We start from the raw sequence: 51202 nt of genomic DNA on the forward strand, positions 1-51202 counted from the left end.
GTATTCAATCGTCCAACGTGATGACCTCTACGTGTTTCGGTGCAATTTTTTTGGTGCAACTCTTCAGTGGATATAGCATTTCTGTAGATAGATAGCATGAGTTTAAAGTCAAGACTGACAATAAACAAAAGACTCAACATAAAAATCTGTCACGAAAGTAGATTTTTTATTATATTTTTTCGGTTTGAAATTTTTCAAACGCCGTAAACAGCTGCATTTCGGTTTCATATATGATTACAATGCAATTTCACAATTTTCTCTTATCACTTTAACGTAACAACATAGTTAGTATTATTATATCAATTGATAAGTTTGACTAAATACGAACAATCGTTCTTTAAAGGCGAATGAATGTTTCTTATAGATAAATTATCGTTGATTTATAAAAAATGGTTGTTCATTTATGAGGAACAATCATTCCATTAATAAAGAATGATTGTTCTTTTATAAGGAACAATAATTCCTTAAGAAAGAACGGTTGTTCGTCCCTAAGAAACGACAGTTCATGTTTAATCAAAGTCATTTAATGTCTTGGGTATGGTGAGAGTTAATGTGATAATTGTCAACTCAATTGCCATGTTGGGGTTATAAGTAGAGATGGGCGCAAGGCGGGTTGGGGCCGAGGAATGGATCCCTCGTACCTAACCCTTGGGGAAAAACTTATACCTAAGTTGGAGGGTGTCGGAGAATCCCCATCCCCTACTCGTCTATGTTCAGGTGATACTACCTGCGAGAGGATTAATCCCCGCTGGTCATTTTCTATATAAATTTCATAAGCTTAATGCCTTAAACATCTTAAAAAAAAAAAGATATATTGTAGTAGTTAAAAAAAAAATATGACCAATCATAATTCATAAGATATATTGTCATTTTTATGAGTTAGAGACACCATTTATTCAAATAAAAATATTTGATCACATATTAAAGGTAATATGAATAGTGATTTTAATAGGCGCATTTGTATGTCTGTATATAATCTATTTCAATAAAGTAAATATACAATCAAGCACTTTAACTATTAAAAAAAATTAGACCATTTGATTACATTAACCAAATTAATCAATACCTATAGACTATAGTTCATTTACAATAATATTTTAAAGATAGAATACTATTACTATAAATTATAGGCTCCGCTTAAATGAAAACTAATTATGTATAAAAAACATGTCAATTTGAGAGATTAATTGTTTAATTGTAACAAACCAATTATATATATATATTAGATTATTTAATTGTTTAATTGTTTTCTTTAACCTCGTTTTTTATTAATATTTTCTTTTAATCAATTTAGAGGGTTACCAATTATATAATATTTTCAATTAATTATAAATATGTTTAATATTAATCAATCTCTTCAAAAAAAAAAAAAAAAACAAATAAATAAATAATTTAATAAATTTTGACAATGGACAATTTGGAGTTTTGGACTTGTAATTTTATACATTTAACATTAAGAGTTCCAATTCCTAATAGATTATATTAATATGTTAATAGTTTATATTTAATTTATAAATTATTAAATTAAAATGTACAGTGACATAATATATTTTATTTATGTTTGAGAATAAATTAATATTATTCATTATAGGTTGTAATTCATTAATTAATTACAGTAATAATAATAAAAATAATAAAACTTCGCATAATGGAAATATTATTCCATTATTGAAGATTTCAATAGTGATTAGTTTTATAATATTCAATAAATATATGAAAAATTAATAATTTAATGATTTTTTTAATTGCATAATTATGATGATTATATTTGACAATGGGCAATAAAACATAATTACTTAATCTGTTAATTAGAGAGAGAGACCTCAATTTTGACTATTCATGGAAAACCCTAGAGATTTAGACGACAATCGACGAACGATTGGTAACTAGGATGTTGGGGCTTTTGAAGAGGAAGGGTCGGTAAGTCGAAAGGTGGCAACGAAGATGATTTATGGCAAGTGAAACAATCGAAAATCGCAAAAATTTATTCCCAGAAACAGTAGGCTGTTGTCGGTGATTGGTGAAGTGAACGAGGGTAGGGTGAGATGGGTTTTGGTCTGGAGGCTAAGGGAAGGGTTTTCATGGTGATGGGATGTGTTGTCAATATCAGTAACATGTCCTATTAGGCCTAGGTTGTCGACGCCAACACTGAAATTTGAGGTGTTTTTATAGAATTTCAAACACACGGGGATTTATGTGTAATTTTCAAGGGTGTTTTTGCTAGATTCAAACCTCTTTACATGGTGACGTCATCAATTTGACTCGCAAGTTAAACCAATTCAACTGTTCAACTCCAGGACCCAACCATTTTGTCGAGTTTCACCCTGGGTTGGATTTTAAAACACTGTTAATTAACACAAACGAAGATAGGGAGATGACTACAAAAGATTCATGTATGGATTAACAAAAATGTGTAAATTATGTATTTATGTCCGCTCTAAGTACAAAACCTTTAAGGTATGCTTGGTTGAGGATAATCTTCCAGTACTAAGGTAATATCATCTTATATTATTTGATTATCAAATAATATAAGATTTCGATAATCTTCCAAAATCAATAGTAATTATTGTTAGTTATATAAAAGGTAATCTAATGACCTCAATTTTCTTAGATATTTTAAGATTATTTGGTAATCTTATTTTTGTTACAATTTTATATTTTATTAATAAAATTTTAGGACAATAATAGCCTTGTTATCTAAACAATTTACAACATTTGATTACCACATTTGATTGTCAAATAATATAAGATTTCGATAATCTTCTAAAACCAATAATAATTACTGTTGGTTATATAGAAGGTAATCTGATTACCTCAAATTTCTTAGGTAATCTTATTTTTGCTATAATTTTATCTTTTATTAATAAAATTTTAGGACAATAATACCCTTATTATCTAAACAATTAACAATAATTTATGAACAATTTTAACCAACTCAAGATTTTTAAGACAAAATTAGCCTTATACTTCAACCAAATTACCCAAGACCCCAGCCACTACAACCACCCAAGATGACTACCGACCACGACCACTGGCCGTCACCGGCAATCACTAGAATGACGCACGGTCGACCGGATCTAGCCAATAAGGTCATTTCCAACCAGATTTGGTTGTGAAACGGTCGCCTTTTCATGGCTAGATCTATGGCCGTGAAAAGGCCAGATCTTACTATTTCCAACCATGGACCACATATCCATGGCTCGAAACATCCTTATTGGCGCACAACCAACCAAATACGATCGATTGTGCGCCGTTCAAGTGACTGCTGACCAGGAAGGTGGCTAGGGTGTTTTTGTAAAGTTTTAAAGTTTTTGGGTTGTTGGAGTATTTTGGCTAAATATGAAATGTAGGGGGTAAAAAAAATAATTCAAAAAATAACATTATATTAATATTTAAAAAGAATGACAATTTAGTAATTTATATAACATACCCACAAATTTATTCCTCCTACCCAAACATATTAATATAATAAAAACCTATCAATCAAACACATTTTCTTAAACATTCCCAGTAATCTTCAAGGTAATTTATATTTTCATTACTATAACATTCCTAATAATACAAGATTCCTGAACCGAACGCACCCTTACAACATTCCTGCAACCCCTCCAAGTCCAAGCCACTTTGACCCCGCAAAATAAAGAAAATCCTATATTCTAGGGGCAGAAGAAAACAAAATTTGAAAGAAAAATGTAATATTACAACAAACCCGGTGACAATCGTCTCGCAAGGTAGAAAAACTTTACACTAGCTCGCTAAAACATCCTCAAATCTCATGTTATTAGTGTCACATTGATGATCCCTACGCGTGACTTGGGCTGATAGTGTTCATCTGTGTCCACCTCTTCAATTTCCTGAATAGTACATTGTGATTGTTGGCAAACGCTCCATGTTAGCTTTAATCTAGTCAAGTGAAATATCAATCAAAATTACTCGTCAAACATAAAATTATATTTATTACCTGCACCACATCCTCACCCTTAATGACTCTTCCGAACACAATAAGCTTATCATTTAAATCTGGTATTGGTGCAGTAGTAATATATAGCTCAAATTCTTTACTATCTTTAGTTTTTGAAGTTCCAATCATAAATGCCTCATGCTTTGGACTGTTTTTCAGAAGAATCAATTCATCAGTTAATGAAAAACCGAGTACTAATAAATACTATGGAAAAATGATTAGAATGAAAACCTTGTAGCAAGTTGACCACGAAGCTTCCCTCTTGAAGTCCAATCCTCAGCCGCTGCAAGCTGTTGGGAATGCCCAGCTTGAATCACATAGTTTTTTATCACATGATGAAAAGGCATCCCTTTGAAGTGCTCCTTTTGACTGGAAAACCAATAATTTTTAGGTACAGTGGTACACAGAGTATAACAGAACATGTAGCATGCACTAGGCACATAGTTTCTGCCACATTAGTATTTAGAAAATACAGAAAATGCCCTTTATTGGCATGTCGATCAGGGTGGAATAAATCTCATAGTTTAGAAGGGGTCACCAGCAACAGCCATAAAGAGAAGGCAATATTTAGCTAAAGACAACGACACTGCTACATTTATGAATCATTTGGACCCAAATGAAGAACAAGCAAATACAAGAAGAAAACCCCATTTATTACCAGTTCCCAGCACAAAGAAAAAGACAAATCTTTTCTAACTTTCCATATGGAGAAAAAGAACACTAACAAAACTACAAAAGAGATGCACTCCAATTCATGGTTAGAATATACTAATTCTTACAACTTTCAAACATTCATTTAAGTTCAAACAAAATCCACAGAAAGTATGCACCATACACAGAATTTTTTCATCATCCAGCAACCTAATAATGTTCTGGCTTATTTAATAACAATAGATGGATGAATTATGTTATATCCAGTTAATTTCAATGGACATAGCTGGCCAATAACAAAAATGTTTGGATGCTTACCAGAAGTCAATAAATTTATCCACAATTTCTGGCGAACCTTCTTTGAAAAGCTCCACAATTATATGACCTTTAGATGTATTTAGAATCTACAAGGGAAAAAGTTCAGAATTAAGGGCAAAAGATAACAAAGTCAATAGGCAAAAGGCAATGAGGAGAGCATGTGAAATAGTGTGTGAATGCATAACATCTAACAGTAAACATGGCAGTCAATGGCATGTAAGAATAAATAAGAAGCCTAGTATATCTTCAAGAGAAATTATTAGATTAATCACATCATAAACTTTTTGCATTACTGCAAAAATTATTATCCAAATCGCAAAAGGTCAATGATCAACATGCCATTGTCAAAAGTGAAGTTAACTTCAAAATAAGAAACTGTTCCATAACAAAGTTAGGCATTTAAAAAGTTGTTATGTACAAAATGAAGTGATTCATGATATAACAAGACTATTCATGCAAAAAGTAACCAAATCCACAACAAATATTCCACTTATCAGCATCTTCACTCCTAATAGTGAACTAGATAACCGAATTTTCTGGTCAAAAAACTCAATTGCAACCAACTTCGCTAAATAAAATTTGATTTAACAGAACTTACAGCATGGCCAGGAAGATCAAACTTCTTTGAAACCGCAGCGGCATCAGTGTCCTACACCACAGAAATGAAAATAAGTTTAGCGAATTACACAGTCGCTTATAATTAATACTAAATACAGAAACAATTGATTCATAGATGCACACATCTTATCTGAACTCCAATTACTTAAGTACCTCAAAATTCGAAGATCCAGTCCCCTTCAGTTGGTCTGGCCTACAAGAAAATTCACGGGATCTTATATTCTAGCAAACAAAATCGTCTTCAATAAGATCTTTATATTGTCAAAACAAACCTGTGTGACCAATGTCTATATGCGCCAACAAAGCACAACACAACTAACACCACAGTCAAGTTGCAGAAGACAATCGTAGTGATGCTGATTCGAGTCGGCCCCTTCTTCCTCTTACTTTGAACTAGTAAAGCCTGAGGTTTTATCCTCGCCATTTTGCTTCATTTCAACCGCTAAATTTACCCCTTTTATATCAGCAAAACTGCAAAAATCAGACCAAAACCTATTAACAAAAGGATATATAAAATCTACCAAATTGGAGCTTAACTGACCCCGATCCTCAGATCATCACCTGCTCTGTTAATTTCAATTTACTACTTTAATCAGGTTTAATACAAAGTTTAAGTAACTAATCACTAAACCTAGTTGAAAGCAGCTTAATAAAAATAAAATAAAATAAAACCTTAATGGAACTTTGCGGCTTGATTACACCGTACGGGGAGCTGTAATTGATATTTGATCGCGTCTAATTCAAACGAGAAGAAGAAGACGACGAGGGAACTAAGATTTGTTGTGTTGTTTTAATTATGGGTATTAGGTGATGTGATGTGATGATTGTTTATTCTTTACGCTGTCCGCGTTTGGTTTGCTTGGGCCCATCTTTTTCACGATGATGGGACCCATCAACGGACGAGAGGTTGCTTGACCGTTTAAATACATCCAACTGACGGTTGTGATCAAATCTGCGTGGTGATAACTGACAACCCCAGTCTTACTGTCCTCAAACCTGCCCTTTACTTTGATGAAGAAGAGCTGTGCCAGAATTTTGAGATACAATTAATCTCAATTGGACTACATAAATAATAATGAAAATATAGAAAAAACAAGTGCCAATATATATGGGCTATTTTCTAAGATCGACATTGAGTGTCCCAAAATTGATGGTCGTTGCAGAAGTGTATCCTGCAACTGTGATGGTGGCCACACAGCTTGAGGTAACATGATCCCCATTCATTGTAAAGTTGAAATTTCATGAGAATTTCTTGCTTTTTACTTGCAGTCCTCACACTCTGTAGGATAACCTTTCTAACCAAATATAAGAAGCTTCCACACTTATTAAATTAGTCGTCTCTCGGAACAATGATGAAATAATTTATCAAGATGAGTTAATAAATACAATAATGTTACGACACCGAGCTTGTACACCGAATTTTTATACTGAATTATGTGTCACGTGATTCAAACTAACCACGTGTGTCATTAACAAATATTTTACAAGTAAATGATCGTTCATTAATTATGGACAGTCATTCACCGTTATTGCACATGAGTCTATTATATGTGAACGCCCGTTCATGTGAAAGGAACGATAGACTCCCACGTCTATAATATATGCACAGGCGCCCATTTCGTTCAAACTTTAAATTTAAAAAAAAAAAAATGTCTAAACAAAAATAATGGACAGACCGTACAAAGCCATTGACGAGTACTCGAAGGTAAAGCTTTTGTACCGGAGCACTTATTTTGTGTATGTCAGTTGTTTTTGTTAAAACTCATACAGACGTGATTCTAAACAGAAGAGAATATATCTTTCTGTTAATTTCTTATGACCTTTTACTCTTGTGAACGAGAATGTAACAAACAAAGAACATTACTGATAATGAAGTACTGGTTTATTAATATATCATCAGGAGCACCCAGGCTTGACAAAGGCTGAAAGAAGGAAGATATGTGGGTTGATGGATGTCAGAAAACTGACAATAGATGCATCTATGCAAGCGGCGTTGAACGAACGACTGCCACTCCGAGTTGTGGTGCAAGTTCTCTTTTTTGAGCAGGTTAGAGTTGCTACAGGGGTTCATGCCCCTAACAACAATCCCTGTGATGCTTCACACTCCACAACAAACACAGATGAAGAGTGGGAGAAAGCAGCACAAATCCCTCAAGAAACAGATGAGTCGAATGAAGGTAAAAGACGAGGAATTCCAGAAGAATGGGAAATTAATTAAGAAGAACAGCAAAAATAGCAAAAGTGTCGTGCAGTTGTTACCATCACGGTCAAGGAGAATTAAATTAAAAGTTTGGACGGGCGTCCACTTAAGGTAGACTCCCGTCCATTATTAAGGGACACCGGTTCAAAAATTTTGAATAGACGTCCATTAAGTTAAGCATAATTTTAATGGGCGTCCAATAATAGTGGACGCCCATCCATTATTAAGGGATACCCCTCCATAAAATTTAAATGGGCGTCTATTAATTTTGTTTTTAATTTATAGTTTTGATGGGCGTCCATTAAAGGTGTTTGCCCGTCCACTGAATATGGATGGGAGTCTATATGATTTTTGTTTTCAATTTTTTTAAATTTAAACTATGGATGGACATCCATTATAGGTGGACACTCGTCGATAGTAAATGGACTCCCGTCCATATAATATGGACGGGAGTCCATCGTTCATTTCACATGGACGGGCGTCCACCTTTGATGGACGTCCATCCAATAACAATGAACGGTCGTACATAGTTAATGAACAGCTGTTCACTCGCAAAATATTTGTTAAAGTGATATGTGGCTGGTCTAAGTGTGATAACACGTAATTCGGTGTAAAAATTCAGTGCACAGTCCCGATTTCCGTAGCATTATTGTAATAAATATAAGTCGGAATTACTTAAATGTGTAATACAACGCTTACATCCAATCTTACAAACTTTCTCTCATAATCCTAACATGATAGTTCGCAATTGGTCAACTTGCAAATGAGTCATGTATACTCGCTATAGGTCATGCCCGCTGAATTACAAGTTATCATACCAGAGTTGTGAGAGAAAATTGGTAAAATCAGTTGTGAACCAATCTTTATCTTTACATAAAATATACATTGTAGAATGATTAATTAACTCACCCGTGGGTAGCCTAGCGGTAAGAGTGAACCAAGGGAACTCTGTATGACTTCAACCCACAGTCTTAGATTTGATTTTCCGCTGGGTGAAAAGTTAGTATCTTTGTTCATGATTTATTTGGAGGCTACAGTTTTTGTGGATTAACTTTCCCCCAGGTGGAAGTAGGTAGATATGAATAATCATTATTCCTTATTATTTCCACTTTATAATTTGATATTCTGCTGCCCCACATTGCATCCGAATCCATGGTTTTGGTATTAGGGATCTTCAAACGTTAAATTGAAGGTTGGCGGATAATATTGAATTTTGCAAGCTTAGGTTTGAAGGTGGACAAAGAGTAATTATAATTTGGAAGACTACTTTTGAAGAACAGCTAAGATGCGATTTGAAACTAGCACATCAAATGATTGATACATATTCCTTTCCTTTCCTTTCATGCCTGTCCAACCTCTTCATACCACATGGTTTACTTCAAGACTTTCTATTTGGGAAAGCAATGAAGTGGGCATATCAGAGAATATAGCTGCAAGCCTGCAACAACAACAACAACAAATCAATATGACAACACTTTGATTGACTCAAAATATAGCCCGTGTTGAACCACTATAGATTTCACCACACCAGTTTTGATTTTTTTTTCACTTTTTATTAAAAAACAATATATGTGCGTTTCCTTGAAAGAAAGAAATTACCCTCCAAATTGTTGAAACGACACTCAAAACGCACAAATATGAAAGTAGAAAAGTAACAATAGATAATTGATTTACCCTAGTTCATTCCCAATGAAAGAACTACGTCCAATATTCAAATCAAGTAGTTTTATCGAGTTTCAGAAATCTATAGAATACAATAATAAAAAGTATCAACAATTCACTATTTCTCTCTATTTTTCATGTTAGGTTTTCCACTACTATACTTGAGTACTAATAAACCTAATCACATTTCGAATGTGTCGGTGTTAACCCCGTGCAAAGTATGAATTACATTCAACACAAATGATACCACTATTTGTGGTATGCATAGACCTGGTGAACGGGCGGGTATGGGCTGGGTAATTACGGGTATCGGTTAAAGGGTAAACTTTTTGAAACAGGTAGAGAGGTGTAATACTTAGTACCCGCCCGTACGGGTACGGGTTGATCTGCGGGTCACCCGCAAGGTTTGATATTTAATAAAACTATGAAGGGTATTTTTGACTTCTCAAAATACTTCTCACAAAACCCTAGAAATATTTTTCTTCTTCTTTTTCCTCCTCCCATTTTTCTCTCTCAGTTTCCTTTCGTTTCTTCTTATTCTTCTTTCTCCTTTTGCCTTTTCTTACTTTGCCAAATCCGTATGCGTGTATATATAAAGATATTTTTCTAAGAGTAATGCTACCTTTACACGACCCTTTACACCATTTTTATTACACCATGACCATTTTACTAATAATAATTTTATTATAATATTAAAAATTAAAAATAATTAAAAAATTATGTGGATGTGGCATATGCCATATCATGATGTAATAAAAATGGTGTAAATGGTGGTGTAAATGTAGCATTACTCTTTTTATAAACTATAAACTATAACTGAGAGGGTTTTTATATTTTACATCCCCTACGGTTTGAGTTTCAATCACTCACACCCTACAGCTACAAGTACAAAAGAGCATCTCTCATTTTTTTTCACATTTAAAAATTTGTATAATTATCTCTCCTCATAGTGTTAAAAGGAAGGTTAAGGTTGATTGAAAATGTAATATCATATGTTTGCCCTTCTATTAACCTTTAAAAGGTGAAATTACAGTTTGGCCCTCTATAACCTATTTATTGTTTACATTTCTCTTGAACAAGACTGGCGGTCCTTAAAAGGGCGAAAGTGATGCTTTTTAATCGACTTGAAGGTGGTGAGTTTAAATCTGGCGACAGGGCACCATCACCCTCTTTGAAGGAGGTATTAGAGGTGTTTGTCTGAGCTTATAAGTTGGTTAAACTAGTTTATAAGTTTTAAAATTAAACTGAACTGTTTGTTTATAATTTTTTTGCGCTTATAAGCCAAAAAAAATAAGTTGGAGGAGATACTTTTTTTTTGCAGCTTATAAACACTTTGCTTATAAGCTAGTGACTAAGCATATTATCACATTATCCTTATTTAATTTTAAAATTTCATCCTATAATTTATTATTTGATAAAATAATATAAAATCTTTTTTAATCATTTTAATAATAAAATATACTTATAAATCACATTTTATTAAACACATCAACTACTTATCAGTCACTTATAAGTATTTTAACTAAACACATAACTATTTAAAATTTCAAATGCTTTAAGCTCAAATTATCTTAATTTATAAACTAATTTTCATAAATTTAGACAAACACTTCATAGACAGTTTTTACAAAATGTTAAGGTGGGATGAAAGATAATTGAAACCCAAACCACGGGGAGGTGAGGAATAACCCTAATAACCCTAATTTAAACTTCAAAGAGGACTGTATGTGTCTTATGTATTAGAGTAAACAATAGAGGTAATGCAATCGAAACCAACTGTTATTAATTATTTGATTGCGAACTAAACAGTCTAAACTATCAATTACTGAGATTAACCGAAGGCTGCAGCCTGCAAGATTCAGTACATCATAATTAACAATTAACTCGCCGTAGTAAAGCGGTGTTGGAGATCATGATAGGACAAGACACAGAAGACCAGGATCCACCTCTAGCGGTATGATCATCATAAAGAGCAGCGGTGACGATAAGACAAGTCACAACACCTCTGACCCACTGGAAAAAGTATGTAAATTTTATATAAATAAATATTAATAGTTAGTATTTGACATGCATATTGTATACATTTATGATCATGAAGAGAAGAGCAGCCCTCAAGAGAGATACATACATTAACTTAAAAGACAGAAATAGCAGGCTGATGTTAATCTAATGAAGGATGAGAAATTCAGTGAGAGCTAGACGAGCCTTAAAGATAAGGAGCACATAGTACAGCAGAAGATACTCTGATATACGAATGATTATATGAGGATCCCGCGAATCTGTTCTTAACATACTGTTCCATTTTTTAGGGGCAGCCCACTTAGATTATGACTGCTGAATGTCCTGGTTATCACTTTCCAGCTTTCACTCAGTAATACTGTAAAAGTAATTAACTGGTGCATCAAGTTATGATGCAACTAAGAAGGGTGTGTAGTTGTGTACCTAACTCTAGCCACAAATATAAATAAAAAGAAAAACGAAAATGGGTAACAGGTTATCTTATAAAACTAAAAGAAACAAACAAAAGAGAATTGATAAGAATAAAGTAACCTTACCAAAATATAAATAAGGATGAATTTGTAGGGGGGTTTATAATATGGCAGCTAGCCCGTTCAAGAAAGACTAAGATACAGTCTGTTGAAGAAAGTTTATAGTATTTCAACATCCTGGTTCTGCAAAGCGATTGTTTCTTTTGGGGAAAGAAAATGGTCGACAAGATGGAGAACAAGGTTCTAATAAGGGAGTTCAACGAAGAAAGAGATATTGAAGTGGTGGGGAAGCTTGAGAAGAACTGTGAGATAGGGTCTAATAAGGGAGTCTCTTTCTTCACTAACATGATGGGTGACCCTTTATGTAGGATAAGGTTCTATGCTGTTCATGTTATGCTGGTGGGTGAGAATTATATTCATGATCTTTCTTATTCTGTCTTGGCATCTCCATATATCTATATATTATATATACATGCATATTAACCTATATATTAACATTTTCTTTTATATATTTTATTTTTACTTTAAGTCTTTCATGTGCAAATCATTCTAACAATGATTTGTCTACGTTACTTTGTGATTACATCACTATAAAAGAGAAAAGATATCAATGAGGGAACCGCCCTCTTGACCCCAGTTAATCTGGATAATTTGATTGCTAGACCACTTATATGTGATAAAATGGCCAACAGGTTGCCGAGCTGTGTGAAAATGGGGAGCTTGTCGGAGTTGTGAGAGGATGCATCAAGCATGTGGGGACTAAATTTGGAGGAACCCATGTGAAGTTGGGTTCCATATTAGGGCTGCGAGTCTCTCCAAAGCATCGGTACTTAATTTCTCTCTCTGAATAGGCTCTCTGATGCGTTGAATTTACATGAAATTTACCCGAATATATTCTTCTCTCTCATTTTCTGATAGTGCCAAATCCTTCACTGCTATATAATGATTCTAACTAGAGCAACATTGTGATTTGCTTTGGTACTTGTTTTCTCTCTCTCTCTCTCTCTCTCTCTCTCTCTCTAAATAAGCATATTTGTCAAATCACAAATTTTATGAGAAGAAAAGTATTCGTGTTTTGTTGGTGATGTTTCCTAGATTGTTCTTTGGGTTCAATGTAGAAATGGTTACTTAATTAGTAACCATTTTAAAAATGTTCGGTTAGCAAGATTTCTAATGATAATACTTATTTTGCTTTTGCAATCATGCTTATAGATTGATTAGTTGTTACATTAGTACATAAATGACTATTTGGAAGAAATTGGTAAATGCTTCTTGGCATCTAGAGGGAGATCTAATTAGTACATAAATGACTATAGATACACATATGCATTCTACATTTGGTAGAATTACTAGACTTATCTATCTAGCTACAAGTTAACTTGTTTAAACTAATAAAATTGTAGGCGAATGGGGATAGGATTAAACCTTGTGAAAGCAGTTGAAGAGTGGATGATGAGAAATGGAGCACATTACACTTTTCTTGCGACTGAAAAGAACAATGTGGCTTCTACAAATCTGTTTACTACTAAATGCAATTACGTTAACTTTAGCTCATTAGTCATATTTGTTCAACCACTTAGTTTACCTCTGAAAGGTCTCAAGTCTGGAGATATAAAGATTGAGAAGCTGCAGTTAGACCAAGCAATTTCTCTGTACTATTACAAGCTCAGAAGCAAAGACATTTATCCAACAGACATTGACTCCATCTTGAAGGAAAAGCTCAGTCTTGGGACATGGGTATCTTATTTCAAAGAGGATGAATGGTTTGATTTTAAGAGCAATAATAATAATAATAATAAGAAGGAGAAGAGTCATGAAGATGTTATTAGTAAAACTCCAAGCTCTTGGATCATCTTTAGCATATGGAATTCCTGTGAGGCATACAAGATTCAAAGAAGAAAGTCACATCCTTTAAAGCTTCTTCATGCAACTTTGAGCCATGCAAAAGATATAATCTTCCCTTGCCTTAAAATGCCAATATGTGGCTCACTTAAAAACCCATTTGGATATTTATTTCTTTATGGTGTGTATGGAGAGGGAGAGAGGCTTGGGGAGCTTATGCAATCTGTATTGAGATTTGCATCAAGATTGGCTGAAGATTTTAAGCACTGCAAGGTGATAATAACTGAGTTAGGAGTCGCTGATCCTCTCACTGAGCATATGCCCAGAGAATCCTCCATGTCTTGTATCAATGACCTTTGGTATTTGAAATGTCTTAATGGGGATGATAATAATAATGAGGAACAACTGATGAGGATGGGACAATTGGGGAATGTGTTTGTTGATCCAAGAGACTTTTAGCCGCGGGCTGCAGCTGCTAGCTATAATTACAGCGCCGACTCCTTATGCTATGAAAAAGACCTGACACATTATCAGTTCAGTCGATCGAGAGAGCCAGCCATTACTTGAATGCCTAATGAGATATATTTATTCTATATTTATTCTATGTATCTCAATACTTTCGATCGTCAATACATTTCAGAATTCAACTGTGTCTTGTTTGGTGGATGTTTTGTTTAAAGGAATTACTGTAAAATATATATATATACCAAATCTAATGCATGGTTCTTTTAGAGTGTTATGTTTCTTAGAGTCTTTGTTCAATTGCTAATTCAATGCAAGAAGCAGAAATGTGGGGTGATCAACTAAAGCAAAAAGCAACTCTAAATTTTCTTTTTACCTTACCTTATTTTTATTATTTTTGTTTTGGCAATTCTACCTTAGCTATAAATATAACAGCCTAGGATTTTGTTTCCGGTCTTGGTTCCAATCTGGTTTCAAAACAAATATATACGAAATTGTTCTGTAAGTTATTAAAGAAAGTTGCTTCACTATTCTCGACACTCTGACATTAGTAATTAAACGACTTCTCATACACTTCTTTGAGGTGAACAGGAATTGACGTTTAGGCTTTGAGTATAAAACGAGATGTCGAGGGTTTAGGGAAGAAGATCAGTGTAGTATTGTCGGTCAAAATCCTTCTTGATGTGACTGTACTGTCCATGGTTCACGATATTTCTTAATGGGCTGTAACCGAGCTAAGTAGAGCCGAATATCACTCTAAACAAGCTTGACTCGGTTGTGCATTAAACGAGTTCGAGTTAAGTCACGAGTCATCGAGTCAAGAAAACTCGACTCGTTTATAATTGAGTTGGCTCATGACTCGACTCGAAAAGCTCGATTATGACTCGATTAACTCAAGCTCGAACTGGCTCGATTATAGCTCGTATGGCCCATTTTTTATATAACCCGCAAATATTGTTTTATACAAATCAGATCCAATTTTTTGTAAATTTGCATCCAAATAAACACAAATCACATCCTAATCGACACATCAACAATGTATTACACAACAGATTATTGAAATCCTAAAACTTTAATTGGGGTTTGGGTTAATTTGCAACATTTTAAAACTTTTGCATTTCCAAATAGACCTAAAACTTTAATTTTTTGCGAAAAAACCCTAAACCAGCCACTATTGACTCACAAGCCAAATCAAGCCGAGCTGGGGTAGACTCAAACTCAACTTGATACCTAATTCGAGTCTTATTTGAGCTGGCTCGACTCGATTATAATTGAGCCGAGTTCGAGTATTTAACGCGCGAGGCAGCTCAGCTTAGCTCGGTTCGGTTGACACCCCTATTTCTTTTAATGAAGAAGGATTATAGTCTTGTTAGTTTCAAAGATACTAACGAAAACATTGAATATTCAAACACCTACCACTGTTTTTGAGGGTGCAATTCTATTTTGTATATGAATTCAATAGTCTGAAAAATAAGAACAACCATGGTGAAAACATCAAATATTATTTTGCTTATTCTATTTTATTTACAGTGACAAATGTGTTTTTTTTTTTTTTTTTCTTCTTCTTCTTCAGATTTTGTTTCGTAGATAATGAATGGGTAAATGGGTTAAAATGTTTCAAAAAGTTTGGGTTTTTGTAATTGAGTTTAAGAGCCTGAGGATCTCATTAAATTTTGTAAAATCTAAGGGGTATTAATGTTTTTAGACCCCAAAATGGGTTTAGGGTTAGACACTCTAATGTAAGTTTTTAAAATCTAAGGGGTGTTAATGTTTTTAGACCCCAAAATGGGTTTAGGGTTTAGAGTTAGGCGCTAATATGTAAATTTTGTAAAATCTAAGGGGTGTTATGTTTTTAGACCCCAAAATAGGTTTAGGGTTTAGGGTTAGGGGCTCTAAAGTAAATTTTGTAAAATCTAAGGGATGTTAATGTTTTTAAACCCCAAAATGGTTTAAGGTTAGGCCCGGTGCTGGCGACCCAACCAAGTGCTATTTCAATATTTAAAAAAAAAATATAAATGAATTTAATAATTAAAGGCTCCAGTAAAAGATATATGGAATGTCATTTGATAATTGTTTTCAATATATGCAATTTTCGATTGCTATTTCTTAATCTATTCAACAGTATAGCCTTACACTTATATACACACACAACAATTACATATATACCATTGACTACATATATACATAGTTTTCAACACCCCCCCTCAAGCTGGAGCATAAATATCTATCATGCCCAGCTTGTTACAAATATAGGTTACCCTTTTATCAACTAGAGACTTCGTAAAGATATCAGCTAGTTGTTCCCCTGTTCTAACATGATTAGTGGTAACTAACTTTTGTTCAAGTTTCTCGTGCACAAAGTGATAATTCACTTCTATATGCTTAGTCCGCTCATGAAAGACTAGATTGTTTGCTATATGTATGACTGTTTAGTTGTCACACCACAAGTTTATAGTCCCCAGATCACCAAACCCAATTTCTCTAAGAACATGTCTTGTCCATATAAGCTCACAAGTAACTTGTGCCATAACTCGATACTCGGACTTTGCACTTGATCTAGCTACAACCGATTGTTTCTTACTTTTCCAAGACATAAGATTTCCTCCAACAAAAACACAAAACCCAGTCACAGACCATCTATCCACAGAGGATCATGGCCAATCTACATCTGAAAATCCTTCTATCTTATTATGACCGTGGTCATTGTAAAGAATGCCGCGTCCAATGGCTCCTTTTAGATACTTCAAAATATGAAGGATAGCATCCCAATGAGATGTCCTAGGAGATGATATAAATTGACTCACTACACTTACTGAAAAAGCGATATCTGGACGGGTTACTGTAAGGTAGTTCAACTTTCCAACAATCCATCTGTATTCCTCTGGATCACTAAACATCTCTCCATCCTTAGCATTCAATCTCACATTAAGAACCATAGGAGTGTCACAAGGCTTAGCCTCAATTAGACCCATTTTGGTTGACAAGTCTAACACATACTTGCGTTGAGAGAGGAAAATCCCTTTCTTACTCCGAGAAACCTCAACTTTTAGCAAATACCTTAAAGTGCCCAAATCTTTTGTGTGAGATTTGGAAGCAAAAAAACGTTTCAAACTCTGAATGCCAACATCATCACTGCCAGTGATTACAATATCATCAACATAAACAACCAAAAGAATGATGCCAGTACTAGATTGCTTATAAAAAAACAAAATGATCATAAGCACTCCTATGTAAACCAAACTGAGTCACCACTTCGCTAAACCTCCCAAACCAAGCCCGTGGAGATTGTTTTAAGCCATATAAAGATTTTCTCAGTTTGCATACATTTCCTGACTCCCCTTAAGCAACAAACCCCAAAGGTTGCTCCATGTAAACCTCTTCAAGAAGATCACCATGTAAAAAAGCATTTTTTACGTCAAGTTGGTGGAGAGGCCAACTATATGAAGCTACAAGAGAGATGAATAGTCAGACAGAGGTCATTTTAGCCACTAGGGAGAATGTCTTAGAGTAATCAATACCATACGTTTGGGTATAACCCTTAGCCACCAACCGAGCTTTCAACTGAGCCACAGACCCATCGAGATTCGCCTTCACTGTGAAAACACATTTGCACCTAATGGCCTTTTTATTTTTCGGGTAAATCCTTTAGAACCCATGTATCATTATGTTCTAGAGCCAACATCTCTTCTTCCATAGCCCTTTGCCACCCATCATGAGTAATTGCTTCAAACACAGAGCTAGGAACAGACACAGAATCTAAAGAGGCAATAATAGACTTGGAAGACGAAGACAGAGAATGATAGGAAACAAAATGAGGAGATAGAATATGTATAAGAGCGCTTACCTTTACAAAGAGCAATGGGAAGATCAAGGTCAGGAGTAGGAGGAACCAGATCTAAAAGCGAGGCAGTCGATAGCGGCAATGGATCAAATGCTGATGCGGGTGCCTCATGCTGCTGGTGAACCCTGCGAGAGTAACCTGGGTGATAGGAGGACGAGATGGCAGAGGACTATGATGGGTAATGTTGTAAACAAGGAAATCATTAGGGAGTGTTTCAAGAGAAGTAGATGGAATGGAGGACTCAACATATGGAGTGGTTTCGAAAAAGGAAACATTGGCTGAGACAAGGTACTTACCTAGGACAGAAGAAAAGCAACGATAACCCTTCTAATATCGGGAATAACCCAAGAATATGCACTTGAGTGATCTAGGTTCTAATTTAGAGACATGGGGTCTAACATCTTGGACAAAACATGTGCACCTAAACACTTTAGGAGGAAGAGAGAATAAAGGCTGAGACGGAAAAAGAATGGAGTATGAGATTTGACCAACCAAAACAGAGGAAGGCATGCGATTGATCAAGTGACATGCAGTAGAGACATCAGTTGCCCAAAAATCTGTGGAGACTTTCATGTGGAAAAGGAGAGTACGAGCGACTTCTAATAAATGACCATTTTTGCATTCAACAACCCCATTTTGTCGAGGTATGTATACACATGATGATTGATGAATGATACCTCTAGTAGACAAAAAAGAGAAGAAAGGTGCAAAAAAGTATTATTTGACATTATCACTTCTGAAAATTTTAATAGAAGAAGTAAATTGATTTTGTATTTCAGCACAAAAGGTACCAAATATGGAGAATAATTCAGAACGATTTTTCATAAAGTACAACCAAGTTACACGTGAAAAATCATCCAAAATGGTAACAAAGTATCGATATCCAGACTTAGACAACATAGGACAAGGAGCCCAAACATCAGTGTATAACATCAAAAGGGGATGTGACTCTTTTGTTTATCCTAGGGCTGTAGGAAACTTGATGGTGTTTCCCAAACTAACAATGCCTCACACTCAAGATGTGACGATGAGCCTACATTAGGACACAACTTTTTCAAAATGCGAAGGGGAGGATGACTAAGGCAATCATGTAATAAAGATAATGATGAATCACTGGTACACACAACAGTTTGGGGTACTGGAGTAGAGACATTATCAAGCGTATACAGGCCGCCTGATACACGATCCCTACCAATAATCTGCCTCATCCCAAGATCTTGAAATATACAATGAGTAAGGAAAAAATAAACACCACAATTGAATACATTAGTAATCTGACTAACAGATAAAAGATTAAAAGGACATTGAGGAAGGCACAAGAGCGAGGAGAGAGACATAGATTTGGTAAGATGGGCGGTACCACATCCAATAATAGGTGTAGTAGACCCGTTAGCTAAGGTAATAGAAGACAGATCGGAAGAACGTGAAAATGAGGAAAGAATACCCGTATCACCCGTCATATGGTGAGTAGCACCAGAATCAATGATCCAGTTACTACTAGAAGTGGACAAACAGGTTGTAGGATTACCTAGCTGGGTTAAGGTAGTGGTAGTCGATGGGATGGGTGACTAAGAGCTAGAATTCTGAGTGAGGCGAGCATATTCAACTGCAGAGATGGTAACCTGTGATGGGGTGGGTAAGAGACCATCTTGACTTGCAACATGAACAAACTTTTGAGTGCTTTGCATATTTGAGGGCTTGCCATGGAGTTTCCAACAATTCTTTTTTACATCACCCTCGGCACCACAATGATAGCAAGTACGAGGGCCACTACCATGATTGTTCCCTGTATCACGACTCGTCCCTTTGTTGCCTTTGCCATCACTAGGCTTCATGCTAGCTAAGGCCGCATGATCTACATTAGGATCCTTAAGGATTTCTTTATCCTTAGAAACTCCTCGATCTTCCCCCTTACTAACTCTGAGAAGACGAGCAAAGACATTCGTAAGAAAGGGAAGATTCCAGTCTCAACCCAGCCAGAAAACATTGCACAACCACTTGTTATTCTTGTGCTTGCATCATCTTCACATAAGTAAGGACAGGAAACATAGCCCTTTTTTCTTCAAAAGCTTGTTTTATCTCTGTATAATATTCAAACAACGTCTTCTCTTGCATATTTGCTCGGTAGATCTTCAATAACAATTTATGGGCATGAGACAAATCTTGTTTACCAACATACAAGAACTCTAGATACTCCCATAACTCCTTGACGGTATCACAATGACTAGTTACATCATCCACGGACGAATCGAGAGTGTTTTGAATCTGATTGAAGAGTTTATTGTCTTCCATGAGCCATTTTTTTGAGTTTTACAATCACTTTCTGTTTCCTTAGGAGGATCCTCGATTAAATGGTCTCCCATGTTAATGTTGGACGCATATCATCGGATAATCCGTTTCCATTGAATATAATTCCTTTTATCCAATAACTTCTGATCGGTGATTTTGGTGGAGGAAGTGACAATTTCAATCACCATCTTCTTACAGTCCTCTGCCATCACAAAAACCTCAACACCAAACAATCCAAGCAAACACAAATAAACTAGCCACACAACCCCACAAATTCACAAATAACCCCCAACACCAAACAATCTAAGCAAACGCAAATAAACCAGCCACACAACTCCACAGATTCACAAATAACCCCTAGCACCAACCAACCAAAATAAACCAGCCACTTTCTTGTAAAAGGGATCACCGGGAACAACAGAGAAGAGAGAAACCAGAAGAGAGATTGATGTCCATTGGAAAGAGTGAAGAAAACACGTCATCCAAGGAGGCAGAGGGATTGCGTCACTGGAAAGTCAAGATGAACAGAGAGAGACTAGAGGAGAAACGCCGAAATGAGCAAAGGAAAGGGATAGGTAAGCTGGAACATAACCAGCATTCGCCAGAAAGAGAGAGTCCAAGAGCAGGAGTCGCCAGAAAGAGAGAAACCAAAGGCAGACGTCGCCGGAGATAACGGAGGAGATCGAGAATTTGTCAGACAAATTCAGACGTCACCGGAGAGAGAGCAAACATGGACATAAGGAGTCATCGGAGATGCCAATCACCGGAAAACAGAAACGTAGAACGGGTTTTAGGGTTTAGTTCTGCTATGATACCATGTTTTCAATATATGCAATTTTCGATTTCTATTTCTCAATCTATTCAACAATACAGCCTTACACTTATATACACACGACAATTACAAATATACCCTTGACTACATATTTACGTAGTTTCCAACAATAATTTAATTTTAATTGACAACTTAATTCATTACACACCAAAATCATTTATGAGTGCTGGGTCTGACATCAAAACCGTTCTCACTTTTTCACTTCAATCTTATCATTCTCACAAGATTTTTAAAAGTTTTAGTTTTTATCAACCAATATTTGAGCTTCATGGGTTGAATAATTACTAGTGAAAAGGAGGAAACTCTAGCTGGAGTTTGAAACTCACTGGCTTTAAACAGTTCCCCAACAGAAGCAGGGCCAAAAAAACACAGATATTGAACCTGGAAAAGCATTTGCTGGCCTTTCGTTGAGAGAAATTACAAAGAAGTCAGGAATTATGCATGCTCTTGTTCTATTTGATTGGTGTACATGCTACAGATCAACTGGACATTCTCATTAATAACACTTTCATCAGCATACAATGGTTACATGTTTTACAATTTTAGTGTATGAATCTGCTGTAGCTTTTGTTGATGTACAAGGCAAAGTGCCTATATTCAAACATATACACGGGGTCCTTGACTGCACTATGAATTTTTTTCCCCCAGTACAAATTAGGTAGACTGTTCTGCATTTTCGTGACATCAACATTTACTGACTAAATATTGGTTTGAGGTAGTGTTGCTGCGATGTTGTTTGCCGATCTGTATATTTTTCTTAAAGGTTTAATTCTTCTTGGTGCAGAAGATTTCGCTGTTTCAAGCAGAACGTTGAGCTTATCAGGGTCTAGAGACAACTTGTCCCTTACAAATTCATCCAAATCAAATCCACTTAGGCCTTCCAAGTCATTGCCAAGATAAGAACCTGGGGAAGGGCCAGCTGATTCCTCATTAATTTTATCTTCGTTAGCTCCTGGATTATATCTTGAAGGTTCTTTGTTGTATGAGTTGCGTTCCAAGTTCAATAGTCTCTTAATTCTGTCAAGTGCTGGGTCAATAATATCCAAAAATCCCATGACCCAAGAAGCATCATCAACAACTTCTGTTCGCTGGCACATTCATATTAATATATAAGTTGTTTTCAGTAGAAAACTGTATTTTGTGACCACTGGAAAGTAAAATTCTTCATTTCCACATTACTTCCATTTCCGAAGTAACAGAGTGATGCATAGATGGTTTACTAATGGAAAAATACAACCTATTATAAAATGAAATGTAATTATGGCTTTTGGAGATCAAAATGTGATTGATTTAGAATGATAAAGTAAGATGATCAGATTATTTCTTTTGCTGATAAATTTTGTAGGAACTATTGTCTTTACCATATAAATACAGTAATTAGTACAACTACTAACCTGCTGGAAGTAGAGATTACGAATTTCCTCAGCACGCACAGAATTTCCTTGGTCCTCCTCCAGTTGTGCCCATGTCATCCATGTTATGTAACTCTGAGAATTTATATTCAGCGAAGATCGAAATAACCTTCGAGCTGCTGATAGATTACCAGCTCTCTGTTCAAGAACACCCCAAGCCTGTAATAAATGGCAATTGTTATCACACAGCGTCAGACATGCAGAATGTCAACTAGGAAAATTATCAATATCTAGATACTATATGTGACATAGTGATGTCATTACCTGCAGACATCGAGCAGCACTCTCACTAGCTGAGCTAATTGATAGTGCTCTTTGGTATAATTCCCTTGCAGTGACTGTATTTCCTTCTTTCCATTCCATCCACCCCCAAGCCTAAGCAGCCAAATACTTCAATTTATCATTCTATTTCCCAACAGATTTGTGCGATAAAATGACAGGCATTACTGCTATCATCCAATAAATTAAATGTGTATGGAGAAATTACGATTTAAAACCCTGAATAAGGGAAGAGAAAAAATTTATGCAGCAGTCCATGTATATAATTGGTTTCTATAAAAAAAAAATACAATAAAATGTACTTGATTGACAGATCAATATTATGTGGAAAGTTTCTTACAATCCAAACTGGTTGGTGCCTTGGATCTATTTCAGAGGCTTTCCTGAACAGCACTCGAGCAAGATTTGCAGTTGAGTATCTGTATTCTATCAGAGCAAGAGACTGAAGAAGAACAGGGTCCCTTGGATTCAGTGCATGGCCTATCTTTAAAAGTTTCTTTCCCTTGTCAATATTGCCCATGTTTGCTTCAAAAACTCCCCATACATGCCAGGCAAACCTATTTTTGGGACTTGCCTGGACGGCTTTCTACAATTCAAAATAAGAAATAAGCATATAGTCATGATGGCACCATTAGAGAATACAGCCTAAAAGAGAAACGGTAGAATGGTAATAACTGATAATGATAAATGAGAGAATCTTTCCCACAAGTCAGTAATGGCTAAATTTGCCTTACAATTTGGTTCAAGAAATTGATATCAATATTAATACATGATTATATAATATAAAGGATTACCTCAAATAGTCTCCTAGCAGCAAGGTTGTTTTCCTGTTGCATCTCCAATTGTGCCCATGCCTGTACCAGGTAAAATTATGAATAACAGATGGACACAAGAAGTCAGACTTCATTGTAGCCTGACCAATGTGACAGAAAGCTCAACTTCACAGCAGATTGCCAGTGAATAGATCTTTTAAGAACTTACGAGCCAACTAGCACAGCTTTTTGCATTACACTTGGTAGCTTGCCGGAATAGGTCCCGAGCTTGCTCATAACGATTTGCTCTAGCTTCCAGCAATGCAAGTGTTTGATATATGTACTCATTTCCACCACAAAACTTAAGACCTTTAGCAAGCAGCTGCCTTGCTTTCTTGATATTACCCTGTTTTAGCTCCAGGACTGCCCATCCATGCCAAGCAGCAACGTGTCTCTTGTCAGCAACTGTAGCAGCATCAAACAACTCTCTTGCTTTTCCTATATTCCCCAATTTATTCTCCAAAACAGCCCAGCACTGTCACAAAAAATAACTATGGGTAAACTCTCAATATGAGAAATGACAGCACAAAATATGCAATTCATAGGTTCTGGCTTAATATTCCCATCTTCGCAAATCTGGTTTTACCGTATCCAACAACACATTTTTCCTGAACCCTAGCATCAATCCGCCTGGTCTATCACACGAGGAAGAATTAACCAGCATTAAATTATTCTTGCAATCAGAGGATAAAACCAGCACATGAATCAAAATCACTCAATTCCACAAGGAATGACATAAAATCCACTTTACAATTTTTCTGGGAAAAACTCCTGATGTGATGAGAGAGAATTTGAAAAGGATTTAAACTACATTACTTATTACTTGTAGAATATCCAAGGATCATTTAGACATAACATATACACAATTTCTCCCCTTTAAGATAAATACATGCATGATAAAGGGATATTTTCAATTGATAAAATAAGCATAATGTGCTGCAAAATTCAAATTCAAGATTTGTTTATCTACAAAATTAAGTTATTCAAACTTTACTTCTCCACAATTAAATGATGAAAAGCCTTGATAGATCCTGAAACTTAAAATTCCGTTCCTCAACTACCGTTCTAATGGAATGAAAGTCTATATTCCCAAAATAAGATCCAATATCTATGAGGCTGTTAAAACTTTCCAGTTCAAAGTCAATTAAGAATCGAAAATCCCGCAAACCATGGTCATAAACGCTAAAATCAGAGAATACCAATTATTTCCGGAAAATGAAATAATGCAGTACTTATTCTCTCATAGAATTTAGTAAGAATTACACAGAATTAAAATTGAAATGAAATATCAATTCTGATTCAGTAGAAGTATATGCAACCTCAGAATGTATCATAAACTTAAGCTTTATAATTTGCAATTGCATGTAAAATCAGCAAGTCTGACTTAATTAAGCATTGAACAAAATTAGTATTGCAATGTAAAATGGAACTAAGAAAAGAACAGAAATTGACCTGCCAAATGTAGGGATTTTCTCCTTGAGTAGCTTGGCTACCTTTTGCATACACAGCTCTAGCTTCAGCGGTTTTTGATTGCTTACTCAAAATCTTCCCTAAAGCCACATAAGGCCTCCCATCCTCCGGCCAATAAGATATACACTTTACACAAAATAACACACAAACCCATCACTTAATATCATCCGCTCAGCTTTTTTATATCCAACAAATAACGAGACATGCATATATATATATATATACCTTCTCAAGAATCTCCTGAGCTTCTTGATATCTAAAATTCTTGGTCAAAATCTTAGCTCTGTACAACGCCAGGTCCAAGTTCACTGTAAGCGGCTTCTCTTGAGAGCCAGAGTCCACTCTCTTAGGCTCAAAAATTGGCATCTTTTTCGCAAACTCATTAAGACTAGCATCTATGATCGCTGATGATGACGACCCATCATCATCTTCTTCACCACCACCACTGTCATCATCCTCGTCATCTGAGACTTCCTTGACCGGGCGGCGAACCACAAGAACTTTCTTTACAGAATCTTCCTTCTCTTCGACATTGAGGAGCTTGTTGTTTGGTTTTGCATTTGGTGTTGGGTCGAGGAGTAAAGGAGCGGAGGCTTGTTGAGAGTGACATGGAGGGAGGGAGATATGAGTTTTGCATGGAATTTTGAAGGGGAAGATAGATTTGTTTGGGTTTTGTGAGGGACAGAAGAGAGGCTTAGAGGAAGAAGATGAAGCAGTTGTTGTTGAAGTGAAGAGGTTCATTTCAGTTTAGAGTTTACTTTTTCAATTTTCCTTTTTTTTTAACAGATAAAACTGTGTGGTCTGCATGGAAAGGGTAACGCTAGGCGGGCTTTGGGACGGAGAAGACTGCTTGTGCAAGTACTATTCTACCCTTCTTCTTAAACTAGAATAGCCACTATAGATCGACTGAAGTTATCTAAGCGATTTGAAAGGTTTTCTGATTGGGGGTATTTTAGTATTTTTGGAATAGGTAACTGGACTGAGATTGGCCACGTCGATGACTCCTTCGAGCAGTGCTTGCACTTTTTAATCTAAAGAAGATTTTTCATGCCACGCGGGAGCCAGTATTGGTTGGTTTGTGTTGATCGCGATAGTTTTTTAGCTACAAAGTTCAGCAGCATTGGAGAGGCAATCCCATGGTACCACCCCATCTTAAAGATTCATTCCATAGGACACCTAAAATAAACGTAAGTTCATTTGGAAAAGAGCAGTGCTACTCCCGATAATTTCTTCCCCAATTTTGACTATTAATTCATAATTATTCAGTTGTAATTATTAAGTAAGACTCATCAAAAGTTAACTAATTGAGACCTACTACATTAGGATTGTGAGAAAAAGTTATAGGTATAGCATTTTTCTTTGAAAAACATAGCTTTTGAAGTGAATATGTCAATCCTGTAGCATGAGACTATGACTTAACCTCTCTTAAGGTGAGTGGATTAGACTTTTTTAGGTATATTACTCAAGAAGTCTTGAATTAATTCTCTCGATTGTTAATATGAGTGATCACTTAAGAGTTTATCCGACATTACTTTAGGACCCTGAGAGTTCGATTTCCCTCTGTTGCTAATAAAGGTGACCTAGAGAGTTTATGGGACCTCGGGGATTACTCCCTCAGTTGCTAATAGGATGACCACTAAAGGGTTTAGAGGACTTTAAGAGATTGTTTCTCTCGTTGCTAATAGAGGTGGTCACCGGAGGGTTTAAGAGATATGGAGAGATTAGTCGAGGTTTAAATACCCCTAGGTAACCACAAAAAAAAAAAAAAAAAAAAAAAAAAAAAAAAAAAAAAAAAAAAAAAAAAAAAAAAAAAAAAAAACAAAATTTTTGACAAAGATAGCCATTGGCGTCTTAACTAATTGAATCTTTTATGCACATTTCATGAAATCTTGAACTCCATGGCAACATCTATGGTAGTTTCATGTGTGGAGAATAACTTAGTGTTATTCGATCAGGAATAAATTAATGGCAATAACTGAATTAACAACAGTGCATCCAAATTCAGAAACAAAAAATTTACAGGGCTTTTTACAGAGGAAATTGGTAACAAGAAGTAAGACTTATGTGAAAGCTTTATTTGAAGCACAAGATCACTGATTATCAAAATCCAGACCAATTAAGAAGAACAAGGGTGTCTAATTTTGGCTGCTGCTGTTTGTATCATTTACGAGAAACTGGTTTGTACAAGGAATTTTTCTTCTTCTGGACGAAATAAAAAACCGTTGCTACAATCATCAGCCCACCAAGAACTATGGCACCTGAAAAGAATTAACGCAGCAAATAGATATCTTGTTAATTATTTGAATCCAGCATACGCATATTTCAATTGGTAGTTTTGTGTTAAAAGAAGCTCACCTGAACCAACGGAATTCAGTTCAAAACTGGCCGAAACAACAACTGAATAATCAAATGGAACAAGTTAATGTCGTTGATGAGTAATTGTTAAAGCTAAAACTTGTGCTAACTTGCATGATTATTACCGTCTTGGGGACAGCTAATTGAGTGGCGTCCATCGGGGCAAATACAGAAGAAGTTCTCGGTTGAACTGCTATTAGTGTATCCACAGAATCCGTTGGAGTTAAAGGCCTCGCACAATTGACATGAACCAGATGGTGTTCGCCATGTTAACTTAAACCCTTCTGGTAAAGCTTTGTTAATGCTGCTAACAAGAAGTTCTTTATCATCAAGAGCCTTTTCAAGCACCGGAACACTCACGGTTGACTCACAGTAGCCGTGCCAGTCAAACTCTGGAATGGCTCCGATTGTAAACACGAATGAACGCTTGGCACCGGATTGAAGACAAGCTATATCTGGTAGTGAAGGAGGATACAAGGTACAGTTATAGAAGAAACGTAGCAATTTATTGCCAGAAGTGAAGTTGAACAGATAAGAGTTGGTTAGTGTAAGTGTAAAATCATGGTGGATTTTTGGACAGTTGTTTGTTTCTGTGAGTTCAGTGTGAGAGACGATGAGAGAATTCTCCAAGTAATTAATACTTCTAACCTGGTAGAGATCGCTGGATAGATTTAGGATTGGAATTTGAGCATGGCAAGAGAGGTTCAGGCCCTCGTAGCCACAGTGTTCAAGTTGGAGAGCCTGGAGCCAAAATGGGTACCTGATGGTAATGCCATTACCACAGTCAAAATGAGGGCAAATTCTGGTGGGTGGCTGTGCTGAGTTGCCATTGATGGAGGAGAAGAGGATGCTGATGATTACAAAGAAAGTGGGGATATTGCAAGCTAAAGAGGCCATGGTGTGGTCAATTTGTTCAGAAATTGATGTATTGGATTAATTTGTCCAGGCCATGTACGGTTGTTACTTAATCTTTTATTTTGGCATATTTGTTTAACCTACTAATTAAAATATGAGCAAAAGTCCAAACGGAGTAAGTAATTACATCAGAAGATGATGAATTTTTTGGAATACTCAATCATTTAGTTAAGAACTATACGCATGCTTTATGTTGCTTTGACTTTTTTGTTGGTCCAATGAGCATTCAAAGCATTTGCGAGCTAGAGTTGACATTATTCAAGCTTTCCCGCCAATTTTTCCTGTGAAACAGGGCTTTATGATTGCAACTTAGACCTCGGCGAGTCCGGTTCAATTTCAACTAGATAATCCAACAAGGGAACAGTGAACAACCACACCATTACGGCTACTGAACCAAGAACAATATTGACTTTAGTTTGACAGTAAACAGCAGCTGATCATGTCTGTTCTTTGCGAACCAAAAGGCCAATAATCAAGCACCCTGAAGCCGCCACATTTAATTCAATTCAAACCAAGCAAGCCATCCCTGTTATCTCTTTCTTCCTCATTCTGGTATTGTAACCACAGGAGTTTAAATTGAAATTTTTTGAATAATCAAAATTGAAATAATATATATTTATATATATATATATTCTATTCATTAATCCAGGTAAAATGGGAAAGAATAGATCACGACTATTTGAACAGGGGTTTTGTTTTGGGGTGTGTTTTGTACTGTCATGTCATCCCACAAGGGCGGTCGGCAATTGGTACACAAAAGACAGATCTGATTTATTACGTGGTGCTTTGGTCCTGCATGCGCATCGCCGGGTCTTTAATTACAGGCGCTAGAACAAGTCATTTCATTTCATTTATGTCTAACACATTATACACCATGCAGATGCTGTTAAGAAACCATAATCAGAGTTCAGAGTTCAGAATTTATTGGAGCTAATGAACTACTGTTTCTTATGTTCCCTCAATTAAAAAAGTGCAATTTTTATATCGATATAGATATAGATTTTAATTTCCTGGAGAAACAAGTTCCGGGCAAAAGGAAATGTGGTGAGAGAGAACAAATATCTCAGCATAGAAATGGGGAACTGTAAATTTGCTAGGCTAAGGCTACCTCCAGCTGACACTTACCATGTTTTAGCCTGCAGTCTGATATGATAAGACTTGAGGTTTTCAAGCCTAGTCAAGCCATATATATATATATATATATATATATAAATCCACGTGACCTTGATAAATAAGCATTCATCTCTTATGACAGTTTGCATTTGAAATGTTACTTGAATTTCCTAGATCCAGCTTCAGGATATGTGGGAGCTAGCTAGCTCTCTTGTTTACAAAACACCACTGACTATTTCATGATTTTTGAGGTTGGTTTTGAGTTCAAAGATCCTGATGCTTTCGGTTAATCATATATCACGCACCTTTTCACTTCCCTCTCTTTGAGCTTTTTCTACACAGAACTTCATTTCTCCAGGTTGTATTCATTAATTAGCTATAATTAAAGAGAGGGTTTGCTACTTAAGCATCCGGTTTCCTGAAAGCCTTAAACCTCACTGCCTCTTTACAAGTCTTAATCTTAATAAATGCATGACCAACACATGCATGGGTCAATAAAGTTAAAATTTTCCTTTTGCATAAAGAAAAGAAAATGTTCTGTATAAATGAATGTGGCCACGTGGGTGTTTGCTTATATGAATTTGGTAAACTTTCATTCTTTTGAATGGTTCGATAGGAGGCTATTAATTCCTATAAGTTCCTCTTTTTAGGCAGGTTCTGCGCTGCCAATGCCTCACTGCTCCTTTCTTCTTAAAGCTTTGGCTGCTCAGGAATCATGGACTTTGTCCAATTTCAAGAAAATCCTATTAGAATTCCTCCTTGTATGTATGCAAAAGAAAAGGATGAAAATTTTCTTTTTGACCAAAAGAGAAAAATGGTTTCTCTCTCGTCAAACAGCTGCTTATTAATATGACTATGAGCTGCAGCAACAAGAAGAATACAGAGTGTTGTATTACTACAAGGTCAAGTGATGTTACAATACAAGACACCTACTTTTTATCTTATTCTTACTTTCAAACTTAATTTATTAAAGCCATAATTGCAGATAAAGACCCTAACTTTTCATTATATTAAAATCCACAAACCAAAAGCATAGAGAAAATAAAAAGCTGAGGGAAAACTTGGGTGATCAATTGATCTTATTCTTACCCAAAATGGGGAATGAATTAGCCCAAGATTGACTTTTTTTTTTTTTTTTTGGTGGTATATTTAACAAAATAGCCTATATATTCAGTTTCCTCTAGCCTCTAATGCTTTACTGACCAAAGAAAAAGATTTCTTTAATTTTAGTTTGAATAGGAAAGAAATTAAAAGTTGTTTATAAACATTTTCCTGTACTTGTAAAAGTGTTGGGAAACCACCTTTTGCCACTGCGCATTAAATGGCTGCTGTCTTTCATTTGTCCTGCAGGAGAAAAAAGTAATGAAATGAGACGAACTAGACTAGACTGTTTGTAATGTAATGGAATTTGGTTTCTGTGATCCTCAGTCTTCACCCTTCTAAGCCTGCTGCTGCTGCATAACTGTACTTTACTTCACAGTACAAAAATAAATAAGTAGGAGCTACAAGCCTACTTCAAACTTCAAAATCCTCCTCCATTTGGTTTGTAGTAACTATTTAGCGCCAGAAGCAATTGCCAAAGGAAACACATGCCAAACCGCCCAATTCAAAACAATTCCCAGCTTCTGACCCAGAAGCCATCATGAACTCTTTTCATAAGTGCTTCCTCTACTTGATGCTGCTGATCATCATTGTTATAGTTTGCAATCTTGGAAAACATTTGGGTACTTCTAAACTTGTATTCTTCATTTTCAGATTTTTTTTTTTTTTTAAATCCTGATCAGCAACTGAACTTTGTTTTTTGTCTTGGAATTTCTATGAGAATCTGAGAGTTTATTTTTATCTTTGGCAGGACCTTCAAACAAGTCCTTGAATTCAGTCTATGTAGACAAAAACCAGTCAGCAGTGGTAGCTATGCAAACTGAAGTATTATACTTAAGCAATAGGAAGCTTTTGCTACATGGTAAAGATTAAAGAATCTNCAAAAGCCATCATGAACTCTTTTCATAAGTGCTTCCTCTACTTGATGCTGCTGATCATCATTGTTATAGTTTGCAATCTTGGAAAACATTTGGGTACTTCTAAACTTGTATTCTTCATTTTCAGAATTTTTTTTTTTTTTTTTTTTAATCCTGATCAGCAACTGAACTTTGTTTTTTGTCTTGGAATTTCTATGAGAATCTGAGAGTTTATTTTTATCTTTGGCAGGACCTTTTTTTTTTTTTTTTTTTTTAATCCTGATCAGCAACTGAACTTTGTTTTTTGTCTTGGAATTTCTATGAGAATCTGAGAGTTTATTTTTATCTTTGGCAGGACCTTCAAACAAGTCCTTGAATTCATTCTATGAAGACAAAAACCAGTCAGCAGTAGTAGCTATGCAAACTGAAGTATTATACTTAAGCAATAGGAAGCTTTTGCTACATGGTAAAGATTAAAGAATCTATATATTCTTAGCTTTATGCTTCCGTAACATTTCTGTTCTTTGTCATAATTATAACTGCTTTTTTTTTTTTTTTTTTTTTTTCTTCATCTTCAGGTTCTTGCACCAACAGAGATATAAGTATCTCACAGAGCAAAGATTCCACATCTGGGATCCCACAATACATAGTTCAGATTATTAACACTTGTGTTTCTGGTTGTGCCCCTTCAGATATCCACCTTCACTGTGGTTGGTTTGCTTCTGCAAGAATAGTAAATCCAAGAACCTTCAAGAGACTCTCTTTCGATGATTGTTTGGTTAATGGAGGAGAGCCATTGAAGACCAGTCAGATCATCAGGTTCACTTACTCAAACTCCTTTATGTACCCACTTGCATTCAAGACAGCTAAATTTTGCTAAGCTTAACTACATAGAAAAATGATGGGATTAAAGCTCGACCCAATGTTCAAATACCAAAGAAGAATCAACAAGGTTTCAGCTTATTCACCGCATAGCCAGCGGAACCTATTGCTCTTTTTGAACTCAAAACCTGGTTTGCATTTTTGTGATATTACTATCTGTCAATATAAGGTCTTTTATAATTCCCATAAATGTTCAGAATTTCATTACTCTGGAATCAAAGTTTTTCAAGTCAAAAAGTTCTGTATATGTGCCTGCATGGAAGGTCTAAAACTGAAACTCAGTGCTTTTCTGTTTAGCATCCCGTGTGCTTTTAAGCCTATTACCACCATCTTGTTTAGAGACAGGAAAAAGAAAATTACTTTTGTTTTTTGTATGGAGCTGTAGATGTCGGTCTTTTTGCTTAGGATGGGTGGAGCAATTTGCTGACTTGTCAGCTAAGTCAGATTTGAAAATAGAAAAATGACAAAAAGTTGCAACAAGAAAGCAAGCAAAAGCTGTGAAATGGGATTTTACTGAACTTATCCCTTGGTGAGTTGACAAAGGATGTTTAATGTTAGCATCAAGGCTCACTGCTCGAGAATCATAAATTGGAGCAACTGTTCTGTTTCAGGAATGTTGGTTATCTGATTGGCACCATTTAGAGACTTGTTATTTGGTAAAGCTTTCATTGTTGTGACTGAACAAAGTGAGCCAGAAATGTACTAGTCTTGTAACATTGTTTGTTAAAATGGGTCAAAATACCTGAATTTGAAAGTACCCTACCAAATTTTTCGTTTAAAGTTTTAACTTATGTTAAGAAAAAGACTTAACACAATCCAAAAGTTAATTGAAGGGAAATTAGCATGCAATTCTGTAAGCATAAACTTGTGAAATCTAACATGACATTAAGGTTTCCTCAACTAAATGTTTACTGCAACTTAGTACAAATCATTAGACTTCAAAAATTTGAGTAGAAAAGTCTTAACAAATGTCCTAGTTCTGGACTTCCTGTGTATTTACAGCTTCTTAGTAGAAGAAATATAAGGGCATAAAAAGCAAACAAGCATAGTAAACTATGTTTTATCGTCTTCCCCCTGGATTCACCATCAGTGAGAAAACTTCATTGCATTGGCGGCATCATTTTTCCAGGCTTACAAAACTATCCTCATCAGTTCCTGACATAGCAGTATACGTTGCATAAGTGTCATCGGCGTTGTTATATGAAACCATTTTAGGTTGCTCAGGAGTTTTCTCCAACTGGAGTGAAAACTCAAGATTCCACAACACATCGCCCATTGTAGGGCGATCAAGCCCTTGATCAGCTACACATTTCTCAGCTGTCTCGGTGAACTTTCTCAAGCTCAGAGGATTTATCTTTCCTTTAAGATGTGGATCAATAATGTCCTCGAGAATACCCTTCCTTTGGCAGTGTAAAGCCCAATCAACAAGACTAACTTGTTCCATAGGCAAAAGAGGATTAAGTGCTGGTCTTGCACACAACACTTCGAAAAGGACTACCCCAAAAGAGTAAACATCTGATTTTTCTGTTAATTGTTGCCTGCGGAAGTACTCAGGATCTAAGTAACCGAAGCTGCCTTTCACCATTGTACTAACATGAGTTTGGTGGAGATTAGAACCAATTTTTGATAGCCCAAAATCGGAAACTTTTGCCACCCATTTCTCATCTAATAGAATGTTTGTAGTTTTCACATCCCTGTGAATGATTGTGTACCTGGCACCGGTGTGAAGATAATGAAGTCCCCTTGCAGCACCAATACATATTGCTAATCTTTGCTGCCATGACAAGGCAGGTTTGTTGCTCCTATAGAGGTGTTCCCTTAAGGTCCCATTAGCCATGTAATCATAAACCAAAATCATCTCTCCATCTTCTTCACAAAACCCAATCAAAGACACTAAATGCTTGTGTCTCAGCCTTGAAAGCATCTCAATTTCTGTCAAGAATTCATCAAGTCCTTGTTCTGAAGATGGATTTGATCTTTTAATCGCAACCTTTGTCTTTCCATCAATCAGGCCTTCATAGACCTTACCAAATCCTCCAACACCGATGACCTGTGATTCACTGAAGTTCTTGGTGCCATGTTTAATCTCCGATAAAGAGAAATGTCGACAAAGACCTGCTGCAACTGATGAAAGCTGGCTACTGGCAATACTTTTACCTGATGTTGTTGAGTTGCTTGTTGATGTGTGGGAACGTCCATACAGTGGCAACCAATTGCCTCTAGAGGATGGGTTTCCATCACCTTTCCTCTTCTCTTTGGTGAAACAAATGAAGAAACCAGCAACTACAGCACAACCAACAACCCCTCCACTAATGCCACCAATCACATGTGCAGCCCTTTCTGATCTGGAGGGTCTAAATTTCTTGGGAGCATCGTCAGCTTGAATCGGCATTGGGGATTGCACAGGATTTGGAGCTGCCAAATTCCCCCTTGTGTCATTCATCTTAAAAATCTCCAATCCATTGAGAATTGCATCATAATATTGAGGCTTCGTTGACACACTTGGGTGCAATGCCACCCATAAGTCTTCATCGCTGGCATAAACTGCATAATCCTTATACACTGGTACTCCTTGTGATTCAGCCCATTCAATCACATCAGCATTTTCTTTTGCTGTTTGGTTATTCACAAAAATATTAAACACCCTTTGGTTAACCTTCTCCAAGTCAAGCTCACAGAAATGAAATCTAACAAGATACGTAAATTTTGCATCAATCTGAAACACCCATGTTAGGTTATAATTAATGTTTATATTTGCATTTGGACCCATTGACCTAGCTGTATTATAAACATCCAAAGGTGCAATTTCTTTTGACACATTGCTAGGATACTGAATCTTGATACTTTTATCAGCTTTATAAGTGACACCAAAAGCGGCACTAAATATATAAGGTGAATCATCATACCATGTTCTTGTAAGACCTGAGTCATCAGTTGGAAGAATGAATTGTCCACCAACATTTAACCTAGCAATTGTTTGAAAGGAAGAGCTCTCAACCTCCACAAATTGATCATTATATCCAACCAAAGGCGCCGGCTTGAAAATATCGGGCATTGGAATCACTTCAATACCATTAACAAAAGCATAGGCATCCTTCTGTTCCAAAGTAGGCTTAAAAGTTATGTCGAGATCACCAGATTGAGCTGGTACAAGAGAGAACTCTTTCATAATAGAGACTTGAGTTAGAGCTTGTGCTGTTATGGAGGCGCTGAAATTGTGAAGGAGTGTGAAACCATTTGCAATGACATCAAGATAAGACTTTGATGGGTCAAGAGTACCATAAGAAGTTGAATAAAAATGAAGCCTGAGCCAAAACCGCTGCCCTTTTGCAACAAGGATCTTGTACGTTGACGTTGATGTGAAAATTCTGGCAGTCATGTAAGGGATGGTTGATGGCAACGAAGGGTCTTGAACGTGAGCTGAAAGGATCATTGAATTTCCTGAATTTGAAAGTAACTGTGAATCTGGTTTCCACGTACGACCATCTGTGTCTTCAGCATCAGTTGAGGCACCACATGCGAGGATATATGATGCATCAGAATCTGATGGAGTGGTTTGGCTTACAATATGAAACACACTGTTTAATGTGAGAAGTAAGGAAAAGATAAAAAACAAAAAACGGGTATTGGAGCTCATCTTCAAAGACAGAAACCCTTTTGAGGAAATGCAGGAAAGAGTGTGAGAATCTGAGAGAGAAAGTGATGAAAATATGAGAAGAAAAGTAACTGTTCATTTGCAATGAATGCTTATTTAACATGTACTGTGCCGTTTCTTCGGGTTTGATTTTATCTTCTTCCACTATTAATTATATGTCATTGCTGGTAAGAGTAAGGAGGGATATCTCTTGAGTAATACACTTAATAATCTTTATACAACTTAATAATCTTTATACAACCACTCAACATAAAGACAAATCTTGCTTGTATATAGGAAATGTTGGACATAAAGATTTTGTATTAATGGATATGCTTTGTTTTTTACCAGGCGATACTGTAACCTAAACATGGTTCAAGCCTCAAGGGGCAGTTGGATTTTGTATTTCATCTGAATTAGTGATTAATAAATTCTTAACTGGATAACGTAAAAAGACTTTCATATGAAGAAATTACTACAAAGTAGTAGTATGACACGAGAGGATCCAAATCCAATGTATGTATACTTTCAGGATTTCAAAGCTTGCCCCAGTTAGGAAGGAAAAGATTAAAACAGAAACTCCTACGAAATGATAGAGAGGGAAAGATTAAAGCAAAAACTCTTGCAAAATGATGGAAAGAGAGTATAGCTCAAGAATTCATGCTTCGTTGGGCTTAGTTATTGGTAGGGGTGAGCGTGAATTTAGGGTGTATTTGTAATTTCTGTAAATAGATGGGGTTGTTCAAATTGTTCATAGGGTATATTTGTCATTTTTTAATAGTAGGGGTGTATTGAATTTCCTTGGGTACCTGGTTCCAGCCATTTAGGAATCAAAGCTGGTCGATTCCAGTTTAGGATCCAAGAACTGACCGGTTTCGGTTCCATGGGATTTGGGCGGGTACCCGAACCACTCACCTAGTGGTCGAATAAACTTATTTGATTTTTAATCACTTTTGAAATTATTTTAAGTTCTTTGGTTGCTTAGGATCTTCAATAAAGAATAATACTACTTATCACAAATACTTGTCCCAAAATTCATATATCAAATGATGTGTCGTCACTTGGGATAAGTTTTAGAAAGAACAGTATTTTTTTTTTTTTTTTTTTAAAGTAATGCTACATAAGTACATATACAAAATTACAAACTTCATATACTAACCATTACAAACTTATTGATACGCCAATCCTACGTATTTGACATATCATTTACTTTAATTTATTTAAGAATTAATGACATTAGTCCCCCTAAGGTACAATATAATAACAAAAATCTCTTTGTCATTAATAAACTGTTAGTGAGTTATTAAAATTTACACTCTCGTACATTAATAAATAACACCTAGAACTTAACACAGGAAAATTTCATTATTTTTAAACCTAACGAGGATTTTTGTTATTATATCATACCTTAGAAGGATTAATGTCATTATTTTTTATTTAATTTATCTTTAATATTTTAGTTTATTTAATTTATCAGTCATTCAATCATGTTAAAAAAACATCAATTTATATGAGTAAGTTTATTTACAAAGTTTTTATGTTACGAATTTTGGGAGTTTCTCTCGTAAATCCTTTTTGAAGTTATTTAAAGTGTTGAAATTTTAAAAATATTTTAATTCTGTTTTATAAATTTAACTTGATTTATTTATGTATATTAAAATCATTTTGTTAAAATATACTGGAAAACTCTTTTATATTTTTCCTAAATCGATATATTATTTTAATAAATTCTACTAAAAAAAAAAAAAAGAGGGTTAACGGCATCGTTTTATCTACCATATTGACTGTTGTTTACTTAATAAAAGGATAGTAAACGGCAATGGGAGAATCTAGAGAAACTCAAAACTTATAAATAATATTCAACAAAAAATGATCAAAGCATCAAACACTAAACAAAGCTTTAAAAAAATATTGTTTCTTTACAAGCCCACTTTGTCATTTTCTTTCATGAACAATTCCAATTCCTTAACAAAGCATCTTTAACCTCACCCTACATCTCAAACATCAACCACTTTCATTACTGCCAAACTCATCCATTAAACTGGGAAAAGCCATGTCAACTCCTCTGAGCCTCACCTCCAATTTCTTCTTCTTCATATTCACAGCAACAGTCCTTTACATAGCCTACACCATCCCCAAACAGGAACCAAACCAAACCAATTTAGTTTTTTACGTGCATGATTATTTTAGTGGTGTCGATGCATCAGCAATCACAGTGGCCGGGAAAAGCGGACCCACATCTCATATCCTCCACTTTGGCACTATTGCAGTGGTAGATGATCCAGTCACAGAGGGGCCAACCATCGAGTCTAACGAGATAGGCAGGGCCCAAGGTTTGTATATAAACTCTCAGTTAGATGGGAAGGGGTTGCACATGGCTTTTAGTGTCATATTCACTGATGGAGAGTTGAAAGGAAGCACTTTGGAGATTCAAGGAGCTGATATTTTTTCAATGAAGGAGAGAGAGTTTGGTGTTGTTTCTGGGACTGGGTATTTTAGATTTGTTAAGGGTTATGGGATCATGGAGACTGAGTTTATGGATATTGCTAATTTGAGAGCTGTTATTAAGCTCAATGTAACAGTTAAACACTACTAATAAAATGTTGATTTTGCTTTGTTTTGAGTTGATATCAGAAATCTGGTTAAATTCACACAATTTTCTACACTAAATTTTCTTGTTATCAATTATAATTTCATACTGAATTTTTTATGGACCTTGGGCAGTTCTTGGGCCTTATAAGTGAGCCCTTTCACCCTAGGTGTAGGCCCAAACAACTAACAAAAATCAGCGTCTAATTTAACCGCGAAATTCAGTTATAATTATCTGTTAATGGATAATATCTCTGTGCCTGGTTCTTTCTCATGGCTTTGAGCTTCTCCATCAATGCGACAATTTCATCTCAACACCAAGGTTGTTTCTTCTTCTGGGTCATGTGACTTTTTTTTTTATTATTATTATTTAATGCTGCTTTTTAAGTATATGTATTTTGTGCTCTACATTATAGTGAAAGGGAACTTCAGGAACACCAAGGGTCTTCAAAACGTCAAGAACCTTTTAAACGCAATTGGGGTTCCTTCAGTTGCATCTTCTCCCCATGAATCTCTCCGAAAAGGCAACTGGGTTAAGCTTATTTGTGGTGCTAGTTTTGAGGTATTAAAAATCAAAGCTCTTAAACCGCGCATAGTATAAATTTATTTCCTTTCTTTTAATGATTTTACAGTTTGCTAATCAAACAAAAAAATTTATTCTTTGAGCAAGGATGTAGCTGACATCAGGAATCTTTCTCTAGTTTACACTTTAGCTGGAGGTAAAGAAACTTGTTAATTGCTTATGAAACTGCACATGTGGACGAATGCTCAAATAGTTGTACAGGGCTTTTTTAAGTCAAGATTTGTGATCTATGTTTCATTTGAATAAATGAATTGCAGTGGATTGCATTGACTGCGCCGCAGATGCATCTGTAGTGACTGCGGTGAGCCAAGGTATTGAAGCAGCAAGGGAGATTTTGCCCATAAGGAGGCCTTGGACGATGATAAGCGTTAATGATGACGAAGATCTTCACTTTCGTAAAGCTGGTAAATGCTCCCCTCTATATACCATGAGCATTACCTGAATTGGCATCAGTGTTTATAGAAACTTCCCTTGAATTGAGGATAAAAGGTCTTACTACTATGAAACGCCCTATCCATTATGTTTAGTGGATGCTCTTCTTGTATATGCATTTGAACTACATTTATTGTTTCATCACCATATCATATAAAGAAATTCAGAGTGTGCTTAGAAAAAACTTTACAGCAAATACCTAAGCGTTCATTATAGGACAAGTTTGCGTAGAGAAAATTTTATAGGAAACAAGAAGTTTGTTTGTTTAGATTAGTTCTTTTGCAAACAGCTTTTCCAAGGAACAATGAGGCAAGTCTTATTAGTTGAGTGTACTGCAATTCACTAATCAATTTAACCTAGGGCACATAACTAGCAAGAGGAATAGTGCATGGTCTTTTCTTTTGATTTTTGGATGCCACAAGAGAAATAGTAAAGACATTTCAGCTTCATTCAGTTTTTAGGTCCTTTTAGGATATAATTTGTAAGCTGCATTATCTGTCAGCCTTGGGCAAGAGAAGGCAGAATTTATGAGTAATCCACAACCCATTAGAGCTGACCGAGGCATCTTCTTAACAGAATTTGATCCAGAGGACTGTCCACTAGACTGCACAAGGCCTTGTGAAATTGTTTGTCCTGCTGATGCAATAGTGCTAGAGGGTAAAAGATCAAAAGCAGAAGTTTCCCATGGTACCAGCAACCCTGGTGGATTTAAGGTTTTTGACTTAATATTTGTTCTGAGGTTTCCATGTCTTTCACCATGGAATACATTTTAATACTTTATGCTAATTAAAGTTGAAATGCAGGGTGGAGTGATTACTGAACGTTGTTATGGCTGCGGTCGTTGCTTCCCAGTTTGCCCTTACGATAAAATAAGTGAGTCTAGCTTTCATTTATTATGATTTCTTCTTTCCCTTTATGTTGACTCTGATTTGGTCTAAACTTAGTAAATGCTTCAAGATATTGTCCTTGTGGAATTTTTCAATCCATGCTTACCTCTCACTCAGAGATAGATTATGTTTACCTACAATTTCTTTCAAGTTTTTATTTTTGTTCTTAATTTACTTGTTCTAATTGTTCTAGGAGTGGTTACTTATGTAAGAGATGCTGCTGCCACAGCTGAACTTCTTAAAAGAGATGATGTTGATGCTGTAGAGATACACACGAGCAGAAGGTAAAATTTCACTATAGATGAAGTAGTATATAGTATAAGTTATTTCTGAGGAGATTCAAAATGCTTTAAATTTCAATTCATAACCTTCGGACCACAACTCTATCATCGTCTTAGTTACCATGCAGTTACTTTATTTTGAACAGCTGTTCAATGCACTCAGATTTTCTTTCTCTTTTGATGCTGTAGGCAGACTACTCTCTTCAAAGAACTTTGGGATGGTTTGAAAGACTCAGTTAAACATTTGAGACTAGTAGCAGTAAGTATGATCCATGTCCTGATCCCTGAATCTTTTCTGAAGATAAGTAGTTAGCTCTCCGGGATCAACCAAGTTGTAAATTTGTTAGACTTCATATTGAGCCCCTTAGGGATTGTGAATTAAGCTCTAATTTCTCCAGGTTAGCTTACCGAATTTTGGAGACACAACTCTATCTTCAATGAACACAATGTACTCCATTATGGAGCCTCATCTATATTGCTCTAATTTATGGCAGGTATGCCTTTTTTGAAACCCAGTATTTATAACTGCTATTAAATAAAAATGCTGAACTGTTGGATGTGGAATACACATGACTAAAAGTTGGATGGCCGCCCAATGAGTGGAGATATTGGACGAGGTGCCACAAGGGAATCTGTTGCATTCGCAGTTCGTTTGGCAGCTGCCAAAGACAGGCCTCCTGGTATGTATATGGAATAAAAATGTAGAGTTAAACATTTTTCCTTGAAGAATTTGTAATGTTTTCTTCTTTATTGCACATGGTAGGTTTTCTTCAATTAGCAGGTGGCACAAATGCTCACACAGTTGATGGCTTGAAGAAAGAGGGACTTTTTCAAACAACATCCACAACCAGTAACTTTCTTCATTTTTTTTCTTCAAAGTTTTTGTACTCTGCTTTCTATATTATATTCAACTATTCAAGTGTAATGTTTCTTTTCGCTTATCATATTTTCGATTCTCTCCGGAAACTCAGGGAAAGAAAAACTAACAGCCATTTCACCAAGTACTTCACAGTCTCTAATTGGTGGTGTTGCTTATGGTGGCTATGCTCGAAAGGTCAATCATATTTGTTCTTCACAACTTCCAGTGCCATTTTTCAACTCCTTTCTTGATTCTTTTTCAGCTAAATCTTTAAGATCAATGACATTCTATTTCAATAATTTATTTTTCAGATTGTTGGAAGGGTCTTAAATTCTTTGCAAACGCAGCATGGTCTTTCTGTTATTGAGGATCACCCAGAACATCTCTTGGAAGCTCTTCAAGAAGCCATTGCTTTAGTTGGAACTGTAAAATGTTTTGAATACCCCTTAACTTCATAATTTCGTACATACAAATGTAAACGGGTGAACAATTATAAAAGACTCTTCTTAATTCTAAACAATGTTTCAAAAGACACTTAGATCTTGTCTTAGATTCTGTGCAGATTCTTGTTTAGAATATTTCAAGCAAAATACGGTGAGTCATGAAGACACTTAGATCTTGTCCTTGATCCTGTGCAGAATCTTGTTTAGAATATTTCAAGCGCTATACGACTCGAACAACTCAGTTGAACTCACCGCTCAAGCAAAGCACGACTCGAGACAAATACCAAGTAAACAATTTGTAATTAGGTTGGTAGGGGCCGCGCGAACGCAGGCCCCCGCTGCCACAAATTATGACGTAGGCTCTCCCACTTGGGGAGACCTTAGAGTGGTGCACCGTCCAAGTGCAATGATGGCCACCACCCTAGGCCCTGGGCCTTCTTGATCACCCATCGACCCCGTCCAGGTAAGTATGTTTGTCGGTCATTTGAGCTCCTTATTTATATAACTTCTGTCTAGTTATAGTTTTGTTTCTTCTCTATGTGGGACTTCGTGTGATGAATATATACGGGAGGCGGTTTCCTTTGTACGCAGATGGTCCATGACACAGGATCTTGTATGTTTTGTATTTATACCAGATCTGTTAAATAAGAAATTAACAGTTAATCAGTGGGACATACAGCCAATACCCCAAGAACAGTTGAGTAATAAATCAAAGATTCAAAAGATAAAACACTTAATTATTCAGCAAATTAAGACAGCCCTGAATAACTTGCTCCTATAGAGTCCTAGTTAAGAAAATCAGTTCGCCACTGTCCAACCTTTAACGTAAACAGTAGATTTCTCCAGCAGCCTAACCCAGATAGCTTTTATGTCTATCAATTCATGTATTTAAAATGGCAGTAATACTATATTTATCGACCCAAATACCAATTTTTATATACCGCCTCACTACCTAACAACCCAAATCTCAAAATTTAACTCAGAAATGTGTCCTGGGTCGGTAAGCCTAGCATTACTGTTAAAATGATCTCCATGCACTTCATGTATGTATCCAAATGGAATCCTCTTTAGATTAATTTAATGAAATAGTATCACTACTTGTACAGATAACGTTACAACGCTTCACTAGATTTGGTGGGGTGCGCCAGGACCTTGCAGTAGTGCAACGCGTGGGCGACGCTTGAGGGCCCCGATAGCAAGCTACCGTGGTGGGCTCTCCCCCTGAAAAAATTAATTTAATATCGTGTGGACCAATGGCCCACGTATCAGATATTAAACTGATAAGAACAGATACTACACTTGATCTTAGCCAAAAGGCCGAGAAAGGTATGAGTTCTTCCTATTCAAAAAACTTGCTTTATATTAAGCCCCTCACCGCCTCTTCTCTTGCGTAACCAATATGGGACTAAAGTTCTCTATTGCGGAACCTCTCCAAATTGACACTTCTGGCTCTCCTTCTGTTTCGAGCTGCTACATCAATTGTACTATAAAGTAAACCTATAATCAAACATTAAGCCCATCGTGATTAATGCGTTCAATTTGGAACAAAACCTTCTTGTTGGGTTATTTTAATGCATTCAATTGAGCTTGCTCCTATTGTCAAAGGTACTTTCTAGCTAGGCAAAAACACTATGAAATTTTAGAAAATTACAAATAACCCCCTAAAAACTAATCTTGACCATCCCATGAAGTTAAATTACGAACAACAGCCTGAATAGTTAATCCAAATCCCATGTAAAAAAAATAAAAAAATAAATTCTCATTCATTCAACTAAGGCCGAGTAGACCCGTCTGACCTAGGTCCGGGTGTTGAAAATCTGGGCTTTTTTCCAAAACTGGGCTTAGATTTTTCAAATATACCATGGGTCTAACCCGGGCAAGTTCGGGGCATTTACCAGTCACCAACCAATAATATGGGCCCAGGAGCCCAGAAGCGACGCCAATTTGTTTAATGCCCAGTTGCTCTACCTACCAACCAATTCTTATCTCTATTAATCAAAGAAAGAGTCTGCAATCAAAGTTGGACTTTCAGCCTCAACCTCATTGCCTTTTTATCCATTAAGATAATGACGAAGACTTGTGCGAATACGAGATCTATTTGACCTTTTCAAGAGTCATGGTCAGAAGTGGCCTGGTTCAAAATTTATATTGGAAATTATATCATTCTTTTGTTGAAAACAAAATCGAGAAGAATAATAAGAAGAAGAAAACGAGAGCATTATTATATTATAATCAACCTTCCAACCTCCGTTTGAGCCTTGGTCAATTGATAAAAAAAAATTAGTCCAATTTGATTTAATGGAATATTAAAATATATATATGATCACAAATTTTACGAGTTTAATTTCATTTACTCTTTGTAAGATACTTTAGTATAAAACATCCTAAAAATCTTTTTTTTTTCAAGGTATTTTGGTCAACTTACTTATACAGGCTTTAATTAATCTTCATGGGAGACTATCAGATTAGTGTAGCAATTCACTGTCATGGTCTTCTACTTAAATCGCAAATGCTCAGATGGGATATCAAATTCAAGACCATGCGTCAATCCACACTATCTCTAATTCACCCTAAATTATCCAGAGATAGGTCATTATAAAAATGATTAAAGTAAACCCTAAATCATAGGTATGTTAATATTTTATTGGCAAATACTAGCCTCCTCATAAAATTGGTTTGCACCAAAAATCTTATAAAAGATAAAATTCAATATAATATTTTTCACATTCATTTGTAAACTTTTAAATTATGTTCACCAAAGTGGACTCAACATGCCTAACACTTTGTCCAATTCCGACTTTCCACTTGAAACTAATGGTTATAAAGCAGTAATCTTTGAAGCAACTGGATTTAATATAAAAGCATGGAAAATTTCATGACTTGAGCAGAATAAAATAATCGTTAATTGTTCATATGTATTAGCATATAATATATAATTGTGTTTAATGAACATTCATTTTCGTATGTTTGAATTAGAAAAAAATGTGTATACTTGCTTACCTAACTTGTTAAAAATGCATGACGTTGACAGTCATCTCCCTAGCTCTTTAATATTCTCATGAAATAAAACATTATTTTCGTGAAAAAACCCGTGTCCGCATAAGCCATTTTAAATTAAAAATAAATAAATTATAATAAATAATTTATAATTGATAAACAAGTATTAGAGCCACGTTTGTTTGGAGCGATGATGGATTTAGACCTGGCCATGCACGTTGAGCGTAAGAGAATGTGTTAAACATTGTATTTATCTTGCTTCGTCAATTTGATAAACTGGATGCATATATAGTAGAACCTCTCTATAGTTATAATGTTGGGGCTAACTAAATTTATTACTATAAAGAGGTTATAATTTAATAGATGTGTAGTTGCAATAATTATTATTTTGATTTCTTATTTTATAATTAATGTTTTAATAGTATTAAGATTTTAATTCGTTGTTTTAATAGGATTATGATAGTAACGGGAATGGATATCAAATAGTCAATACAAAATTGCGTGATAAGATTCGACAACTTTACTATAATCAAATGGATATTAATGTTTTCATCAATCATCCAAATGAGCAACAAATCGTGTATATTTTAATTGAAAAAAAAAATCATTACTATAATTAGACAAGAAGAGTAAGAAGATAATCTAAGGATGATAGTACGAAAATACCAAAATTTCATGCCAAGAAGTTCTAAACATGCTTGAAAAGTTAAAAATATTTTGACTTCAACAAGAATGTGTCTATGTTGGTGACTTATTAAGTACCTGAAAGATAAAAAATGTAGTAAAAACTTTAAAGTATAAATTATTCTCTCAAGCAACTTTAGACAAATATTGTATCTCATTATAAACTTTTAATGTAAAATAACGTATATTTTTTACAATATACATTAATTATTATTATGTAGAGGTAAGTTCCTTAAGACGGGACTTAGAAAAATTATAACTTATCATAATGTGAAATTTATTCTTATTTATAATTGATTCAAGTTGAGACTAAAATTTTGTATGACTACATAAAGGTTATTCCTATATAGAACATCACAATAGAAATGTTCCACTTTATATGGATGGACATGGACTTTTTTTTATTTTAAGTTAACTTTTAAGAGTGAGTTATTCTCATAACTGTTTATAATAATCATTAATTTTTTATTAATAAATTAAGAAAAATGTTGCAAAAGTCAAATTTGTGTACTTATTTTTCTGAAATTTAAGGTAATTACAAATATTATGACGTTTTTAGTTTGGTGAAGGAGGAGACCATGCAAAAGACAAAGAAATATTCAAAATTAGAGCATAATGTAGACATTTCAAAAACGGCAGCAGAAGGAATTTTAAAATTATAGATAAATAAATAAATAAATAAAATAAAATAATTGTGGAAGTAGGTGTCATGTCCGGGTAGAAGTTCGTTTGGACTTTGGAACGGGCTTCCGAAGGTTAGATGTGATAGCCATCTGACTGTTTGACCAAAATACCCTTTCCCTTGGACAAATTATCAAAATGGCCATTATTCTCGTTAATATCTTGTTAGTAGTTGTAGCCTTTTAAAAAAGAAAATAAATAAAACATCAATTTCAATTAGGTACTGGTCACCGGTGTGAGAAGATGGTTGGACAGTTTTTGTCATATTTTCAAGAGAGTTTTGACAATATTTATACATGGCTGATTTAGGAGGTTTTATATAATCAATAATACTATATTTATAAAAAAATCTTATAAAAATTTTCATACATAGTAAAGTAACAAAAAATAAATAAAAGAATGAAATAAAAAATCAAACTCATTAAATTTATTCTTCCATTCATTTTTTACTACCTCACTTTGTATGAAGATTTTTATAAAAAAATTTTGTATGTGTAGTATTACTCTTATATAATATACATGTGTGGTTAGTTTTATCCTTTTTTGATTAATTTTTTGGAGTGAGTTATATTTAAATCCATTTATCATGATATCATAGATACGTTTATTTGAGCCTTTGATGTATGTGCACGTTAAAAACTGTATTTATTCCATGTTATGGTTGTTATGATATATAAATATGGTTGACTTCTATCCGCTTTGAGTTAACTTTTGAGTTTGAGTTCTACCTGAACTCATTTATCAGATACAATTATATTTAATATTAATACAAGTAATACTCACCCTTTTGAACAGAGGCGGATCCAGCCCACTTTTGGGTGGGCCATCAATTATTATTTTTTAAATATTAATATATATAATTTTTGGATTTTGACAAAACTTAACAAAAATATTAATGGACACAAAATATGTAATTAGTTTTCATTTTGGTTCACCCTAAAAAAAAATTATGGATCCGTTACTGCTTTTGAATGTTTACTACTTTGTTTAATTAGTGCCATTGCTTCGAGAGAAAATGTGGTTGTGTTTGTTTCGTGGTTGAGATTTTTTTTTTTTTTTTTTTAATGATTTCTTAAATCAAAATCAGAATCACCTTGTTAACATGACAATGTGCCCCTTGAGTGACTGTGTATTTGTGTGGCAAGAACAAGTTTCAAGGATCAAGGCACAAATAACATACGTGTGTAGTGCAGTTCATTGAATTAAATTGATAGTTAAACATATTTTTATGAATTACATCACGTGCAGAATATCGATAACAACTAATGTGTTTGACGTCGCGGATAATTTTATCGGAATGAGACATTTTCCATTGAATATTTATCACTTATCAAGTTGCATCTTCTGGCTTTTACGGCGTCGTTTTAAAAGGTAATTATTAATTAATGAGTTTCAATAATTTTTGATAAAGTTATTAATTAATATATTATTATTATTGGGTGAAGACAAAATGTTCTCGAAGCTTTTAAAAGTGTGATTGATAAGAGGAAAAACATTTTTCTTGTTTATCATTTATTGTTAAATTATAAATGATATTAAAGTATCTATCAATAAAATACATCACATGAAATAAATTATAAATCATATAAAGATATGATGCAATGTAGTTGTCACTTATTTTTTAAAATAAAAGAAAAAATTTGTATGGTACGTTGAAAAATTGTATTCCCGTACATCAAAAAATCAAACACGAGAAAACTGAAAAAGTATTTGAAAAGAGAAATAAAAGTTTTTAAGAAAGAAAAGTAAATATAAGTTTTTCGATCTAAACAATGAACATGACAAAAATAACAATCCATCGTCTCAATAGTACAATCATATAGTATAGATAAAAAATCTTACAAGTATAATTGGTATATATGTACATAATTAAACGTGTCCATACTCCATATCAATTGATTTTTTTTTTTAAATCCTAAACTCAACTACTTCATTTAAAAAAAAAAAAAAAAACTATGCAAGTATCTGCATAGAAAATTACGATATTAGTATTACACTTGCTCTTTCTATGATTTATAAGAAAAAAAAAATTCCCGCTTTTTAGGTATTATTTAATTTTTTAATGTAAAACATAAACGAGTTCAGTAATTTCAAAGTTATATATATAATTTAAATAATTATAACACATAAAATCAAAAAACATATGTTTAATTAATATCACTAAAACAAAATAATAAATAATAAATAAAAAAGAAAGTTTTTTTTTAAATAATAAAAAACCATAATCTTAGTGAGTTAGTTTCTTGTATGAAAAATTAATTTTAGAACATGATGTTAATTTAATATTGTCCCTACGATTAAAATATTTAAATGGATCCAATGGCATCAGAATTCATGTAACACATATAATTATTTAANTTTCCTATCCAACAATACAACCCAACGCTTGTCCTATCCAAACACCAGAAAAACAAGACAAAATCCAAAACCCGTCCATCTTGCTTCCTTAGATGAGTGCAAATCTGCCCAGATTTCACCAATGTAGTTTCACCTTGTGAAGTTTCCTCTACAATACCAATCCCAAGCACAAACAGCAAACCAAACAATTCCAAGCACTGGAGATCCTTCAAAAATCACCCACTCTCTCGACTGGAAAGAATAAAAACTTAAAAGGAGAAGAGAAGAAAAAGCTCCAGGTTGTGAGTGGATGCCAAAGCATTATTTTTATGCCATTTAATGCACCTTGTTCCCAAAATGCCACGTGTCAAATTTTTTGGAAAGGTCTCCTTTCTATTCCACCTCGTGCACAATAAGATTTTGATATTCCTTAGACGTTTTATTTGGAATTCTTTGAGCCTTTTCACTTGCTGAATTAAGTCAATGTCCCTTGCCAAGTGGGCATTAATTAAGCGACACAAGTCACAAGAACATTCGTCTCAATGGGCTATGAAAGTCCCACTCGGCCTACTGAGTGGATTTACGCAAGGACCTATTCCTCTAAAGACATTTTCATGTTATTATTTCCATTCAACCTCATGCTTTCAATGAAATGAGCCCCATCCGGCCAAACACCTTCGTTTGGCCTCATGCATCTCCATCCGGCCAAACATCTTCATTCGGCTCATTGTTTCTCCATTCAGCCTATTGTTCAACAAATGCATCTCAGGCATAGTATTTCTACTGTTCAACACATGCATCCTAGGCATAGTATTTCTTTCTCTATTTGACTTATTATTTATTTGGTTTATTATATACGCACGCCATGAATCACTTCTCCATTTAGCCATGAGTTTGTTTGGCTTATTACTTCTCCATTTAGCATATTCTTGATTTGGTCTACTATTACACATGCATGCCATGCAAGTCACTGCTCCAGCTTCAATCAAAAGGTTTCAAACTACAAATCGGTCACGCGGACTTGACCGCAAGCTCCATACAAGCTCTACTTGGCATACACCTTCAAATTGGCCTACCTGATAAATGTACGGACACCTTCAAGTCTGCCTGCCCGATAAACGTACGGACACCTTCAAATTGGCCTTGCCCGATAAACGTACGGACACCTTCAAATCGGCCCTGCCCGATAAAACGTACGGACACCTTCAAATCGGCCTTGCCCGATGAACGTACGGACACCTTCAAATCGGCCTGCCCGATAAAACGTACGGACACCTTCAAATCGGCCCTGCCCGATAAACGTACGGACACCTTCAAATCGGCCTTGCCCGATTAACGTATGGACACCTTCAAATCAGCCTGCCTGATAAACGTACGTACACCTTCGGATCGACCTTGCCCGATCCATAGATTTACACCTTCGGATCGACCCTGCTCGATCCATGGATTTACACCTTCTATGGATTTACACCTTCGGATTGAGCCTACTCGATCCACAGATTTACACCTTCGGATCGACCCTGTTCGATCCACGGATTTGCACCTTCGATTGGCCCTGTCCGGTCCATAAAGCTACACATTCAGTCAGCCAGATTGGTTGAAGGGTTCTTGCACCTCAAATCGACAAGTCATTGACCCAATCCACACAACGATCACTAATCCGCTCAGTCTGCACTCATTCGATTTAATGTACTCTCTAAGCTAAATACTCTTTAACTTAGAGAGTGGGGGGCTAACTGTTAGGGCCAAAAATCGTCTTGGGCTTGACGGGGCCCAATAACGAAATAAACATGTCACGGCCCAAGGCCTCAACCCAATCCCGATTGGGCCCACGCTTAAAATCACCTTGCGACCTACCCACTCTATGAGTTGGGCTATCCTATAAGTTAAGCTAAACTGGGTTTCAGCCCATTAGCCTGCAACAGAGTATAAATAGGAAATCAGAATCTCATTCTATTTCCTCTTCTACTAAGATTTCAAATCTTACTCAAACTATTAAACTTGATCTGATAAGGTCAAGAAATCATATCTCTTTCATGATAGGGATTATCTCCCAAAATAGGACTTAGTGTCCTACTAAGATTCCAACTCTTATTTAAACTATTAAACTTAATCTGATAAGGTTAAGAAATCATATCTCTTTTATGATAGGGATTATCTCCCAAAAGAGGACTCAATGTCCTACTAGGATTCCAACCCCTTAGGTTCACTATAAAAACAGAGGCTTGCCCTCTCATTAAGGATGCAATCTCTCACAGTCAATCTACACCACTCAAAACCATCTATTTGCTCCTAAGTTCTTGCTCCCAAGAACCCGACGCCTCCGCCGTAGTCCTAGCCTCCGACAAGACTCCTGGTAATTCTTCTTCTCCTTAATTCTTATTAAATCTCTTTCAGCCTTGCTGACTTGAGCGTCGGAGTGCCTACGGCAAAC

General features: G+C 35.3%; 8 protein-coding genes and 2 non-coding genes across 11 annotated transcripts; 4 read left to right on the forward strand and 6 right to left on the reverse strand.

Moving 5' to 3' along the window:
- Window positions 1-3482: 3482 nt before the first annotated feature.
- Window positions 3483-6375, reverse strand: LOC116126891 (peptidyl-prolyl cis-trans isomerase CYP21-4-like). Its single transcript, XM_031412572.1, has 8 exons — window positions 6221-6375; window positions 5821-6019; window positions 5702-5741; window positions 5529-5579; window positions 4931-5016; window positions 4193-4330; window positions 3962-4109; window positions 3483-3854 (listed from the first exon to the last, which is right to left on the reverse strand). The coding sequence occupies exons 2-8, from the start codon at window positions 5970-5972 to the stop codon at window positions 3774-3776; spliced, it is 696 nt and encodes a 231-aa protein (XP_031268432.1). The 5' UTR covers window positions 5973-6019; window positions 6221-6375; the 3' UTR covers window positions 3483-3773.
- A 5740-nt stretch (window positions 6376-12115) lies between these two features.
- On the forward strand, window positions 12116-14247 carry LOC116126872 (probable N-acetyltransferase HLS1). Its single transcript, XM_031412545.1, has 3 exons — window positions 12116-12298; window positions 12592-12725; window positions 13303-14247. Exons 1-3 carry the CDS (start codon window positions 12116-12118, stop codon window positions 14198-14200), a joined length of 1215 nt encoding a protein of 404 aa, XP_031268405.1. The 3' UTR covers window positions 14201-14247.
- Window positions 14248-21697: 7450 nt separating this feature from the next.
- On the reverse strand, window positions 21698-25939 carry LOC116126897 (protein high chlorophyll fluorescent 107). Its single transcript, XM_031412579.1, has 8 exons — window positions 25364-25939; window positions 25121-25264; window positions 23838-24143; window positions 23651-23710; window positions 23197-23442; window positions 22842-22952; window positions 22560-22736; window positions 21698-22253 (listed from the first exon to the last, which is right to left on the reverse strand). The coding sequence occupies exons 1-8, from the start codon at window positions 25877-25879 to the stop codon at window positions 21864-21866; spliced, it is 1950 nt and encodes a 649-aa protein (XP_031268439.1). The 5' UTR covers window positions 25880-25939; the 3' UTR covers window positions 21698-21863.
- Window positions 25940-27192: 1253 nt separating this feature from the next.
- Window positions 27193-28415, reverse strand: LOC116126895 (LEAF RUST 10 DISEASE-RESISTANCE LOCUS RECEPTOR-LIKE PROTEIN KINASE-like 1.2). Its single transcript, XM_031412577.1, has 3 exons — window positions 27619-28415; window positions 27494-27535; window positions 27193-27396 (listed from the first exon to the last, which is right to left on the reverse strand). Exons 1-3 carry the CDS (start codon window positions 28388-28390, stop codon window positions 27299-27301), a joined length of 912 nt encoding a protein of 303 aa, XP_031268437.1. The 5' UTR covers window positions 28391-28415; the 3' UTR covers window positions 27193-27298.
- A 1067-nt stretch (window positions 28416-29482) lies between these two features.
- On the forward strand, window positions 29483-32359 carry LOC116126873. The gene is made up of 4 exons (XM_031412547.1): window positions 29483-29549; window positions 31374-31484; window positions 31835-31945; window positions 32058-32359. Exons 1-4 carry the CDS (start codon window positions 29483-29485, stop codon window positions 32357-32359), a joined length of 591 nt encoding a protein of 196 aa, XP_031268407.1.
- A 1119-nt stretch (window positions 32360-33478) lies between these two features.
- LOC116126874 (receptor-like protein kinase ANXUR1) lies at window positions 33479-35998 on the reverse strand. The gene has a single exon (XM_031412548.1). The coding sequence runs from the start codon at window positions 35996-35998 to the stop codon at window positions 33479-33481; it is 2520 nt and encodes an 839-aa protein (XP_031268408.1).
- A 1916-nt stretch (window positions 35999-37914) lies between these two features.
- Window positions 37915-38591, forward strand: LOC116126894 (dirigent protein 11-like). The gene has a single exon (XM_031412576.1). It carries the CDS (start codon window positions 38049-38051, stop codon window positions 38589-38591), a length of 543 nt encoding a protein of 180 aa, XP_031268436.1. The 5' UTR covers window positions 37915-38048.
- Window positions 38592-38823: 232 nt separating this feature from the next.
- LOC116126893 lies at window positions 38824-42387 on the forward strand. 2 transcript variants are annotated; one of them, XM_031412575.1, is made up of 13 exons: window positions 38824-38906; window positions 39001-39146; window positions 39251-39303; window positions 39425-39571; window positions 40176-40312; window positions 40403-40472; window positions 40680-40770; window positions 40957-41026; window positions 41166-41261; window positions 41348-41447; window positions 41531-41617; window positions 41730-41821; window positions 41938-42387. In XM_031412575.1, exons 2-13 carry the CDS (start codon window positions 39091-39093, stop codon window positions 42082-42084), a joined length of 1146 nt encoding a protein of 381 aa, XP_031268435.1. In that variant the 5' UTR covers window positions 38824-38906; window positions 39001-39090; the 3' UTR covers window positions 42085-42387. The 2 variants fall into 2 exon arrangements, with proteins under 2 accessions (XP_031268435.1, XP_031268434.1); XM_031412574.1 differs by having other exon boundaries at window positions 39255-39303.
- On the reverse strand, window positions 42380-42540 carry LOC116126899. Its single transcript, XR_004127548.1, has one exon. It is a non-coding gene; the product is annotated as a U1 spliceosomal RNA (small nuclear RNA).
- Window positions 42541-43203: 663 nt separating this feature from the next.
- LOC116126900 lies at window positions 43204-43399 on the reverse strand. The gene has a single exon (XR_004127549.1). It is a non-coding gene; the product is annotated as a U2 spliceosomal RNA (small nuclear RNA).
- Between the last annotated feature and the right edge of the window lie 7803 nt (window positions 43400-51202).

The sequence above is a fragment of the Pistacia vera genome, unplaced genomic scaffold, assembly GCF_008641045.1.
Source record: "Pistacia vera cultivar Batoury unplaced genomic scaffold, PisVer_v2 Contig185, whole genome shotgun sequence".
NCBI lineage: Eukaryota > Viridiplantae > Streptophyta > Magnoliopsida > Sapindales > Anacardiaceae > Pistacia > Pistacia vera.

Coding starts and splice junctions, on each gene's coding strand:
- LOC116126895 (XM_031412577.1), bottom strand. CDS start 28,390: ATGGCCTCTTTAGCTTGCAATATCCCCACTTTCTTTGTAATCATCAGC. Junction 27,536..27,618: donor AATTAGCTGTCCCCAAGACG/GTAATAATCATG, acceptor TTGATTATTCAG/TTGTTGTTTCGGCCAGTTTT. Junction 27,397..27,493: donor ACTGAATTCCGTTGGTTCAG/GTGAGCTTCTTT, acceptor AATTCTTTTCAG/GTGCCATAGTTCTTGGTGGG.
- LOC116126874 (XM_031412548.1), bottom strand. CDS start 35,998: ATGAGCTCCAATACCCGTTTTTTGTTTTTTATCTTTTCCTTACTTCTC.
- LOC116126897 (XM_031412579.1), bottom strand. CDS start 25,879: ATGAACCTCTTCACTTCAACAACAACTGCTTCATCTTCTTCCTCTAAG. Junction 25,265..25,363: donor CTCAGGAGATTCTTGAGAAG/GTATATATATAT, acceptor TTTTGTGTAAAG/TGTATATCTTATTGGCCGGA. Junction 22,737..22,841: donor GTGCTGCTCGATGTCTGCAG/GTAATGACATCA, acceptor CATTTATTACAG/GCTTGGGGTGTTCTTGAACA.
- LOC116126872 (XM_031412545.1), top strand. CDS start 12,116: ATGGTCGACAAGATGGAGAACAAGGTTCTAATAAGGGAGTTCAACGAA. Junction 12,299..12,591: donor ATGCTGTTCATGTTATGCTG/GTGGGTGAGAAT, acceptor AATGGCCAACAG/GTTGCCGAGCTGTGTGAAAA. Junction 12,726..13,302: donor CGAGTCTCTCCAAAGCATCG/GTACTTAATTTC, acceptor ATAAAATTGTAG/GCGAATGGGGATAGGATTAA.
- LOC116126893 (XM_031412574.1), top strand. CDS start 38,858: ATGGCTTTGAGCTTCTCCATCAATGCGACAATTTCATCTCAACACCAA. Junction 40,313..40,402: donor GCAACCCTGGTGGATTTAAG/GTTTTTGACTTA, acceptor GTTGAAATGCAG/GGTGGAGTGATTACTGAACG. Junction 40,771..40,956: donor GAGATACACACGAGCAGAAG/GTAAAATTTCAC, acceptor TTGATGCTGTAG/GCAGACTACTCTCTTCAAAG.
- LOC116126894 (XM_031412576.1), top strand. CDS start 38,049: ATGTCAACTCCTCTGAGCCTCACCTCCAATTTCTTCTTCTTCATATTC.
- LOC116126873 (XM_031412547.1), top strand. CDS start 29,483: ATGGGGAACTGTAAATTTGCTAGGCTAAGGCTACCTCCAGCTGACACT. Junction 29,550..31,373: donor TTACCATGTTTTAGCCTGCA/GTCTGATATGAT, acceptor TATCTTTGGCAG/GACCTTCAAACAAGTCCTTG. Junction 31,946..32,057: donor TAGGAAGCTTTTGCTACATG/GTAAAGATTAAA, acceptor CTTCATCTTCAG/GTTCTTGCACCAACAGAGAT.
- LOC116126891 (XM_031412572.1), bottom strand. CDS start 5,972: ATGGCGAGGATAAAACCTCAGGCTTTACTAGTTCAAAGTAAGAGGAAG. Junction 5,580..5,701: donor CTGGATCTTCGAATTTTGAG/GTACTTAAGTAA, acceptor TCTGTGGTGTAG/GACACTGATGCCGCTGCGGT. Junction 3,855..3,961: donor AGGGTGAGGATGTGGTGCAG/GTAATAAATATA, acceptor TGTACTATTCAG/GAAATTGAAGAGGTGGACAC.